The 72,089-nt window shown below is 42.8% G+C and overlaps 2 protein-coding genes across 2 annotated transcripts; one reads left to right on the forward strand and one right to left on the reverse strand.

Moving 5' to 3' along the window:
• Window positions 1-31,604: 31,604 nt before the first annotated feature.
• Window positions 31,605-46,909, forward strand: onecut3a (one cut homeobox 3a). The gene is made up of 2 exons (XM_015971537.3): window positions 31,605-33,090; window positions 45,921-46,909. The coding sequence occupies exons 1-2, from the start codon at window positions 32,052-32,054 to the stop codon at window positions 46,211-46,213; spliced, it is 1,332 nt and encodes a 443-aa protein (XP_015827023.1). The 5' UTR covers window positions 31,605-32,051; the 3' UTR covers window positions 46,214-46,909.
• A 5,373-nt stretch (window positions 46,910-52,282) lies between these two features.
• atp8b3 (ATPase phospholipid transporting 8B3) lies at window positions 52,283-70,516 on the reverse strand. Its single transcript, XM_054729997.2, has 28 exons — window positions 70,237-70,516; window positions 69,803-69,869; window positions 69,327-69,418; window positions 69,103-69,216; window positions 66,858-66,956; window positions 66,208-66,269; window positions 65,782-65,854; window positions 65,526-65,596; window positions 64,284-64,375; window positions 64,041-64,199; window positions 62,944-63,032; window positions 62,668-62,861; window positions 62,382-62,590; window positions 61,270-61,301; window positions 60,786-60,942; window positions 60,507-60,695; window positions 60,309-60,421; window positions 59,858-60,025; window positions 59,537-59,648; window positions 59,375-59,450; window positions 59,104-59,224; window positions 56,792-56,978; window positions 56,475-56,698; window positions 56,302-56,385; window positions 55,997-56,227; window positions 55,332-55,470; window positions 55,062-55,192; window positions 52,283-54,847 (listed from the first exon to the last, which is right to left on the reverse strand). Exons 2-28 carry the CDS (start codon window positions 69,828-69,830, stop codon window positions 54,659-54,661), a joined length of 3,435 nt encoding a protein of 1,144 aa, XP_054585972.2. The 5' UTR covers window positions 69,831-69,869; window positions 70,237-70,516; the 3' UTR covers window positions 52,283-54,658.
• Between the last annotated feature and the right edge of the window lie 1,573 nt (window positions 70,517-72,089).

The following is a 72,089-nucleotide window of genomic DNA, read 5'->3' on the forward strand; positions in this document are numbered from 1 at the left end:
TAAAGTTTGTAAGTGATCACATTAATGTGTGTAGGCGTTGGGGTTGAGGGTCCTGGCTTGTCTTGGACACAAGCAAGCGGGTCCTCAAAGAAAACGTTTGGGAACCCATGGTCTAGTGTTATGAGTGTCCACCCAGCTCGGCGATTGGGGTTCAAATCCGGTCGAGTCATACCAAAAACTTTAAAAATGAGACCCGATGCCTCCCTGCTTGACATTCAGGGTGTTTCTCAATGGCAAGATGCCTGGCCTAGCAAAGTGATGTCTTGCCAGGTCAGGCACCTTGCTTACGCTGACACTGCCCATCCTTGGTAAAAAAAAAAAAAAAAAGGCGGTCATGTCACGTGACATGTGAGGTAAAGTAATATTTTACAGGTTTAAGTTTCAATATAAATGTATAACGAGCCTTTTACTTTTTAAGTTGTGTATCCATTGGTTAAATTAAATATGTAAGCACTGCTAGGCACTAAAGGTGCAACTTCTAACCAACTAACCAACCATGCTTTGGATCCAAAAAAATCATTTTAGATATCAGCCCGATGGCAAAAATCAGTTGAATTACATTTAAACTGGAAATTTGCCCCTGATGTGCTGGCTCCTGATCCACCCTCCTTTCAAAAATACAGCGCTGAATTCTGGAAAAAATTTTTGACCAAGGCCAGGCTACAAGACACCTCTGTATCCTTGGTCAGCTAGCTAAATGGCAGAGAACAGACAAATCCATGGAACATGAACAAATTGGAACACGCCTTGGCGGTTCCTGATGACGTATCTCCTAGGCAACTGGGGCGGAACCAAGACATCAATGCGAGGTTCCTTGACACTGAGAAACATCCTCATCCTCACCAAATAGTTCCTGAGTATAGCCGCTGCGCTGCAGCTCACTGCTCCCCACGGGGATGGGTCAAATGCAGAGATATAATTTCACCAGTCTGTGGTGATCACTAATGGGACTTAAACATTTTTAACATTTCATGTGCAAAAATGACAATAAGACTTACGTTTAAGTTAGTAACAGGAAAAGTGACGTATTTATTCGTCTCTAACAATCTCATTCTCCCTCGCTAAGATGTGTTAGTACTGCCATTTTCATTTTTCTGTATATTTCATCAGCTACAGTGATAAAACACTTATAAATGTCTTCAGATAAGAAAAGCAAGCTTTGGGTGAAGATTTGTTATTGTTGTAGTCGTTTGTTTGCGTCTACATGTACGTGCTGTTAGGACAGCATACGTTTACTACACAAGGCAAGCTTCTTCTTCACAAGTTGTGCCAAATAACTCATAAAACCATACCTTAGATCTGTCACATTTTGACATTTTGAGAGAGAAAAGCAGTAGCTGAAGAGTTTGATGTATGGAATGCAAATGTTGGGTCATTAAAAGAATGAAAACCAATTATTTTCCTAAATGAAATTTGAATGCCAGTATCGGCCAATTATTCACGGTAGACCGATAATATTGAACATCCCTACTTTTTATTCAGGAAAATAACCATGTAAAGGAATAACATTCTACTCTTCATTAATCTATATGTTTTATTTATTATTTGTATTTATTTCAGCAGCATTCTATAAATAATGGGGACTAAAATGCAATAGACTAAGAAGATGACCCGCTTGTATAAAAGCTAATCACACACCCACATCCTACTCTAAATCTGTTATTTTCAAACTTTTTTAAAATCACAAACTAGTTTTGTCCAAATTTTCTATGGGCCAGTGGGGCTTTTGGGTAGCAAAATGAAATAATCCACACAAATAAAATTATGCAAATTCACACAGAAAAAACGAAGATTATGTTATAAGCAGCACAATCTTCAACCCAGAGATAAATGCATCATAGATATGCATAAAAGCCTCATTTTTTATAAAACACCACACCGATTTTAGAACGTCAATAAGCTGCTTCCTGCTTTTCTGCTTGTTTAGTTAAACACACAGTCAGGTGCAAGTGTTAGAAAGGCAGCAGGTGAGTTCACCTGCTCTCACCTGAAATGGCATAAGGAGAGGAAGAGGAGGAGGAGACAGTAAAGAATATACCATTCCACAAACCATGCAGATCTTATAAGATCAAACAATGAATCGAGAAAATGATCAAACAAGATCATTTCCCATTACGATAACACAGACTTGACTTTTCTGGTGGATTTCTTCAGGTGTTTCAGAAAAAATATTTTTTTCAAAATTGTGCTCATCATACAAGGACTTGTTTCCCACTGGACCTATTGCTCACATTTCCCTTAAAAAGACACACTCTAGCCCTATGATTCATATTTCCTAGAGGGGTCTTCTTTACAGCTCAGAAATGTGCCAGTTCTAATGTTGAACATGAATTTCTTTAGGATTTTATTTTTATTGTTGTTTGGACTCCAAGTGAATTTCTTCTTATTTTATAAAGCATTAGAATCTCCCATAAACCTTTAAGCTTTATTTATTTATTTTTTAAATCATTGTTTGCATTAATAAATAAGCGTTTGCACATTTGATTCTCTGTGATTTATCTCAGAAGTTTCTGAGCAGACTGCGGATGAAAAGCTCTCAATAGGCCCGCAGGCTGCAGCAGGAGCCCAAATTGCTGCTCCATTAGGAAGCACGATTGCATAGAAGTAAGCAGTATTTAAGGCGTAAGAAGCGCTACAGTTGAACCAAAACCAGACACTATTTTCTGCCTGTGTCCCACTATGAACAATAGCCCAGCGTTGCTTCGGCTTCAAAGGCTCCATAATAGTCAATCGATCAGAATGCGAGGCGCTATTCCGCAGATTACTGTTAACAATAATTTGCCTCCCAGTGCACCGTTGCCATCTTTGAAGCAATGTTTTATTGCCTTTTTTCATCTGCATCTGTCATCCCTGAGGTCCAGTGTTTGATCTCCCCCACCAGTGTCTGCCTCCCCCGGGTCGCGCTGACCTGTTGATTGACAGCTGCGATCAGACATATGGTGGGACGAGGCATCGACCGGAGCTCCCCGGAGACAAAAGCAGACTTAGTGGGGCTTTTCCCCCTTCTTCCACCGCGAAGAGGAGCCGAGCGGCCAACGGAGAGGCGGAGGAGGCGTGATCCGGCCACTAGATGGCGCAAGGTGCAAGCGAATGTGTCGAGCAGCGGTTTAAAACATTTAATCAAAGTTACAGGCCTTAAATGATTAGTATTTCAGTCATTTCATCGTTTCAATTCATACCAGTTAAAAGGTAGACTGATGCTCTTCTGCTTATGACTGATCACGGTGAGTTTACTGGATTTGTGCACGTGTTTTATTTAAAAATGTTATGACAAATAACGCGCACTTCAACAGGGCCATTCAGAGTCAGAGGACTCTACACTACAGTGTTAGTTCAATAGTGTAATATTTTCAATTTATAAGGTAGAGTTGAGCAAATCAGGCCAACAACAACAACAACAACAACAACAACAACAACAACAACAACAATAATAATAATAATAATAATGATAATAATAATAATAATAATAATAATAATAATAATAATAATAATAATGATAATAAAAGTTGACACCTGTTAAGCCAGTCTGAAAAGTAGAAATCTATGTTTTCCTCTAATCCAGATCAAAGTTTTAAATCAATCAATTCATATTTTTTCATTTAATATTCGGATCAAGAGCTAATTTTATTCCCCATAAATATTGATTGAGCCTACATATTTAAAAAAACATGAAAAATTCTGAAAATAATTTGAGATGTTAGAATAAAAAGGTAAATGTTATTGCGACACACTACCATTTCCTTATTTTATTGTAATTACTATTATTGATATGGGTGTTGTAATCGTTATGATTACCTTATCTATAAACCACCTTGCTCTAGATGAATAAAAGGAAGAATATCAAATGTGTTTTTTCCTGGTGATTTGGTAAAAGCCATAAAGCTTTCCCCTCCAACACCTTCTTCGCTGGAGCACAAACAAACGGCGAAGGTGCCACACTCGGATGCTTTTGTGTTTTATAAACAGTAACTGCCTGGTCCCAGTGCTGGGACTGCCAGGGTGAGAAGGGCTGCTGTGGATGTGGTGAACTGGTTAGTTTTCTCAGTGTTCATGCCAGGCATTATTGGAGCTAACCCAGCTGCGTGCTGGATTTCTACAAACTATCTGAGAGCAGCTTGACTCTGTGAGAACAAAAAAAAAAAAAAAGGAAGCTAAGGTGTGTTGCTCAGCCATGTGCACCTTTTTAACATACAGAATGCATAAAACCCCCATCTCTCCACTTATGGTGAACTCGGTGTTTCCATGGTGATGCATCCCTAGCCAGAGTTTTGCACTGATCCCCAATGCCCCTGATTGGTAACCTCTGACATTTAGGCCATGGCCAGGGTCAAAAGGTCAGCGATGGCCGGAGGGCAACGAGAGCACTTCCATGATTGGCACTCTAACATGCTCGCTGCTGCTTTCATCTGCAGGGCTCGCCTCCCTGCTTGTTTGCAAATTCTTATTTGCATTTGTTACTGAGAGGTGGGCTGCAGGAGGTTCATCCTGCTGTTTTACATTACACTTCAGTAGGTAGCATGCTCTGTGCTCACGGCGATGCAAGGCTCAATATTGTATAATTTGCACTCAGTGCTACAAAGTCTACTCACACTTGTGCTTTCTCATCTCGATTAGGTGTAAATCGTGAAGGTAAAATGCCATCAGCAGCAGGGTAGCATCCTGTATCAGGACGGTTATGATGGTAATAATGATCATCAGTATTCCCATGGATCTTGGATGTGAGGATATTTATAGTTCTTCATGCGATTGTGTGTGTGTGTGTGTGTGTGTGTTGGTTCACTTCTGGGTGTGGGGGTAAAGGCAATACACCACAGCTCTTCTCGTGGGGAATAATTACAGAATCGTGGGCACTAAAAGTCATGTGATCCAAGCCCTCCTGCTCCCAAATAATTTATCCCTGCGGCTGATAGCTCGTCAATATCAATTTATTAATTTAACAGTTCTGCACTGATAAAAGGTGGTTCTCACAGTTAGGCTGCTGAAGCAGAGAATAAGCATGAATTTTACAGTGCTAGGGTGTGAGGAAGAGGGAGAGACTAGAGGACAAAGTGAGGGTGGGGGTGTTGGAGGAACAGCCCTGGACTGATCAATGGCAGCACAGAGGAGAGAGATGCATATTCGCCGTGCAGAAATGGGCCACCATCGCTCATATTCCAAGGTTATCGAACAAAACGTATGAAAATTAATACACTTATTATCACCTTATTAAAAATTAAGAATGAAGAGAGCGCTCTGGTTGTATTGATGTTCAAATGTCTCCAATTTATTGATCTGCGCAACCCAGTTTTACCCTGACCTCTCAGGGTGAGCTGCTGCCAAAGCCCTCAGAAAACTAAAGTTCTGCATGAAGAGCCTTCGAAGATTTAAATTTGTGACAAAGAAAATGCTTAAACACCACCTGAGAACCCTCTGAACACACGGCAATAAAATAAAATAAAATAAACGCCACAAAAGCATCCACTTACACATGACCCCTCTTGACCTTCCAGCTCTTCTTCTGCGTTTTGATTTTCTGCTTAATGAATATGCATCTGGCATGGAGATCACTCAGCTTCCACTGCAATAAAGCCAACACAGTGCCTAACCTATTCCCAGAGCCATTACATAATATCCCTGAAGGAGGCTAAAAGGTATTTTAACAAGACCCACTGCTCTGTGACCTTTGACCTCTCCAGAGCCAACCCCGAGCTCCTGACCTCACTTATACCAGCCTCTGACAGTACTGGGCACAGATTTCATGCTCTTCTTGCTGGTGTGAGGAAGTCAGACAGGTGATTTGTGAAGCTATCAGTCTCCATGTCATTTTTTCTTTTGTTCCCATCCATCAAACAACTCAGGAATCAAACAAGCGCTAAATCCGATCACTTATTGCTCCGTGTGTCTGTGTATTATATAATCCCTCTGGTCTCAGCAGGCTCCGAGGCTTTCCTTCCACAGACAATCACCTTATAGTGGATTCTCCTCGGCTCTTTGGAGAGCTGCAGGGTAGTGAGTGTCAATAGAAGTGGAGTGTGTGAATGTGAGAGATGATAGACTGAGGTTAAGAGGTGTCAACACAGGAGAGAAGGGCTCAAGGACTCTTCACTCCAGCACTCTCCTCAACCCTCTCCTCTGATTAATCGCTCTAAAGACTGGGATGCAGACGCCTTGCGAGAGGAGACCACACCTTCACAAAATCTCTTACCTCCACGTTCCGCTCAAGAGGCTGTGAGTGTCAGATGCATCAGCTCTGGGGTGCGGAAAAACCTGCAGATGTGTTGTTCACGGGCGCAGGAGCCCTCTAAAACGGTTCTGGCAGTCAGCGATGGATTTGTTACACCTCTGATGTGCTGTGTACGTCCAGCCGAGTGTAAGACACAACTGTGCCATCCCACAGGGCTTTGCAACTGTCAGGCACTCTGGTGCAGCGTACAATCTGCAGAACACGCACCGACATACCTTGTCACTCACCCCCCCCCCCCACACACACACACATATGCATGCACACATGCACACACACGCAAACACACACACACATACACTTGCATGCATGCAGCAATACAGCACACACGCACATGCACGCCACACACACTCACGCATGCATGCACACACACACACACACACACACACACACACACACACACACACACACACACACACACACACACACACACACACACACACACACACACACACACACACACACACACACACACACACACACACACACACACACAAACAAACACATATGCATGCACACACGCAGCACACATGCACACACACGTACACACACACACACACACACACATACACTTGCATGCATGCAGCAATGCAGCACACACGCACATGCACGCAACACACACACACACTCACGCATGCATGCACACACACACACACACACACACACGCACGCCCGCATGCACGCAGCACACACACACACACACACACACACACACACACACACACACACACACACACACACACACACACACACACATCACTCAACAGCACACACAAGACACTTCAACACTTTTCCAGTGACATCATCCTCACACAGGAAGTACAGCGATAGTGTAAATAATTTTGTGTTTTGCACTCATTTATTTCTCTAATCCCCAATTAGAAAACAGTCCACACTTCTTATGTACTTGATATTTATTTGTTTACTCTTTTATGTTTTAGTAAAGTTTTAAATGATTCCCCATTAACCAAATCTGCGCAGATTTAGTCAATAAAACCGTTCATTCCCACCTAGTAACGGAAAGCTGTTCTGCAGGTTTTAAAGGTGTTTGAAAGCAGGTTTTATGAGAGTTTTATGGAAACAATGGTCCAGAATGATGCACCAAAGTGTAGCCGCTGTGGAGAAAAGTTCAGTTTTTAGTCTTTAATATTATATTGTTCCAGCTTTAATTCAATTTTGTGGCTTGTTATTCTGTCACATTTTCAACAAAACATAAATAACAGGGTTTCTGATGAACGAAGAGCAGCTCCTACCACTAAATTGATTTATTTTTGCTTTAATTATTCACAATAAAAAGCGGGTCCGTCTCAGCTCAGACATTGTTTTCTATTGTTTACCATCCTAAAAGCGATTTAAAGACGCGTCTCGTCCTCTGACCCTGCTGATAGAGAGCCTTTTTTTTGCTTGTACATTTGCTGATTGGAGTCTCACAGTCTTTCTTTAAAAAATTCTGTATCTGCGATGGAGCTGCTTTTCTATCTCTCAGTAAACAAAGCTTGATGTATTGATCTTCTGATGGTGTGGTCGCTTTTGGTCTGCGTGATCGTGCTTTGGATACAACTGACCCAGTTTCCACAAAATGTTTTAGAGCTCCATTAGAAACCTGTGCTCTGGCTAGGATTTAACACAGAGAGAAAATTTTTTTTTGTTTAGAACAGCAGTTTTTACATCAGGTACTCTTGATGTCCCAAAAAGACTGAGACAGTCATTTTGACAAGAGACACAGATTCACAGGAGCAGGCCTCAGAGTAAGTCATGCCTCTTACAACAGAAGATCAATTTTCTTCGGGGCAGCAGTAGCTCAGGTGGTAGAGCGGGTCATGGGCTCAATTCCATCTACCGCCAGGGGTATTCTGCTGTTGTGTCCTTGGACAAGACACTTCACCCAAGTTGCCTGTGTTGGTGGTGGTCAAAGGGGCCGACGGCACCGAAAGGCAGCCTCGCCTCTGTCAGACCATCCTAGGACGGCTGTGCCTACAAAGTAGCTTTCCATCACTTAAAGTGTGTGAATGTGAGAGTGCATGAAAGCGTCTTTGAGTGTCCTAAACAAGCGCTATATAAGTCCGATGATTATTATTAATTTTAGACATTTGAACGGCAGTTTTTTTCTGCAGTTATGAGACTTAATACAAGATGTCAGGTCAGACTCAAAGTAATTTATTTCAGCAGTTTTTTAAATAACGTAAACAAGTTTTGTTCTATAAAGCAAATGCTGTCCTTCTGGCTGTTTCAGTTTGTTCCTGACTCTCTTGTTATCGTTTTATTCTGTAATGCTCAGAAGGTTCCATATTTGCTACATTTGTGCCTGGACTGCAGGTAAGTCATTAGTGATTTCGTCATTGTTTTGTTTTATTTGCTCAGGCTTTCTCTGACAAACAGTAATCACTGTGCATATCTGTGTTTATCATTTATCATTCCTTAGCTTACGTCACATGCACCAATCCAGATTACACCATCATAGATATCCATCCATCCATCCATCCATCCATCCATCCAGCTTATCCAAGGTCGGGTTTTGGGGCAGCAGCCTAAGCAGGGAGGCCCAGACTTACCTCTCCACAGCCACTTGGGCCAGCTCCTCCGGGGGAATCCTAAGGCATTCTCTGACCAGCTGAGAGACATAAGGTTGGTTTATGCTTGATGCTTCCGCGAGGTCCGCACGGCTCCGCGCGGAAAAGTTGCATCATTTTGCGGCATTTTAACAACCACGCCCCTCCACCGTGCCTCCGCACGGCCCAAAATTTCCGCAACGCGCACCTAGGAAATTTTCTAACCACGCGGACGGTCGGACGCAGAAAAACATGGTGGACCGGCAAGAACTAGTATGGCAGAGGTTCGTAAATACAGACATTTGTATGATTCAGCTCTCAGAGATCACCGTGATCAACATGTTGTTAATAATTCTTGGAGAAAAATAGCTCGCACTGTCTGAAAAGACGAGGACGTTGTTAAAAAATGCTGGAATGCCATGTTGTAAACAGTAATTTCTACTTCTATTATGGTGAAATGTTGGATGCATGCTGTAGAGCTCCATGCTGCCCCGTTCAGTTTGGGAGAATATTAGCTCACCGCAGAGACAAGCCGCATGAACCATAAATGCTGCAAGTTGTGAAGCGCGTTCCAGCCGCGAGCCGCATCACCAAGCGGAAAGTAAATGCATCAAGCATAAACCAAGCTTTAGTCCCTCCAAAGTGTCCACGCCTGGCTTTTTGCCTCTGCGACCACCCGAGCCGCATTCTGCTTGGCCTGCCAAGAGGTGGTCAACTGAAACTATTTTCCAACAGTCTTGAAGGACCACCCCTTGAAGCCCATCAAGAGATTTCAAAGAGTGTGCAAAGCAGTAATCGGAGCAAAGGGTGGCTTTTTTTTCTTCAAGAAAAGAGTATATAAAACACGTTTTCAGTTATTTCACCTCTTTTGGTTAAGTACATAACTCCACATGTGATCATTTATAGTTTTGATGCCTTCAGTGAGAATCTCCCAGTATAAATGGTCATGGAAATAAAGGAAACACATTGAACGAGAAGGTGTGTTCAAACTCTTACCCTGTACTGTATAACAGTAACAATTTTTGCTGAAAAGCCCACTGTAATAATTCATAGTGCATTTAGTGCCAACCACAGCCTTAGGCTGTAAGTCAAAAACACTTGAGTCCATACTTAAACCATGTGAGCGCCTGTGTGCGTACATGCGCTTGTGTATGCAAGGTTTCTTTTAACAGGCGTGTCCAATAGGGAGTGTGAGGGGCCACAGACCTGCCCCCAAAGACCCTCGTAAGAAAAAAAAAAAAAAAAGAAATGTTGAGTCTCGCCCCTGTGCTGTTTGGTATACTGTATGTGAGATGCTTTCTGGCATTTGCATAGTAATGGCTTTCTTTTGGCAACTTGGCCGTGTAACCCATTTGTCTTTGCTTCCTGAAACAGTCATGACCCTTTCTTTGTGGGAAACCTGAATTTTCTTTTTCTTTCTTCACAAGATTTTGGTAATTTCCTTTGTCCTGATGTGAAAATCTGAACAACATGTTAAAGTTTCAAAAGTCACTGAGTTCTTACCTTAATTTCAGACTTTACCTGTAGTTCTGGAAAAATTCTATCCTTCTATCCATCTGTAACCAACACGGCATCTTGCGTCTGCCAACACACTCCAAAGACTCTACGTTGTGTTTGAATTCTTGTGTGAGGGTGGAGTGTGTGTGCAGAGTTCGAGACACCAGAATCAGGACTGTTGTGAGGAGACCGTGGAGCATTTATTCCTTTCAGCCACACTTCTTCTGTAACCTTACAGGCAGTGAACACAAACTCAGCTTAGCACATCTATTCATTTTTTACATGATAACAGAAAAAAAAGAAAAAAAAAAGAAAAGACATCAATACTGAAGAAACAAACACAATTTGGTTTGTTCTGTGCATTTCTTCTAATTGCCTTACTTGGTTCTTTTTTTAGGACAGGAAAAGAGTTGTTTTACTTTTTTTTGCTGATGTTTCGACCACCATTGCCAGCTTTCTCGGAGCTCGCTGCTGTTGGCGACATCACTTCCTTCTCCATTTTTCTGCGGGCAGCAGAAGATGTTGAAAAAAAGTAAAACACTTTTCCTGTGTTAAAAAAGAACCAAGGAATGCAGTTAGATGAAACATACAGAAGGAATGCACAGAAGATGTTTAAAAAGAAATATGGACAACAAGGAACAAGGGACTCCCGCCATTTGGAATGTTTACATCTGAAACAAGCACGTCTGAAGAACCACCTCTGCTTCAGCTAAAGATGCTGGAACGAAATCATCACGCCAGCAAGTCTACAGCGGAAAACTCCGATCGGAACCACAACACATAAAGGAAAGAAAGCCCTACTCAAAGAAAAGATAAGAAACAACACAACCAAAAAGAAACAAGTAAACAAACGGGAAAGAAGACATCTGGGCCTAAAAAGAAACTACAAATTAAATGAGAAAGCAGAGGAACATATAAAAGGACACATAATGGAACAAGAAAAATTATTTATAAAAGTAAAACAAAGACACGTAATGAAATTGACCAAAGTCATCAAGAAGAAAAAAAAAGATAAACAGAACAACGCCACATAAACAGAGAAGGAAATGATGCAGCCAGCAGTCACGAGCTCTGAGGAAGAACGCAGTTGTGGTCGAAAAGTGAGCAAAAAAAATGTTATAACAATAAAGAGGTAAAACAACAATTTTCTTGTGTTTATGAAGAACTAAGTAATGCAGTTGGTTTGGTTTGGTTTTATTTTACAAGGACAGCACTAAAGACAATGTTACATGTAAGAGCAATGTAACCGTTGTTTTGTATAGAGGATTTCCAGCCAGAGGCTAATTTGCAAACCTGTTCCTTGGTTGGACTTTTAGAGACAATCAAATAACAGCATTTATAACATTTATCACCACACACACACACACACACACACACACACACACACACACACACACACACACACACACACACACACACACACACACACACACACACACACACAATGTCCATCAATGGTCAGTTTTCACCTAAAAACTGACTTACATGCCACCGGTCACCAGCAATTCCATTCTCTAAGGTGGATTTTACATTCTACCTTCCAACAAGCAACAAGGTTCTGCAAACCTTGTTGACATTTCAGGAGGAACACTATGTCAGCCTGTGTTCCCAAACAAAGTCTTCTTCTGATAGCACCACAGGATTCCTCATGCCTCTGAATAAAGTGACTATTTTCAGCTCATATGATTTAATCAATAGCGAAATGGAATGGACAAATGTTATAAGAAATAATGTTTTGATTAATCTGTGCTTGAATTACTGAAGTTTGAAATGTATATTATAATGGTATGATCAGTAATAATAGATTTAACAAGTGAATCATTATCTACAGTCAGACACAAGGTTCATTAGAGATAAATTAAAGTTAAGTTAAACGTCATGACACAGAGATATTTTCTTAGCCACAAATCAGAGCAACCTGTATCTGAAAGAAGGCGGAACGTTCTGAGGTTTGCTTGTGAACACCCCTTAACATGGCACGTCCTGGTTGGCCAAGAAATCATAATATGAGAACATTAAAACAGAGCTCACTAGATGGTGAATTAGTTTTAAATAAATTTAAATATGTTACAAACAAACCTCAGAACATCACGCCTTCTTTCAGATACAGGATGCTCTGGTTTGTGGCTAAGAAAATATTTATGTGCAGTGACGTTAATTTAACTTTAATTTATCTCTAATGAACATTGTGTCTGACTGTAGATAATGATTCACTTGTTAAACCAAACATTACTGATCATCATATATAAATCTATCAATGTAATAATAATATTAATTTCAACTTCAGTAATTCAAGCACAGATTAATCAAACTTATTCATTTAAGCACAGATTAATCAAAACATTATTATTATTCATCATCCATTATTGTTCATTCAACCATATGATTATTTACTATTATAGCGGTTCAGTCCTTTATATTGCGCAGGACAGCCTAGAAAAGCAGACAGGCTTGGCAGAGAAGAACCTTGAGAAGGGAACATGATGTTGACAATACGTTATCATGTGTTCAGAGCTGCAGAACCTTCTGGGCTTGTTGGAAGGTAGAATGTAAAATCCACCTTAGAGAATGGAATTTATGTCTGTAGATGACCGGTGGCATGTAGGTCAATCTGTAGGTGAAAACTGACCATTCCTGGACGTTAAAGCTGATAAGAAACATCAGTGTTTACAATTCTGTTATAGTCTCAGCCATTTTTTTCACCTCAGAGTTAAAAGTTGTAAAATTTCTTAACAGCTTTATTGCTGATGGTAGATTTTAGATCTAAGGTCATCCAAATGAGAACAAGGATTGACCAAATGTATTTTGGTGGTTTGCAGTCTCAATTGGCTACCCCTCTGGTTGTAGCTCCTGTGCTGCTGGCTTCACAGTCAGTCTGCTCACCATCTCTGGGACAAGGCCATTTAGCCATTTGAATGAAAGTTCAATAACAAAGAAGTTTATAAAGTTATCAAAACTTAGGATATTGTACTTCTTCTGTATTTTGCAATGGTGCCACTTCATTGGTATTTGGTCGATGACTATTAGGGCCTGTTTGTATAGACACATAACTTGCTTGGCTCCAAACAGTTACACAGTAAGAGAGGTGAAACTGAATCGTGGCAGACGGAAGCAGTTGAGGTTGGTCCTAATGGTTCTGGACACTTTTCTGATGTGGGACTGAAATTTAAGATGCAAATCCAAAACAACACCCAGATATTTTAACTCATCCACTTGTTTGATTTCTTTCTGGTCAGTGAAGACAGTGAAGTTGTCAGAAATCTTGGGTTTGATCTAAAACACATGTATATGGTTTTATTCAAGGTCAAAAGGTTAATTTTGAAACCAGCGAGACACCCCCACCATCAGTTCATTCAGCAACTTTGCAGCCTGTCTTTGCAGGGAGTCTTTGCGGTTACATAGATGATGGCATCATCAGCATACATTTGGCACTGGACACCTTTACAACAGTTGGCTAAGTCATTGATGTATAGACAAAACAGTAATGGACCTTGGGTGGAACCTTGTGGAACTCCTATTACAGTTTTTAATTTCTGATTTAAATCCATTAACTTTAGGCAAGGCAGGCAGCTTTATTTGTATAGCACATTTCAAACACAAAGGCAATTCAAAGTGCTTTACAGAAGCAAGAACAGCAAACACAACAAATCAAACATAGAAAAGTAATGCAGTTGGTTTGGTTTGGTTTTATTTTAACAAGCCATTTAGCCATTTGAATGTAAGTTCAATAACAAAGAAGTTTATAAAGTTATCAAAACTTAGGATATTGTACGTCTTCTGTATTTTGCAATGGTGCCACTTCATTGGTTTTTGGTTGATGACTATTAGGGCCTGTTTGTATAGACACATAACTTGCTTGGCTCCAAACAGTTACACAGTAAGAGAGGTGAAACTGAATCATGGCAGACGGAAGCAGTTGAGGTTGGTCCTAATGGTTCTGGACACTTTTCTGATGTGGGACTGAAATTTAAGATGCAAATCCAAAACAACACCCAGATATTTTAACTCATCCACTTGTTTGATTTCTTTCTGGTCAGTGAAGACAGTGAAGTTGTCAGAAATCTTGGGGTTGATCTAAAACACATGTATATGGTTTTATTCAAGGTCAAAAGGTTAATTTTGAAACCAGCGAGACACCCCCACCATCAGTTCATTCAGCAACTTTGCAGCCTGTCTTTGCAGGGAGTCTTTGCGGTTACATAGATGATGGCATCATCAGCATACATTTGGCACTGGACACCTTTACAACAGTTGGCTAAGTCATTGATGTATAGACAAAACAGTAATGGACCTTGGGTGGAACCTTGTGGAACTCCTATTACAGTTTTTAGTTTCTGATTTAAATCCATTAACTTTAGGCAAGGCAGGCAGCTGTATTTGTATAGCACGTTTCAAACACAAAGGCAATTCAAAGTGCTTTACAGAAGCAAGAACAGCAAACACAACAAATCAAACAAAGAAAAGTAGATATTAATTTCAGATTTAACAAACTGATAAAAGGCATAGTCAAAAGGTTAGCAGTTACAGTGCAGAAAGTTATTGTCATGGTCTGAGGTGAGTGGCCTCCCCTAATCCCCCGAGATGCTTACAGGTGGGCGGGGCCATGGAGCTGACAGCTGTGGTGAATCATCCCATTAACTACCATGGGTGTTTCAGGATAGTGTATCTAGCCACTTCCTGAGCTTCTAACTGGTTTTCTTGTTGTCTCCCAAGCCCTTTGACCAACTCTTTGTTTCTACTCCACTTTCAGGAAACCACTGCAGCCTCATCTAAACCAGCGAAAACATTACGGATCCCGCCTCCAGGACCAAGCCTCACTCCTCTACCCATCCAGGTCGCCCTACACCGCCCACCAACTTCATCCACCCTGAGTCTCCTCATCCCACACCAGAGCCTGTTCTTTCCCAGGACCTGCAGAGCCACTCACTTCCTGGCCATGTCCTCCAGACCTGACCGCTCCCACCTCCTGGTTCTACCATGCTCCAAAGCAGCCAAATTATAGTTATAGAGTTTACTAGAGCACTGTGTTTTATGAGATCTGTATCCACATCAAATAAGTCTTTTGCTTTTGAATTTTTGTAGTCGGTTGATGTTCTGGGTTTCCCTTACATCAGTCTTGTTGAGAGTAAAGGGGTCTGCTGATTGTTGTCTTTTTATTTTGTTAGTTTAGCACAAACACTACAGTACACCTACTTGTGAACCTCTAGTTGCAATTTATTATGTGTAGCACCATTTTCTATGAGCCTGACGTTCAGCTTTTCACTAAAACCTCTGCTCAGTGATACAACATTCAATGTGTAGCTATTTAGCAAATTTAACAGACATATTAAACATAAAAAGTAAGGTGAATGACCATTTCTAACTCTATTTTAATGTGTTTATGCAACTAGCTGCCAGGGTGCTGCTTATTTTACAGGCAGTTAACACAAACGGAGGAATATGGCAGCTTGTGTGCCCAGAAAACACCTCTTAGCTAACGGTGTCTTGCTAAGACAAACATCTTGGGTGTTTCTCAATGCCAAGGAACCTTGCCTTGATGTCTTGGCCCCCGCCCCGGTTGCCTAGGAGATACGTCATCGGGAGCCACCAAGACGTGTTCCAGTGTTCATGTTCTACCGAGGCATGTGGTCTCCATTTGTTAGCCGTTTAGCTAGCTGAGCGAGGACACATGGGAGGTGTCTTGTAGCCTAACCTTGGTGAAAAATTACTCAGAATGCACCGCAGTATTTTCAAAAAGACGGCGGATCAGAAGCCAGCAGCTATTCAGGGGCAATTTTCAAATTTAAAAGTAAGTCAGCTAATTTTAAATGTTTTTTTTAGATCCAAAGAAGTTATCTATGGTTGGTTAGTTGCTTAGTAGTTGCAGCTTCGGTGAGTAGCGGGTAGTAACTTGCTTATATTTTTAATTTAATAAACATATACACAATTTAAAAAGTAAAAGGCTCATTATACATTTATATTTAAACTGATACGTATAAAATACAACGTTATCTCCTGTGTCACGTGACATTACTTGACCGCCGTGGAAGCCGCGGTAACGTGATGCAAGTCTGTTCCATTTAACCATTTTCTTTGACCAAGGAAGGACAGTGTCCTCATAAGCAAGGCGCCTGGCCTCGCAAGACATCGCCTTGCAAGGCCAGGCGCCTTGACATTGAGAAACGCCCCTTAGCTCTATTGTAAACCTAGGGGGTGCGTGAGAAAAGAGTGCCCTCCTCTGGCAAATTCAAGTTGACCTCTTATACATCGATCCATTCATCCATCGATCCATCCATCAATCCATCGATCCATCTATCCATCCATCCATCCATCCATCCATCCATTTTCATCTGATTATCCGAGGTTGGGTCATGTGGTCAGCACCCTAAGAAGAGAGACCCAGACTTCCCTCTCGCCAGACACTTGGGCCAGCCCCTTCCGGGGAGCATCTAGGCTTTCCCTGGCCAAATGAGAAACATCGTCCCTCCAGCATGTCCTGGGTCTTTCTTTAGGTCTCCTCCCAGTTGGCCGTGCTTGGAGAACCTCACCAGAGAGGTGTCCAATAGGCATCCTTAACAGATGCCTGAGCCACCTCAACTGGCTCCTCTCAATGTGGAGGAACAGTAGATCTGTTCCAGCTCTCTCTTCAACAACAACACTGCATCAGAGCAGAATCAGCAACATTCCATCTATTAATCTTGTGTTCCATCTTTCCTTCACTTGTGAACAAGACCCTGAGATACTTTAACTCCTCCACTAGAGGAAGGACCTCATCCCTGACCTGGAGAAGGCATTCTACCCTTTTCTGACTCAAGACTATGGTCTCGGAAATGGTGGAACTGATTCTCATCCCACCTGCTTCACACTCAGCTGCGAACTGGAGATCACATTCTGATGGAGCCAACAGGACCACATCATCTGCAAAGAGCAAAAGCCTGGTCTTCAGTCCACCAAAACAGATCCCCTCAACATCTCGTCTGTGCCTAGAAATCATGTCCGTTAAAGGTATGAACAGAATTGGTGACAAAGGGCGGCCTTGGCAAAGTCCAACTCTCGCTGGAAACAAGCCTGACTTACTGCCGGCGTCGGTACAGGATCTGCTCGGGTGCAGGAACGGCTCGGGGTCCTTTGACTGCCGATGACGTCACATTACTGAAAATCTACTCAGCTTTCACACATACGTTTTGGAAAGACATCAGCAGTTTTGTTAATAAATGCTAGTTTGTTAACACCTAAATGTTTTCTTTATAATTGTAATTTGTTAATAAAACACCATATTGTCTTTGTTTTGTAAAGAATGTGAAACTGCATAAAACCAACTCGGACTGACAAAAAATAGAACAGTTCTTATATGTGAAGCCATATCTGTTTGTATTAATGTGGAGTTCGTCTGTATATTTCCTTAGTTGTTATCTAAATACATTCTTTGATTCAAAATATTGCTTGGTGTCTTTCAATAAAGTTCTTAAATTTTATTTTGCTCCATTTTATCAACATCAAGAGCTGTTGAGGGTCACCGTTTATTATTTTCTTATATTTTACATTTCCTTTAGAAATTCAAACATATTTTCTCCAAAAAGTGTTGATTTTTGGACTACAGGACTACAACCACAAAGACATGGAACGCAAATTTGTTCTGACCAATCAAAATCATAATGTGATAACGTAACTTCCGTAAGCTTCATGTTCAGCCAATCAACTCCTTTGACGCCATCAGCAGTCGAAGGACCCCGAGCCGATCCTGTACCGACAACGGCAATGCGAACCAAGATCTGACATCAGTCATACAGGGACCTAACAGCCTGTATCAAAGGGCCTGGCACCCCATACTCCCAGAGTACCCAACACAAGGCGTTCCAGTACAGCTCCACAACATCTAGAGCGAGGGACGGGACACAAGCACACCCACCCCGGCTCGGCGCCTCTCAGCGGGAGCTCCTCAAGAGTGGTAGAAATTCCAACAGCCACTCAAGAAAACAGACATGGGGCCAGAGCCATGCGTCGAGGTAATTATGACTATATCTAGTCAGAACTTTATTATTAAAAATTATTTTCTGATCCTATTTCAAATGTGCCCAGGATTTAAAATATGTACGTGAATTGAAAAGACACATTTTGTTTAAGAAAACGTTTATTTTTGACAGGCGGCAAAAGTTACTTTACGTTTTGTGTGAAAACGTGTGGAAGACTACAACTGGTTATCTCATGACAAAATTGATTTGTTTCAGTAATTACATTCAAAAAGTTAAACGTGTACGTTAGATTCATTCATTACATGCAGACTGATATATTACAAATGTTTATTTCTTTCATTTTGATCATTATAACTGACAACTAATGAAAATCCTAAATTCAGTTTAGTGTCCATTTGTAGAGCCGAAACCAAAACCTATCTCAGCTGAAATGTCTCCAAGCCTTCTCCAGTGTCTACAGGAGTGATTCATCACTAAATTAAACAAATCAGATGTGTTCATGATCTAAAACATGCAGCAAATGTGCTGAAACCAGACTGCAGTGCCTGGTTCGTCAGCTCAATGTACCTGGCACTGCAACAGACCGGACTGGCTACTGTAATGTTGCAAGTGGAACATTCTTGCCACGGGGGGCGATAAGGGCTTGGTGACATTTCTTTAACCCTGTAAAGGGTCATTTTAGTACATACTGGCTAAAGAAAATTATTTAAAAATATGAAAAAGTTGCAAAGTTTCCCTTTAAGGACAACTGTATCCCCGAGAGTCAGAGTCAGAAAATAGTCTGAATCAGAAACATACCAAACATACACAAGGCAAAAAAATAAAAATAAAAAGACTGTTTATCTGGATCATTTATGCAGTTCTTTTACACGAATAATCTGCTTAATTTTGAGAGGGTAAAAGAGTTTCTGGAGAGCAGTATTTTGGTCCTGTCTGTAGATGCATCGAATGCATCATTTACATTATTATTATTCTGTAAAACTTTATTGCATCTTTAGTTTTTTTTCCTCCAGTTGTTTTGCTTGATGCTGCAGATTTTTTTTTGCTACGAAGAACAAACTGAGTGGGAACTCCACCACGTCAGGTGAATGGACGTCTCTTCATAATTAATGCTGTACTCAGACTGATCAGGCCAACGATCTTCTACCAGTGGATCCAGTAAGTAAACAGCTGTTCCGCATCTAAAATGCACTTGGAGACGTAAAAATAAGATGTTGTGGAAAAGCAGAAGCCTTAGACTCTGTAAGAATTTTTCTCTACTTCTTCTGCTTCTTCTGTGCAGACTTGAATGCACATGGATTTATTTGACCTAATTGTGTCACAATGTCAATAAATACCATGTACTAAAAGCTTAGATTCAAAGGAATTCCCGTGTAAACAGTTAAAAAGCCTGATTTTATCCTGACCCCATCTTCTTTTGAGCTCTTAGAGTTGTGACACTTCCCTCAGCATGAAGCAAATGGCTGCTCTCATGTGACCCAACAAAACAGTGCAGAAATGGAGATATAACACACACCGTGTGGGCTATAGATTGCAGAATGTGAGAGCACTGCATGAGTCAATACCTAAATGAAGAAAGATGCTGATGTGAACACAGATATATGACTCATATCTGTAAGAGTTGACATGCAGGCAGGTTCATGAATCTTAATAATCAGAGGTGAGAATCAAGACGGTTGAGTGCTATCGCCAAGATACATCAGCGTAACGGTGCCGAAGTATTTAAAAACAAGCAGCCACGCTGACAGCGACGGATGCAAGACTCACCAGCTGCTGCCAAAAGACCGTATCTCTCTCCCGTCCCCTCCCTCTTCATCCTGAAAGCCTGTGAGGTGAAAACCAGGGAGATATGAGGAGGTGGGGATGGAGGGAGATAAGCTGAGGTAGCGATAGAGACAGGTGACAGAGGAAAGGGTCATAGCACCTCTCGCCCTTCTCTCGCCAATGTTTTATTAGCCCTGTCAGATTGCAATTTGCCCAACGGTAAACATACAGAACGGGCTTAATTAAGAATTTTTGAACGGGGATACGGTCAAGTCCGGAAACATTAGCGAGATGCAACTGGGTGTCGTAAAGATTGATTGAGACAGAAGATGGAGGGATGTGGATGGAAACAAAGGCTTGAGGGAGGAGGGGGTGGAAGTGGTGTGTATGCTCACCATGGAGGGGTATTCTTGTGTTGCTCAGGGCAGTAAGGTGAGATAAGTTTGGAAAGATAGGGACGAACGATTTTTAATGCATTAACAACCTGGCAGCGCGAGGCCATAACAAGGACAGGATCAGCGTTAAAATGTTTGACATCCTGCTTTGAGATCAATGCATCCCGGACAGGACACACACACGCACGCACACACACACACACACACACACACACACACACACACACACACACACACACACACACACACACACACACACACGCACACTCACACACAGCAGGGAGCGGAGCATGTGGGTGGGTTCATGAGTTAACAGCCTTCAAACCTCAGGGCGTAGAGTAGGAAATAAAAAACAATACCTATATCCATAACAACATCCGCAGGTAAAAGCATCTTTAAATCAAAACAGATAGCGGGAGCATCTGGAGTCGATTGCTGAGAGCCGTGTGGACTATGTAAAAGGCCAGCGAACTAAAAGAGTAATGAGCCTATCCATATCTCCCTGTGGAGCTTAAGTTTGCATTCAATACATTATTTACAACAGAATTTTTACTGAGATATAGGTTGCTCTCAGGGGTGTTTACAGACTGGTGCTCTAACTGTTTTCCATCGCCTGCAGAGTTGAGCAACATTTAAAATTGATGCATGTTTGCCTTTGTTAACTAACCTGTGGGTGTATGGATAATAGGCATCTGTAGTTCTGCAGCAAAACCGTGGTGGGGAAACAACTTTTGAAGGAAAGGCGTCAAGTTTTTCCTGCAACTACCAGAGGTCTTGGTGAAAAGAAAGCAAAAACAATGTGAGTAAACTCTGAAATTAGACCATTCCTCCTTCTCAAAACTTACAAAAAGTTAACTGCTTTTAGTCCTTGATTAAATTTTCAAACTGTGTTTGTCAAAAACTGACACCTCCTTTACACCAAGTATGGAAAAGATCAGTTTTGGAATCCGTGCGGCTTCCGTAAAGACCCAAAATCCCTGAGTGCAATCAGAGCTGCGGTGTGATGTAGATCAAGACCAGGATCTGGAGCTGTGGAGTCTTTCTGCGTGGTTCCTGTATTTTCCAGATGCCGCATGCGGATCATTACAAAGATGAAGAAAATACATGAGCCGGACAGGAAACGAGACGAGGTGCAGCAAGGGGCCTCCGCTGTATGACCTAATAAAACTTGTGTTGCATTGTTTAGACGGCTTCTTCTGTTGTTATTATTGACAGGGACGTCGAATCACAGCATGTGACAGTTTGAGGAGACCCGTGTGGCTCTTGTTTACCAACTCTTCTTCATACATGTAGCTTTTATCACTTGAACTTGCAAGGGACTTTCCAGAGACGCTCTGCACACGGTTCACACTCAGCGTAAGTAACAGTCTTCTGGAACGTTGCGTAGCTCCTGGTCTGCATCCATTGCACACTTGGTGTAAATGAGGCTTAAGACATGAAATGCTGAATTTACTAAACCAAGTTATGTTAAATGGTTCCACCAAGTCTAGCTGCTGGAATGTAGAGAGTAATATACATTTACTTGTAACATAACAACATAAAACAATGTTTATCACTCTTTACATTTAGACAGCTAGGTTTAGTGGAACCAGCTGACGTGACTCGGTGAAGTAAATTCAGCATTTTGTTTTTAGTGTACCAGACATCCAAATTTTAGCGTGAATTGCTTTTCTGTTTCCTTCTTTCTACAAATCTTTTTCCACAGATGGAATGAAATAGTCTTTTGTGTAATAATGCCTCCCTTTCCTCCTCCTCATCCTCCAGCTGGAGTACACACAAGCTGCTGTTGCCCGAGACGTCCCTGCTCCCTTTGTCTTTGTAGTTCTCCTCCAACACTGCAACTTCTGGGAAAAGGGGAGGTCTCAGCTTGGAGAGCAGTGAAAGCGGAGAATTTCTTCCCGACGTCTTTATGACGACTCCGTCTTTGACTCTCTCTTTTCAAATAGACTATTTGTCATCTCTGAAATGGAGCATTTTAAAATTTCAACCTGGAGCCAACCCCCCACCCTAACTCCCCTCTGTTCTCACTCTCAATTCCCCAGACTCTGGCCGGCTCCAATCGATAGCCTATTGATCAGCTCTCTCCATTCCCATTACACACCAGTGCCAAAACAGCCAACCATTTTCCTCTGAAAAGCTGATCTGGACCATACTTGCAACGGTTTCTCTAATTTCAGTGGGTTATTATTAAATGCGTTCAGTGTGTGAATGTCTGGGTGCTCAGCGGTGCTGAGAGGTAAGAGTGGATAAGAGAGGACCCCAGCCTTTTAATTTAAAGGTACTGCGCCGAGGTAAAAGAGGGTATAGCTTTCCACTTAAAGTAAAATAGGAAAGGTGAGAGCATTACCACATACGTGGAAAGTAATTCTTTTCCCAGTTGTTTCTACTTCGTTTCTCTCCCCCGCCTTCTTGTCTTTCTCCTCTCTTTCTCTCCATAGACAATGCTATGGGCAAAATCAATACTGGAAAGGGAAAAAAAACACACAGAAGGCATATTTTTAGCCTGTTATTATATGAGCTGTGTGAGGGAAAACGGCGTATGTGGGAATGACAGAAATGCCAAGGTGCTGATAAGAGAGGTGGAAGAGATACAAAAGAAGTGGAAAAAGGTGAGAAAAATGGAGGTGCCGGGCCGTGTAAGGGTGAGTCTAATGGAGATGGATCAGACCAGGGTGGAGATAAGATGGGGTAACTGTGACAAAATGGCTGATGTCTTGACCAGATCTGGAACTTTGGAATAAAACCGAAGCTAACTTCCTTTGATTGGCGTTTGTGGTTTACAGTTTCATTAAAGTCGGCTTGAAAAAACAAAAATTGAAAGCTTTCTGTTAGTTTTCTTGCTGAAGTCTGAGTTGTGCAGCATCAGATCAGGTCTTCTCCTCTGTGCACGTTGGTGCTCTCTTACACTAAACACACACTGCCCCCCCCCCCACACACACACACACACACACACACCTCCCAAGACTTCCCTCCTGCTGCCAATGGCTTTCTGATGGACTCCCTCTCCCTTCTCCTCAGGCTTGCTCCTGTTGCCTCTGCCACTCAAGCCCGCAGTCCTCCTCCGATTGGCCGGAGATGCTGTGTTGATCAAAAGGCGGGCTGTCCAATTGGCCGGAGAGCTCACTGGGGGGAAGGAAGGGATTGATTTATCTGTGGTATTAGGAGATCAATTAATCCCCATTGTGTGTGCCAGCACAGATAGTCTGATGTGTCTTATTTGGTACGGCTTGATTCTGCTGGGCCAAGATAAGAGTATCTCCCATCACTTTGCTCCCTATGAGCAACAAATCAAATCAAATCGAAAAGGATGACGGCACGCCAAGGGTTCCTCCCCAGGCTGTGGCTGGCTGATCACAACAAGGAAAAGGCCATCGATATGAAAAGTAGTCTGTGCAGAATAAATGTCTTTCATTACTGGGCTGAGATGTCTGTTCTGTTGCCATGACAATGCAAGGTGGGGTTTCCTTTGTAGGACTTGACTCATCTCACGAACCCATTTATGACTGATTAATGACGTTTGAGTCAACCAAAACAGAAATAAAGGTGAGAATTTAAGCAGGAGCTTTAGTGATCAAACAGAACAAAACAGAAAAGGACTTCTTCGGTCTTTTAAAGAGAAATAAAATAATGTTTTTTTTGTTTCCACACTAAGATTAAAGCTAAAATTAAACTGTAACCTGTGAAAATCAACTTGAGTTTGCCATCTTTTGTGATTTCTGCGCTGACCTTTTGCAGACTGAACTCCCGGTGAAACAACAAAGCACGAAGCAGATGCATCAGCGATGGGAGTTAACACTACCACCATGCTTGCCGCATCTTATCTGTACATAAGGCAAAGGAGGAACAGCAGGAGCCCAGGAGAAATGGAAATAAAATGCTGTAGTGCACATTTCTGAGTGGGGAAGCAGTCACAGCCATTGCAATGAGGGAGAGAGGGGTCAATGGGCCGATAGCGGCCGATTCAAACTCCTGGACGATGGTGGAAAGAAAAGGTAAGAGAGACCGGGACAGAAGTGGGTGCTAATTCCTACTTTTCAGTTTAAATAAAGATTGGAGCTGGATAAAAGCCATTAAGGGCGAAATCAGACAGGGCATGCTATGTAGGACAAGAGCTGACTGCAGGGAGGTGAGTGGTGGGATCGATACTCAGTCGATGTGCTCAACACCCAGCTCTGCACACACACACACACACACACACACACACACACACACACACACACACACACACACACACACACACACACACACACACACACACACACACACACACACACACACACACACACACACACACACACACACACATGGGGGCATGTGGTATTGCTGGGCATCTGCGTGTCTGTGTGTGTGCGTGTGTGTGTGTGTGTGTGTGTGTGTGTGTGTGTGTGTGTGTGTGTGTGTGTGTGTGTGTGTGTGTGTGTACAGCAATGACTAATGGAGAAAGAGAGGAAGCCTGGGGAGAATGAGCGTTTGCAATATACAATTAACTCCCTTTTTGAGTGAGGGAATATTAAACACAGGCTGCTTGTGCAGACTGTAATTTGTAGTGATAAAAGTATTAAAGGAAAGCACTTGCACAAAGATGGAAGGGTGGACAGCTGCACAGATGGATTTATTTTCAGAGGCACCATACAGTTAACAAAGATAGATGTTTCAAAAGCGCGTCTTCAGCCAGAAGTGGAGCCTTAATACGCCTGCAATCACGCTGCATTCTGTCCTCCTTTCCTCTCTCTTTCTCTTCTTCGTCTCTCCTTCTTTCTTTAACTCCATCTCCCCTTCGCTGCCTCCCTTCCTTTCTCACCCTCTCTCTGTAGAATTGATTGACTATGTCTCCTCAATCCATCTCTCTCCTCTCTGTCGCCTAGCAACGGGTGCTCTGTCGGGTGTGGAGGGTGGGAGTTTCACTAGGGGAGGGATGGGTGGAGGAGAGGCATGGGGAAGGGGGTATGCATGGTTGGGTGCATTTGGGGTATGGGAGGAGGTGGGGGGTCAGTTTCACATTCGCTATGCACTGATTTTATTTTTCATGTGAAAGACTTTGCTGCTCCACTGATGAATTTGAAAAAAAAAAAAAAACTTACAAGAATGGAAAATGATATTCGAAGGAAAATCAGTTAGTCCAACAAGCAGAAAATAAAACCTGCTGCAGCTGAAGCATGAGAAAAAAGTCTTTGATGCTGGAGCCAGGATGACTCGTAGTAGGTCACTGCTCGTGTTTTGTGTATCAGATCTAGCCAAGTAGTCCATCGTTTTCCCTCCAGCTGTGTCACTGTTTCATACAGTGAGCCGTCTCTGTGAAAACACAAAAGCACAGCGGAGTCAGTCCGCGCTCTGCATGTAACTACGCCTCCGCTTTACTGTCTCCACAAAAAATAAATCTAGGAAGGAAGACGGAAAACACTCACTGTACTTTCCCTTTTGTCACAATCACCATATTCAAAATCATATTTGAGCGATTCTTCATTTAGAACAAATGAAGATGTTTCACTCTCCATCTTTCATTTAAACATGGAGGTGAACATGACGTTTGTGCTTATGCTTGAATTCAGTTAGACTCTGAAGAGTGTTCATGTACCACTGCATCGATGGGGAGAATTAAAAAGAGGTATGCAAAAGACATTGTTCTTTTTTCAGACTTGATCCTTTTGATCTACACTTAAAGTCTGATCCCCTTTGAGGAAGATGAGTTAGCATGTCTTTAAGCCTAATAAATCCACCGTTAGCAGTACTTAGCGGATGGGGAGTCTGTGTGTTTTAAAACCTGCCAGACACTGGGAAAAGAACAAAGACGAATATTTTCAAATAGACTGTGAGATAAGATGTGGTCATTTATTTTCATTAGGATTTATGAATTCTGGCCTATAGAGGATGGAGCATTCACGTAGAATTGTGTTTAACCTTGCATGTGTTTTAATTTGATAGCTATTATAACAGCTTTGCTTTCAATTGAAATAAGACCCACACACATGTTTGCAAATCCTTTCTGACAAATTTTTTAAAAGATAAATCCAGAAGCAAATCAGTAAGAGTTTATCAGTTTATACTCAGATTGATTATTCCGTCAACAAATCCCATGAATACACAGTTAGGAGGAATATGGAGGCAGCTGCAGAGGACGGAACTCCAGAGAAATGGAAAAGGCTGCAAAAGCATGTTTCTCCTAAACACACACACACACACACACACACACACACACACACACACACACACACACACACACACACACACACACACACACACACACACACACACACACACACACACACACACACACACACACACACACGTTCATATTTCTACCCATATTAGGAACTTGCATTGACTTCCATTTTGCAACTGCATTTATGCCTAACCCTAATCCTAACCATAACCAGCATATTCCTAAACTTAACTGTCACAAAAGCTTAATTCACACCTAACCTCTAGACCATAGGAACAGACATTGGTCCCCATAAGGCCCTCTTGTTCTCCAGAAGGTTAGTGAGCATCCCAGAATAGGTCCTCAAATAGTTAAACACACACACACACACACACACACACACAGAGAGAGAGAGAGAGAGAGAGAGAGAGAGAGAGAGAGAGAGAGAGAGAGAGAGAGAGAGAGAGAGAGAGAGAGAGAGAGAGAGAGAGAGAGAGAGAGAGAGAGAGAGAGAGAGATTCCTGTTCCGTATGTGTTTGTTATTATTTGAATATTCTGGTTCAGATATCTTTAAATTATAAATTTTAAAAACAGATTAAAGTCATGTCAGTTTGGAGCCGGAAGAGAACCAACTCTCCACTTTCCTCCCCCTCGTGTACATTTCCAAACACACTTGTGTAATTTCCAAATTCCAATTTCATGCCATCCAGCCTCTCCTGTCCAAAATAAATCCTAATCCCTTCCAAAAAAAGGGTAAGAAGTGAATCCGTATAACATTTAGTAATCCATCTCGATCCAATCGATGGTGTATTGATTGTGTTTGTGATTAGTAGCCCTATTGATCGCTGTGACATCACGTGGACGCACCTGAGTGATGGTTTTCTCGCTAACAGCCTGTCAGATTAAAAATAAATCCACGGGGTTTCCACGACCTTTATGACAAAAGGTATTTTCCCTCCCAGCGTTATTGTTTCCACATCTCCTCCCTTTTCCGATTAATTACTAGATGAAGACAGACGAAAGCATTAGTTTGAGCGCATTTGTCTTTTTCCAATTTGGTCAAATGACGGATAATTGAACTAGGATGGCTTTTTGAGCGGCTTGACCAGAAAATGAAACTCACGTGATACGTTTAGGATTGCATTAGAGCTACTTTTGCCTTCAAAATGTTCATGGATTTATTTTAAAAGTGAACCTAAAGGCGATTAAAAAAAAAAAAAAACATATTCATGCGTATTGATCACTGCGCATGAGCGCGGGCCTGTTTCATCACCTGTTGTCCTAAATATTTTCAGAGGCGCTTTGAGGCACAGAGAGGCCTCTGCGTTCATTTCTTTACACGTTGATTTTCATTTTTGAGCGCAACCGAGAGCAGTCAGAGAGGAAATGCGCGTCCAATTCTTCCTGCCAATCGATCACACTGCGGATGGATCGATATGGCACCAGGGCTATTGATCACCACGCTCCTCTATTGCTGGGCGCTTTCAAATGCAAATGCACCTAAATAGTAATCTATGGCAACACACTAATTCCTTTACAAACTGCTGCCAAACGTTTTACAAACACAGCGATTCAATGTGCAACTGATTCCTCCTTTTTCTCCCTCCTCTCCTCCACATTTAGGTCTTTTATATGTGGCGGCGGAGCTCTGACTGTGAAACAAACTGTTTAACAGTAGGCTGCCGTTTAAAGATTTAACAGGACAAACACGCAACATTCAAAATGCAGGGTGACATTGATTTGGCCCGGAGGCTATTGAAACTTTGCAGAAAATGTTCGAGAAGTTAAAGGTCGGTTCGAATTTATGAAAAATAAATAAATAAACAAATAAATAAATAAATGAATAACATATATAATATATATATATATATATATATATATATATATATATATATATATATATATATATATATATATATATATAGCGTGTGAATGCAAATTAAGTGTTTTTTCAGTTTAACAAACTTACTTAAAGCAAAGCCACTGGCAAACATGGATGTTTAGTCTCCAGGAGAGCCAGGAAAGTGTGTGTGTGTGTGTGTGTGTGTGTGTGTGTGTGTGTGTGTGTGTGTGTGTGTGTGTGTGTGTGTGTGTGTGTGTGTGTGTGAGTGTGTGTGTGTGTGTGTGTGTGTGTGTTGGGGATGAGAGCAGCCCCGTCCCGCTGACTTGCTCTGAGGCCTGATCAATGCCACATTACTAAACACTGCTACTTAACTTTTGCCAATAGCCAGATTCAAGTAAATATACTTTAGAATACATTAAGCGTGATGCATTTGCCGCGGAGTCATTCAAGAAGTCATGAAAAGATTAGTCCTGTCTGGATCGAGTGTGTCCTCCTGCGAAAAATAGACAAACTCACAGCAGAGTCCGGAAGAAAAACACGAATCAGACCAAACGTCCGGACGTTAAATCACAAATTAAGGGTTTTATAAGTAAAATAATTTAAGTGGAGCACTTTTCCATCAGAGAGAGACACGTTTTCCAAAGGAATTTCTATAAGAGGAGAAAATTGTTAAACTATAAATGAAGAAATTTGGGAAATAATAATAATAATAATTTATTATTATTATTATTATTATTATTATTATTATTATTATTATTATTATTATTATATACATTTGCAGCTTCGTGACAAATTCCCCAAATCATCCATTCTTCAGAAGCATTGATTTTCTAAAATGTTTCGGAAACTCCACCAAACTAAAAGTAAAACTTGTGGAAACGCTCGAAACTTTTTAGGTTATTATTATTATTATTATTATTATTATTATTATTATTATTATTATTATTATTATTATTATTATTATTATTAACAAGGACATTAAAGCGCACACGGTCTGCTGCACAATCGCTGCAGAGTCGATGCCCAAACAGCGCCGAGGCCACCTCCTCTCCGCTGTTATTAATATGAAATTAATCACCATTCTGCGCAGCGTCGCCCCAGCCACAACGGCGATATTGACACAGTTAATATTTCATATTGTATTTGCCACAGGACACATTTTCTCGAAAGTTAAACGTGAGCTGTAGGCGTCCATGGATTTTTATGAGAGGAGAGGGGTTGATCTTTTTATTCAATGATTGTTTTGTTTGAGTTTGTTATTTTTAAAAATAAGAATCAAAGCAAATCGAAATTTATTGATTGATTGATTGAGTTTGATCAGTTCTGCACGACCTGTTGACAAGGTTTTATTTGTGAGGAAATAAAAATGATGCAAACTTTTTAAATGGCAGGAACAAAAAGGATGGTGACGCAGGAGGTGTGTGCGTTCTTGGTGAAAGTTTCCTGCGTGCTATTTCTGATTGGGAACCCCGGTGCTTTGGGAGCAGAGAGCCGGCAATGAAAGTTAACATCCATCACCACCTCGACCAATAAGCTGCTCTGGCCGGCTGGCTGAGCACAGATGACGGATTCGCTGCTGCGCGGGCTTTGGTAATTCATTTTCGATAGCAGTGGTTTGCTTGGGATCAATAGAGGGACATTAACCCGAGCGGACACTGCTATTCTCCTCATGGCACGAGCCAGCAGCCACCATCTCCGGTTGGCAAAGTGCGAAGAGTTTTTTAAAGGTCCGGAGAGGAACTGCGCCAACACGTCACAATTCATCTGAGCACTCATAAATGTCCATGAAATAACAGGCGGCAAACACTGATTAGAGCTTTTTTTATGCAATTTGCACACTTCCTGGATTGTTGGAATATTTTTCTAGCTGCAGGTCGAAATCCTAATGGGCTCATTTTACATAAGATGCCAACAGACTTGGCAAAACACACACACACACGCACACGCACGCACACACACACACACACACACACACACACACACACACACACACACACACACACACACACACACACACACACACACACACACACACACACACACACACACACACTGCGGACCAAGGTGTATTAAGCAGTTATAGGTATGCTAAATGCTGATTTTGGACTTCCTGCTCGGTGCATTCACCTGGAAGGTGTCTGATTTATTTATGATCGTAAATTATATATAAAATTTCATAATTGTAGAATGTAAATATATTTATGCCTAACTTTAAAATATAAAATATTTCTAATCGCCCCAAAAAGCAACGTCAGCATTAAAATGAAAGAAAGACCACAAATATTTGTAAACTACTGGATCACTCTGGTGAAGTTTTCTTACTTTCCACCCCAAAACCCTACCAACAAAATCCAATCCCTCGATCTGAACGTGCGAACTGCTGTATTGCACCCATACCAAGGGCCCCCGCACACAGGCACCAGCCTATTGACGCATCTCCTGATCCATACGCACTCTGACATTGATGGATGGTTGAACTGAATTGACATCAGCGAGCAGCTGAAGTTTCATGCTAGAAGTTTGCAAAGGCACGAAACACGAGAGCTGATGTGCGGAGAGTTAGATTTTCGTGGATCTCAATCCAAGAGGCAAAGATGCGTCAAACGGGGTCAAAGCCTAGAGGCTATGATGAAATAAAACTCAACAGATTTAACTCGGCAACAGTGGGGGGAAGAAAAACAAGTTGGTAGAGAAAAGTTATGAGTGAAGGCAAGATGGTGGAATGTGTAATCATTAATGCTGTTGAGATTTTAGAAAATGAAGGCGAAACTCACTCGAGAGCTGAGGCAACTATTTGCTTATTTATCTAAATTATTTGTATTTATTTGAACCGATAAACAAAAATCACGAGTAGAAAAAACTGTTTTTAAGCTCTGACCTCCTTCTGGAGACAAACTCCACTTTTCTTGTGGCCTGATGTGACATGTCAATTAATATTTAACCTTCATCAGAGCCATCACATGTGTTGTGGCGCCTTGTCAGAAGCTCTTATCAAAGAAAACAGGGAGCGAGTTCTCCTTATCCATCTGCGTGCAAATGTTGCGCACTCCGCAAAGGATTGCACATCTGAGTTTTATCTAACGCGTCTAATCCAATCTTTCTCAGGAATTCGAGGTTCAGTTTGCAACGTGAAACAACACATGACACGGGGGAGGCCAGTGACGTCAGATCAGCCCCAGACAGAAGCGCGCGAGAGCGAGGATATACACACCGCGGGGGCGCGCACATGAGCGCAGGCTCGGTCTCGCCTTAACAGGAGCGAGGGCGCGTCGATACACACACACACACACACACACACACACACACACACACACACACACACACACACACACACACACACACACACACACACACACACACACACACACACACACACACACACACACACACACACACACACACAGCGAGGCAAGCGGCGCTTTGGGTATAGTAGAAGGTGAAGAGCGAGAGAAATCCAAGCAGGCGCAGACGCCTTCACGCACTGAGCAGAGGGGATTGCGGTGCGGTTTCTGTGCAGCGGCTGGGATCCGATCTTTTAAAACCATGCTGGATTGACTGCCGAGAAGCAACTGCGATCAATGGCTTGGCTTTGAAATCGTTGAAATTTTATTGGAAAGGAGACAGAGCGACAGTGGGAGAGGGAGAGAAGCGAGAGAGTGGCGAGAGGGGTGGAAATAAAGATCCTTTCAACGATGGAGCTTTCAATGGAAAACATCGGAAATCTGCACGGCGTGTCTCACTCGCACCAAACGAGCGACTTAATGAACTCCCCGCACGCGCGCCAGTCGTCGGCGTCGCATCGGAACTTGGTGTCGCACGGACGGTCGGCCATGGTGTCCAGCATGGCCTCGATACTGGAGGGAGCGGGGGACTACCGCACAGACCACGCGCTGTCTGGCCCCCTGCACCCGGCCATGACCATGTCGTGCGACTCCGGAATGAGCCTGAGCAGCACCTACACCACCTTGACGCCGCTACAGCACCTGCCACCCATCTCCACCGTGTCGGAGAAATTTCATCACCCACACCCACATGCTCACCATCATCCGGCGCACCAAAGGCTTGCAGCTGGGAACGTCAGCGGCAGCTTTACCCTGATGAGGGATGACAGGAGCCTCGCCTCCATGAGTAACCTGTACGGCCACTACCCTAAAGACATGTCCGGCATGGGACAACCCCTGTCTCCTCTGTCCAATGGTCTCGGGTCTCTGCACAGCTCTCAGCAGACTCTCAGCGCCTATGGTCCTGGGGCTCACCTCTCCAACGACAAGATGCTTTCATCTGGGGGGTTTGAGTCCCACGCGGCCATGCTGTCCCGGGGCGAGGAGCACCTGGCTCGGGGTCTCGGGGGCCATGGGGCTGGGCTCATGACATCCCTGAACGGCATCCACCATCACAGCCATCCACATTCTCAGGCAAACGGATCCATGCTGTCGGACCGGGACAGACAGACGGTGGTGGGAGGTGGGCAGGGAGCTGGGTCGGGACAGGTGGAGGAGATAAACACCAAGGAGGTGGCACAGCGAATAACAGCAGAGCTCAAGCGCTACAGCATTCCGCAGGCCATCTTTGCTCAGAGGATCTTGTGCCGGTCCCAGGGAACTCTGTCTGACCTGCTGCGGAACCCTAAACCGTGGAGTAAGCTCAAGTCTGGACGGGAGACGTTCAGGAGGATGTGGAAGTGGCTCCAGGAGCCCGAGTTCCAGCGGATGTCAGCGCTCAGGCTTGCAGGTGAGTGAGGAGACAGCTCCCAACCTGAGTGATGTGGAGGGATCAATTAGAAGTCAATGTGGCGAGACTGCCAATAGCTGCTCAAACAGACATTACTAGAAGTTATTAGTCGATTGTATCGAGTAAAACTTCATCATGACAGTTGGGGTGTTAAATGTTGGGGGGAAATCTATAATTTGATTGATGCTACAATCCACAGATGTACAAACAAACGTTGTGTGGTAAACAAAAGAAAGCAGCACGGGGCAGAGTTTGGTTTTACGCACAGAAATGGGACACCTCATGCCCCCCCCCCCCCCCCCCACACACACACACACAATAAATCAGCAGAGAATTAACCGCTGCAAAGTAACAAGCTGACAAAAACACACAGCACTACAAACATCACAAATAATTCTAGTATTTTGACACTTCTCTTGTGAACACACGAAAGCAAGGATGAGTCTGAGGCCTGGTCAAAGAGCCAGGGGGGAGTATGACCTCCACTGGATCAATATTTCAGGTCCAGGCGTCCCCTTTCAGAGGAGCGCGCTGATAAATGATCGATTTGGATCTGAAAGGCAGAGACACAAACAGATGCGTCTTTCTTTTTTGGCCTGAGCACATTGGGACACCACGTCCCCCAAATCTGATTTACCTTATGCGTGTGTGCACTCTGCTGCCTAGAAATTGTTTATTTGTGGTCTTGTGAAGCGACGTGACTCGAATATAAACTCCTTCACTGCTTGATTAGAATTTTTATTGCGACAAGATGCCCACATGAAACCCGCCCCCTTCTTTAAAACCCCTTATCACCTGATTAACGGGACATAAATGAAAACGAGACGTAGCATGGGGTTAAAGCGAGATGTGTGAGAGAGGTGCCCCTCTCATCGATGTTTGTGTAAAGACCCTGCTTAGACGAGCTGCTCTTCCAAACGTCAATCAGCGCTTCTGTGTCGTATTTCAGCGGAAGGTTCAATTAAGCAGATATAGTGGCATATTTTAGTTCCAGTCAATGCTCTATTGAAAAGCACTTAATGGCATGTAAATTGTTCCTTTGCGTATTTAGTGGGGTTCTGGTAAATAAAGATTTAAACACTCCACAATTGTCTCTTTAAGTGCCACTGCTGTTAAAGCTAATTGGGCTGCGGGGTTTTATATCTTCCACAGGATAAAACCTCCAGTTCAGCTGCGCGAGCTTGGATAGCCACATAGATCTGTGCAGCGCACACCTGCATGTTTCAGACGTGGTCAGACCAGATTAGGAGTGTGCGTGTGTGTTTGTGTGTGCCTGCGTGCGTGCGTGTGCTCGTGTGTGTGTTTTAGGCCGTCACTTTTACCCTAATTTGATCCAGTGTTGATCAATTATCCCATTTCAAAACTCCTGCTTGCCATGCAGCCGATTTGAAGCCTCTTGTTTTACATTAACCTGCTTCCACAACAGATCCCGAGGAAACTCCATGTGGACAAAATGACAAATGGCTCGCATGTAAATGCAGAGGAGAAACATTTTACTTACTGCATTTAAAATCACTATTATGCTGGGTGCACGTGTGGGCGGGCAGTGGGGAGTTGGTGTGTGTGGGGGGAGAGGCTGGGATGCTGAAAGTGAGGCTGGGCCATACTCGCTCGGCCACATCAATCAATAAATTCAAATTACTATTCCAAATTCATCACAGTCACACAAATCAATGCAGCTGGCCTGCTTAGCTAATGCAAAAAATGCCACTGTCTGCACACGCGCACATGCACACACAGTGATCCACTCGTAAAAGGAAAACATAGCACAGATAGGCCTGTTTGAGGGAGGTGGGTGGGGTTTGTGTCCTTCAATGAGGGCAGAACCGTCTTTTCACTGCATAGTATGTTCTTTATACCCACCTCACATTTACCAAGATGTTCCACACATGTGCCGGACGCCCTAGAACAAAAACAAAGCACAGCTTCATTATAAAAGCTGCGCAGGTAAGAGAGACGCGGGCAAGGTGAGGGTTGGGAGACATTTAAAGATCGCATTAGTGATGAAAACAATTCGTCTTTGCATCTGTGTTGAATTCCACACTCCATCTCAATGTATTTGGTCGGGTCAATACAGCCCTGATCGATAAGGATAGCCAGTGCATCTATCAATTATCCCGCCTCAGCACTCTCACCCATTGGTCTCTCCCCTGGAGCAGAAGGGGGAAGTAAGGGGAGGCAGAAAAGGATGGGAGAGGGGACAGCTGTTATAAAAAGAGCTGCTGCATCCTTTTTCATGCGTTTAATCTGCAGAAATCAAGTCTACTCCTCCTCCACTCCTTGGGACATTCAGTGTTTACGCTTAGTCATCTTTCAAGGCAGAAGCTGACGGAAAATGTTCAATATTTCCAAAATAAAATTCCATTTTTAGAACGGCAGCAGCACATCTCAGGCGGATGATGGCATGCCGAGCTGCACTCTCCCTTCAAAGAGAGGAGGAAAGGAAAACACACAAAAAACGTAGTAGGTTTATTTCCATCTGAATGGCCAGAGCACGTGCTAGGCTGTGCAGGTCAGGACCCTCAGGACACAGAGGAGAAACATAAGGGTGGGAGGGGGGCTCGATTCATGTTTCAATGGACTGCAATCAGTTTACAAAGGCTTAATCCAGGAGAAAAACATGTTCTAATTCACCTCCATCCAAATATACAAATACAAATCAACATGCCTTTTATTTCTGTTTATTTTATGGACCTACTCCATGTTTATTGCGCATTAAAGAAGCTTCGATGAGTGCTGTCCATGGTGCTGAAATGCATCTGTTTTGGAGCCAGATCAAGGTGGCGAGCCTGACTTTTTTCTTAACCATTAATAGCGTCCTCATATACAGGCCTTAAGCACCATTATTTCACCCAACAGCTTCCTCCCACTGATCAATATTACAATCCACAACCGCGTCAGTCACGCCACACTGCCTCCCGCCTCCCCATCCAGCTCCGAGTCCATTTAAACCACCCTGATCTGGGAGCCCTTTCTTTATTTGGTGATGCTCTCCAAAATATTCTAACACAACATTTATGTGTTGGGCAAAGTATCCCCCCGTGGTCATTTAAAATAGTCAGAATTGAACAAAACATTAGCACGTGATTAATCTGGGACAGTCTATTTATTTTTTCTTGAAAAAATGGCTCGATGTTGGCCTGTAAAATGATCGATTGGGACTTTAATAATTGATGTACAACGGGGAAGATAGGGGCGCAAAGAGTGCATCTGTGGTTTCAGAGCCTCCTTGTTCGTTAAGCAACACCAGCGCGTGCTGTAAGTATACCAAGACACACATGTACGAGCATCGCCTCTGCAATCCCCTTGTGGGAGAGCAACAGCCATTTTCGCGAGGTTATACCTCGAGGCTATTTTGGGTTTAATCCCCCTTTCTGCTTGGCTCTTTCCAGATGAAAAGACATCTCACGTTCACCATCATTATCTGTAACCCGCCACGAGTAGCCTGGTCGGAATTACATCGCAAACGAGCGGCAAGCTGGATGTTACAGGGTGGAAATTATGAACCCCGAATGGGAAAAGTGGGGTTATTTCATAAGATTGAAATTTAGCCTTGTTGTAATGAATGCCTGATTTGGAACAAAATGACGTGTCCCCTCCTGCTATGTATGTATGTGATCTGGATGTAGAGTGCGTATATGCGCCACATTGTTAAGGCCGATCTGGCGAGCTCTGAATCTGTATCGATTTCCATTCCTCGGCCTCTCCTTTCCCATCTCTGGAGCTGCGCCATCCCCACCCCCTTTTCTCCACCTTTTACAGCGTGCAACACCTTTTCTCCCATTAACAGCTCACCTTTCATAACACATGCACAACAAAACACACGCGCGCGCACGCACGCACACACACACACATATGCACACACCTTCAGTTGTGAACTGCTCTCCTGGATATTTGTGATAGTAGCTCCCCATATGAAGGGGTGGGATTAGCAGAATTAACGTTCACACAATCGTTTAACCTCTTCACACACGCACACACACACACAGGCGCGCGCGCGCGCACACACACACACACACACACACTGCTCTGACCCTATTATTCAAAAATAATAGAATTTTAATAGAAAACGTTTTGCCGCCTGCGCTGCATCCCATTTCGTCGCCGCGGCGGACACGTTTCAATTCACACGAGGTGAGCAATTATAAATGCAGCCGAGGTCTGGACTCAGTACAGTCTCCAATCCCGTCTCTTCTATTTTAGATGATCAATCCCTACGCTACTCCGTCGCCCCCTCGCCAAAGCCGATCGATAGGAGAGAATGACCTTTAAATCAAATTGCTGGCAGAGTCAACGGAATGCACGCGGCCAGCTTGGAAGGGTTAATGGTACCGCGAGCCTGCGCTCCCACATAAAGCAGGCCAGATGCATACAAACAAACGGGTCTCAAAATAGAGAATAATGTGATTAAATCGCATTAATTACAGTTGGGATAAAGTGCGTGAAGGCGGAGAGGAACAACAGCTAATCAGAACGTGCAGGGCTTTTGACCCATCACAATCTACTGGCTTACTCAACAGCTGGGTTAGGTTCCAAAGATCAGGCTTGTTGTGCAAATTAAATGCTGACCAAACCTCATCAGCACTCTGTTGATCGAATTATGTAACACCAAGTTACCCTCTTTAGAAAAAATTTCATGTGCATCCTTTTTCTTTACTCGTCTCTTTTGCAAACCTGCAGAATGTTTCAGTTGTCAGTCCACCCCTCCAGTCTGCTTGCTATGAAGATCAGATGTTCTCACTCCCACACAGATGACTCAGATACTCAGATTACCTTTTTTAAGTAGATTGAGGGTGGAAGACCCCCATCTCCTCCCCAACAGGTAATAAATCAACGTGAGGCAGTGAATCCGTACACCCGTCCTTATCTGAAGCCACGACGGGCCATTGGTTATTAAGGGGCTGATGATGGCTTGTTTAATGCACAGAGTAAAAACACAAGGCGAGGACACAATCCGCACAAATTAAAGGGAAACCTAAATCTATGTTTAACCTTAAAGACATTTGAAGGTGTTGATCAACACAAGCGCGTGTTGATTGTGAAATAAATAATCAAATAAAAAGAAATTTCTGCCTGAACAAAAATATCAGGTGACATTTTCCTTTTCGTCTCAAGTCAAGATGAGGGAATAAAAGCAGGTGAAACAATCCATCTGACAAATTATGCTGCGGAGGAAATCAGAGCCCTGGTGGTTTGCATGGAGCAGTGTTGGTCTTTCTGCAGGGTCGATCACAACAAAACCACAAACACACACACACACACACACGCACACACACACACACACACACACACGCACACACACACACACACACACACACGCACACACACACACACACACACACACACACACACACACACACACACACACACACACACACACACACACACACACACACACACACACACACACACACACACACACACACACACACACACACACACACACGGCTAATTGTACCCACAAATGCAACCTAAAACTCCGGTTGGGGAACCCCACACAGATCAACAGAGGAACAAAACGACAGTGAAATCAATTGATGAATGAATTGAAATAATTTGTGTTATTAAAGGTAACAAACTGACTTCCGGTTTGTCTAGAATGAATAATTCGGTCGAGACGACAATACGTTGACTTTATTGTTTATTCGTTCCTTTAATTTAGATTTTTCAACTTTTGGGAAACATTGCAACTTGCGTGTGTGTGTGTGTGTGTGTGTGTGTGTGTGTGTGTGTGTGTGTGTGTGTGTGAAATTGATGTTTGTTTTCATGATAAAAAACAGACGTTATAAAACGAATTACTATTATTTTAAGTCAGCCAATTATTATTATTATTACCGTATTATTATTATTATTATTATTATTATTATTATTATTATTATTGAACGCTGAAAAATTTAGCAAATAGGAAAAATCTACGACGTCTTTTTCCAAAATAGTAAATTTATTTTTTGATTTTGTAGATTTGTTACCTCCGGTACCACAGAACTACAAACACAAAATAATAAGCATACATGTAAATAACAATACTCTTAAAACATTAATCTGAATTATATTTGTTTTGTTTTGAAGAAGAAATGTTGATCAGCTCAAACAATAACCCCAATGACGCACGATTATTACATTTTCGGCATCTTCTTATGCCTCATGAGGACGTGGACATTTGAATAAAACCAGGCGGATTCCTGCATATTGGAAGCGTGTGTGTGTCTCGGTGAAAAGCCAGCGGTGTCATCAGACTGCAGACCAGACTGATGCGACAGAATAAAATATTACAACCCAGGTGACATTTGGAGATATGTTCTTCCTATCTCTAAACAAACATGATCAAAAGATGCAGCTGTTCTAAAGCTGCACGCCTCAGAGAAGCAGCGGTGTAATTATGAAAAGAGGGCAAACTTCGACCTAAATGACCTCTGCATATCCTGTCACAGTCCCGCGAGACTTTAAAGCTGTTGATAATTGGTTCAGTGGAAAAAAATATTCAGGTTTGTAATCATTCTTCTCTTTCTGAATGATTGCAGTGCTTGGTATATGAGTTCGATTCTGTGCAGCTTTTCCACTCATTACTGAAACCACTTATTTATTAAAAAAAACAATGATATTGGTATATTTCAGCAAATACATAAATACTGTACTAGGATGCTTTTTTAATTTTTTTATTACATTTTCGTTTGATGACAACTTTTTGTTCTATACGATCAGGATTGGAATGTGTTTTTATTTCCCTAAAAATGTAATATGTTGAAAAATAGTGTCAAACAATAACACACCTATGTGAAAATAAATAAATCATGCTTCCTCACTTGAACTCAGTAAAACAGAAGGGTTATTATAATAGCAGGCAGGAGAAAATGTGATTAAAATTTATAAGAATAAGAGAAATAAATGATATCCACAGGTTTGTTAAGTCACGTGTTTAAACGCCTGAGTTCGTTTAAACCTCAAAAGGAGCAGGCTCACCACAGGCCGCAGCTTCACGGATTTTCTCTTGCCTTTAAAGAGCATTTTAATTCCGTCTGATTCAAATTGTACATCTTACTGATAGTTTATGACATTTTTATAACATATTTGCATTATTGTGTGTGACCGCTTAATAAAAAGAGAAGGCTAAATCTGCAGATTTAAAGGTTGCAACAGAGCGGGTTATTGAGAGAAAATGCCTTCCAGCCCGGGAGGGAAAAAAAGGCAAGCAAACAAATTGTCCCTCCTCATCAGTATATTAACACCAATTCTCAGTCATTAAATTAAGGAGTATTGAGCTGGAAGTGTGTCAGACTGGTGAAAGACAGAAAGAGAGCTTGGCACTGCCCTGCAGCCAAATGCCACCGCACAGAGAGAGAGAGAGAGAGAGAGAGAGAGAGAGAGAGAGAGAGAGAGAGAGAGAGAGAGAGAGAGAGAGAGAGAGAGAGAGAGAGAGAGAGAGAGAGAGAGAGAGAGAGAGAGAGAGAGAGAGGATGTTGTTTGCAACAGCTGAGAGACATTGCTTAATAAATGGGCTGAAAGTAATTTTATGTAAAGTGGTTTTTGTTTGAAATGAAGCACAGAGCAGCTATGAGAGCGCGCGCTGCAGCGAGGAGGACTCGAATAAAAGAGCGGCAGCGCGTGAGCGTTGAACTGGATCCAGTGAGCGTGTTTACTGGTAAATTAATCAAATCAACACCGCATCCTTTGCGTTCACGGGGTTGTGGGACAAAAAGGGGAGTCAGAAAAGAACCTCCACGTGTTTTTATTTAAAAAAACAAAACAAAACCGCACAGGTAGAATATTAGGCGGTTTGACTTTCTCATTATGAGGAGGAAGGGCAGCGCTGATCAATAAATGATTAATGCTCGAGATGGACTCACATTCGCAGACGGGCAGCAAGGTGCACATGTTCACACACTTGTTTTACTCCTCATGACTTAAACAGCAGAGTCGGATCATCACACCAATGCCTGTGCTGTTATCATTTTTTAGATTTAAATGTATAATTTATTTATTTATTTATTTGTATCTGCAGCCCTTCGCTCCACGTCCCCTCCCTCCTCCGAGGTATAATTAATTGGACGAACTGAATTTCACACACGAATTATTCACGAATCTATCGATCGATATTGAACACCCAGGGCCTCTCTCTTAACCCCGCTTGGTTTGTCGTGAAGCGAGGAATATTAACGTCGTCATGTAGAAAAGACAAGAAAAATGGTTCCAGTTTTAAACTAAAATAAACACAATTCTCAGTAGAAAATTCACAAGAAAATAAGTGTTTGTTAATGTGGGATCAAACCGGAAGCGCGCCTTTTAAACGCAACATAATGTGCGCAGAAGAGAAATAAAAAACGGAAAGAAACTCGGGATAAACGAGGCTATTGACGAATCTTTGCTTGACGAATCCATTCAAAGTAGGCCAGCCGCTCTTCACAGATTTACAGAAAGCCCAGCCTTCTGCTATCAGCAGGATGTACACTTCAGAACCACTCAGAACCAGGATCTGGGCGCACGTCCGGCTGCTTTGTGCATGACTTTCTGTCCGTCTCTCTCTGCTCGGTGCCTACTGTAGCTCTAAAAGCTGCAATGATCGATTTTTTTTCTTTTCTACGCCGAGCTTGGTTCAGTAATCAGGGCCCCCTTCCTCACCGATCGATCGGTATTGATTACTAAATCCAGCGCCTGTAGCAAAGGCAGAGCACTATGGAGCCCCATGCAGACCGGGACACGACCAGAGCGTCACCTGCCGGCGGAAACCAGGTGAAGCAGGCGGTCGATGAGGGGGGCTGGACGTGACCATCCAGTGGAAAGATGGCTGAGAAGACATGATCAGACACTGGTTCTCCTTCCTTCCTGTGACTTGTTTTAAAAACAAATAAATGTGGATAAATTATGAATCATTGTGGTTTTATATGCATGAAAATAAACCAGTGAGAACGTATTTACAGTAGAATATGACACTAAAAACAATCAGAAAAAATTACTCAACCAATACTCAATAAACCTCATTTTATTTTTTGCTTTTTATAAAAAGAAAATCTGAAATAAATTAAAAGTCTTTGTGCATTATTTGTAGTCTCAATGTGTGTGTGTTATTGTGTAAATAAGCTCTAGTGTGTGTGTCTGTGTGCATTATGATATATAGGCCTGTGTGTATTTGCGTGTGTGTGTTTGTGTGTATATAGGCCAATAGTGTGTCCCTGTGTGTATAGGCCAATATTGTGTGTGTATGTGTGTGTGTTACTGTATATAAAGGACTGTGTGTGCATGTATGTGTGTGTGTGTTGCTGGCATAGGCATGTTTGTGCTTGTGCATGCATGCATATGCATGGGCATGTGAGTGTGTATGTGTGTGCCACTGCATAGGCCTGTGTGCATGTGTGTGTGTGTGTGTGTGTGTGTGTGTGTGTGTGTGTGCTTGTTACTTTTTAAATAGGTGTGTGTGTGTGTGTGTGTGCATGCGTGCATGTGCATGTGAGTGTGTATGTGTGTGCCACTGCATATATAGGCCTGTGTGCATGTGTGTGTGTGTGTGTGTGTGTGTGTGTGTGTGTGTTTGTTACTTTTTAAATAGGTATGTGTGTGTGTGTGTGTGTGTGTGTGTGTGTGTGTGCATGTGCATGTGAGTGTGTGGTTCAGACAAAATGCAATACATATTTATTTACAACTTTGGATGAGATGAGAAGGAAGAACAGAATAAACTAAACTGCACTTAAACTTATAAAAATGATAAAAACAATCACTTAAACCAAGAAGATCATGTTTTATCCATACATTTTAAAATTATGTTGTAGATGCAAGGGAAATTTGTGAGAGTAAAAAAAAGTCATTTAATGTTAAACAAAGATGACAACATAAATACAAATGCTATTTAGCAAAGGAACACCGTGTCACAGAACAGGAGAACACACTACTAAACTAGACTCAACCATTCTCACAGTTTTAAATCCTCGTAGAATGATTCTAGGAATCAGAAAGAATAACCATGAAAGTCATTCAGTCTGGTTTAAATTCACATTATTTAAAAATCTGGAGACCATAACCTCTGGTGGCTTTGTTTTTTACACACATGAACACACTCACGTTCATGGTAGCAGTCGATAAAGAGATGTAACCAGTCCACCAGCAGATGGTGCTGGGATAGACAAGAACAGTGACCTCTGTTTTCTGCACAGCCTCTTTAAGTTTCATAAAAATCAGATTATCCAATAAAGGCTATCAAACATTGCAGAAAGGCATGCTCTCATCACCTATTAGAAAGTTGATTTGTTATTTTAAAAAAGTTTCAACAGAAAAAAAGGCATTCAGTCGGAGTTCTAACAAGTCTCAGACAGCCTGACGTCTCTCCTGGCTTTCCCACCACTGTGGGAACGGGAGCGGCGGAGCTGCGACGTATGTTTAGGCTCGCCGTCCTGCTGGGAAACAAATCCTCTTCATAGGTTTGATCCAGACAGGCTGGCGTGTGTCTGATAAGAGTAGAAACCTCCCACAGATCTGTACGATCCAGCACTCGCACGTGGAATCATTCCTAAAATAAAAATCCATATTTGCTGAGTTACATGCATGAGTAATCATCCAAATCGGTGTTTGAATTATTCAGGGTTTTACTTTTTCTCCAAATGACATGTTGGTTAAATAAACATGAAGTGAATGAGCTGACTTAATTTAAGAAAAAAGCTAATTACTAACATGGATCATAGATTATTGCAAAATTGATGACTGACAAATTAATCAATTTGTAAAAAATCTATTATACAAGCTGGCCGCCACTGTTTGTTTCTGGGAATTAGAAGGTGGTATTTAGTTCAGCTTGTGTTCTTCTAAATGTCACCAGAAATATGAGAGTGGAGAGTTTCTTACACATGGTAAAAATATATATGCTTAATTTCAAAAATTACATCTTCACTGAAAATAATTTCACCTGAAGCCCAAATCATTATCTCACACTCCCGTGCTCCTTTGTTTTCTCCTTTTATTATTCTCCGGGCTTTAATAAATCAACTAGAGCGGCGAGATATGCTGCGTTCACACAAGAGCACTTTTGCACAAATTTGTGTGTGGCACATTGGCATGTGTCCCCGTGCATGACATACACAGCAGCAGCGTTGATTTAAAATATGAAGATGATGGATGTGCAAGTGTGCAGGTTAGATGTCTGTAGTAAACAGATTGGACTGCAATGGCTGATCAATGGGCTCTGTTCCACTGTAATTAGACACACAGCGCCACTGCTTGGCTCCAGCCACTTCAGCATAATCACAATCGCCCTGCACGCACACACACACACACACACACACACACACACACACACACACACACACACACACACACACACACACACGCACGCACGCACGCACACACACACACACAGTGTGGGAGTGAGACATTACTGAAAGTATGAGACAATGCCATCAGCAGCAGGTGGAGACCCCACAGGGATGGCATCTTTCTCTCCCTGATTTGCTCTCTTTTAATTGAGGCGGTGGGGTGGCTGAGCGGGACACACAGTCCGTTCTGGGAGGATTCGATCTTCAGTCAGCAGGGGAACGTGTGGCTGCAGAGTTGGTGCCATAACCATCCACACACACATTTATAAACACTCACACACATCATCTCTTGGTACCATTTCTGCCTTTTTACTCTCCACCCGTCTGCTGTTTTCTTTTTTTCCACACGTCTACTTCAAATAAACCAAGTTACAACACACTTACCCACAATCCCACACTCTATTAACTATTAATTTCAGTGTTTGCTGTGCAAAACCCCATCACCCCGTCGGACCCCCTCCCAAATGTAAGAGTGCACAGCTTTCTTTTGAAAATTGCTCTGCGTATGGGAAGGGGCTCATAGCAGCCGGAGCAAGCACCTCTCAAGTGTTTGTGTTTGGGGAGTGTGTGTGTGTGTGTGTGTGTGTGCGTGTGTGTGTGCGTGTGTGTGTGTGTGTGTGTGTGTGTGTGTGTGTGTGTGTTTATAAATACCCTCTCAGAGCTCTGTAGAGTGGGCTCCAGTGGGCTCTGTTTGAAGTAGCAGACTGTAGACCTGCTGGGGGGGATCTGACCCCAGTCCCTACAGAACCCCCCCCAATTCCTACAGCAAGTCGGTCAATATCTCGCTTTCTCCTTCACATGCCGCCCTCCCCTCCTCTTTCTTCCTCTCAGCTACTCTCTTTAGTTCTTACACACACACACACACACACACACACACACACACACACACACACACACACACACACACACACACACACACACACACACACACACACACACACACACACACACACACACACACACACACACACGCACACACACACACACACACACACACTCACACACACTTTGTCTGACTCCTGCATCTTTTCTCTTCTCGTTTCTATTCTTCCCTGTCTCCTCTAACCCCCCCCCCCCCCCACACACACACACACATACACACGCAAAGACACAAAATGCTTACTTTTGTGCAACAGTCACTCAGTCCCCCATTGCGACTCAAACTGCATTAATATTGAATCAAACAGCAGTGTCTCCAGCTAGCAGGCAGCAGCCAGTCCCACTGCCGTGCCCTCCCCACCCCATCCTTCTCTCACCGCAGGCTGGCTCCCTGTCTGCACTCTGCAGGATGGAAGGAATATTCCCACTGGGCAGGAGGCATGGATTAGCTTTAAATCAACTTTAATATGGCAGTACAGATAGAGCTGTAGCATCTTGGCTGACGTATTAACTAGGTTTTATGTGTTCTAATAACGTTTCCCTCCACCTTCTGTTTTTGTGGTAACAAAATGACTTCTGTAAATTTACCTCCTTGTTTTTTGTCTTCTTTCCCTGCTTCTTATCACCGTCCCTCCTACCGCTGCCACCAACAACAAGCCTGCAAGCGCAAAGAACAGGAGCAACACAAGGACCGCAACACGGCACCCAAGAAACAGCGCCTGGTCTTCACCGACCTGCAGCGGCGTACACTCATTGCCATCTTCAAGGAGAACAAGCGTCCATCCAAGGAAATGCAGATCACCATCTCCCAGCAGCTCGGCTTGGAGCTCAGCACTGTCAGCAACTTCTTTATGAATGCACGTCGCCGCTGCGTGGACCGCTGGCACGATGACCATGGCACCAGCCCCGGGCAGCCGGGCACATCCACCACCACCTTCTCTAAGGCCTGATAATGGGATGAGGCCTTCAGAGGGTTAGGAGGGGACCAGGTCAGAGCAGTAGGCATCACAGAAAGTTGGCTGTGAAACCTGTCTCCACCTGACCTGGACTATCTGAATGTGCCCTCTGCCTAAAAAAAATCTTTTGTGCCATGCAATCATCTTTTTTTGTCAGTCAAAATGTTCAAACTCTCACCTGAAGAAGCATAATCTAAGAGGTGAGGAGTGAAGTCAGGTCCAATCCGCATTTCTCACATAAGGACAATCATTGATTTTGTCTTTGATGAAAATGATTTTTAAGGCATCTTACAAAGCAAAGAGACACCAAAGAGTTGACCTTTTTTCCCCTTCTTTTTAATAGCCTTTGCATTTCGTCGGCCTCCGTCGCCGTTTCACCCGAGTAGCCACTGGTACTGCTTTTCCTCTCACCTCCTTTGTGTCTGCCTCCTTATTCACATCCTCTCAACTCACATGGAAGCAACAAGGGCGAAAGAATGGCAATAAATCTGACAAGACAACTGCACATAGCCTTATTATCAGTGCCCCATCCTGCACACACACGCACGCACACGTACACACACGCACACGTACACACACACACACACACACACACACACACACACACACACACACACACACACACACACACACACACACACACACACACACACACACACACACACACACACACACACACACACACACACACACACACACACACACACACACACGAGCCCATCACAAGGAAAACAACAGCAGCAAGGCTCTTTCATTTTTCCACGCCTCCCCCTTCTCCTCTAGTCTCCTTCATTGCTCAGCCAAAGGTATTCCCTGTTGGCCAGTCATTTCAGAGAGCAGCTCAGCCTGATCATACAGCGAACTAATGAATTGAAAAATGAATCGATGCAGACGGAGAATGTGGGTCCTTGACCCCTCCTGAAGGTGAAACTGGAGACGCTCGGCAGGAGATACTCAGGTCTTCCAGGCCCAGGTTTTATTTTTGCACAGATGTCAGAGGCCTGCAGGGAGACGCGTCGTTGTTCCTCGTTGCCTGAGCCAAGAGTCCGTGTTTCTCTGACCAACAGGAGAGGCAGGTGAGACGTCTGGACACGCTCTTTGTTCGGCTGGGAGCTTTCTCTCCGAATCAATAACGGAGAGCCATTCGATGACAGCAACATGCACGGGCGTCCGGCCAACCACGTTACAGCTGCATATTAAAAGCAGAGGAGCACACGGAAGCCGGTGGAGATGGGGGGACACAAAGGCCTCTCCACAGAAGCAGCAAGCAGCACACCACTCCATCTTGGTCCTGTCTGTAATGGCAGAGCTACAGTGCCCCCTGCTGTTGGCAGCAGAGACCTGGATCCAGCAGAGCAAAGGGGGTTCAGAGCAGAGGGGAGGGAGGGAAGAGCCACTGGATGCTGAGGAGAAGTCATGGCACAACACATTCAGGCCCTCGCAGCTCTTTGAAGGCAGATCAATAGCTAACCATTATCCTATTGTTGTTCCTCATCCAGCCAGCACTGGTGAAGCTGGAGGAAGAGGAGGGAGGAGGAGGGAGGAGGGGGGGAGTGGTGGTGAAGCTGAATGATGAAAACACAGGGATTTAGGAAAAAGAAGGCATGGAATTATCTGGGCAATCTGAGAATCAACAAATCACCAAAATTACTCTGAAAATAAAGAGAAGGGAAAAGTACAACAGAGTCAACCGTAACAGAAAGGCGAGATGGACACGGTGGGATTTTTATTTAGGTTGTCACGGGAGGCTTCATGTATTCTCAACTCATTTATCATCCATTTCATCTTTTCACTGAAACAAAAAAAACGTCTCAACCCATGTGATCTAAAGAAAAAAACCACCAGTAGCTAACCCGAAGCTAACGACACACTCAGCTGTTAAAACGCTACAACGAATAGTGCCAATGCTTACTGCCTTAATGTGAGTCAGAGAATATGGTACTAGGGTCAACACACACCTACAGTGCGCCCCACTGGTGATGGGCAGTGTGTGCCATAGAAACCAACAATCAGCTTTTAATGGAAACAAAAATATACTTTTTTAAGCAAAAAAATAAAGACAAAAAGAAGAATCAGATTTCAAAGGTGTTCAATAACCAAACCTCAAATGACAAACGCACCAGATCAACAGTACGTGTGACAAATGGAGCAGAAAATGTCTCCAAACACACCAAAAAGGGACAAATCTGAAGAAAATCTCTCATCCTCTCTTTGGTTCTCTACCTCCTCTATCCCTCTAACTCCATTAGCCCCTCAGCCCTTCTCTCTTCCTCTCTATATTGATGCGGGTATTTAATTAGTACCATAGACACAAAGTTTTTATTTCTTGTTACTATTGTGCTCTGTTGTGCAGACGTGAGGCACCTTGTTGATAAATCAAAAACATAAAAAGGAAGGACTTTTTAAAAGAAAAAGATGCAAGGACTTAGTCTGTGAAGGAGGATTTTATTTTTTTGTTGCATTGTGTGTGAATACAGACCGGAAGGAGACATTTACCACGACAAAGAAGGGGACGAGGGGGGAGGATGAAGCAGGGAGTGGCTGGGGAGAAGAACAAACAACGGGACACTTTTTCAAATCTGGCATTTTTGTGTCAGAACCGTGGAACTCTCAGCTCCCTTTAAGATGAATCTCGACAACGGGAGAGAAAAAAAATAAAACCAAACACAGCCGGGGGACAAAACGTGACCTCTGCGCGTCCTGGCTGACTCAGTGTGTTCTGCTGGAAGAGGAGGGATGGGATGGGGTGGGATGGGGGGGGGGGGGGGGGGGGGGGGGGGATACAACCTGGGACTCAATAGTTATCTGTGTGGTCTTAAGATGCAACTGTAGCATTTCCAACAATGTAGTCAGATTAGCGGCAAAGATTAGATAAGAAATGGTCATTGTGGAGGAGCTGATGGAGAGGCACCGACTAACTTCATGCTGCTGTAAGCAGTGAGTTAATGTCGCCAAAAGAAGATGAGCTTCAATCGACTTGTTGTACACAGTTCAGTGAGCAAACAGCTAGATTCACTTCTAGGTTTTAAGCTGACAAAATGACATTTGTTTGTAGTGAGAACCAGTGTGGCTACCTCACTAAGCTGAGTGGTTTGTGAAACCGCCACTGATACCAAAGATACTACAGCCTACCAGTCGCAAACAGCCTAGGGGGACGGTCAAGACAACAAAACCACCCCTCCCGCCGTGCATCATTACAAAACACACACCGACATTAGCAATATTAAAGATACGCACACACTTTCATCCGTACGAACAGTGCAGTCAGACTGCATCATGCCACATAGGAGGAGGTGGCAGCCTTGCAGAAAGAGTTGAGTGCCTTTTCCCTTCAACCACGGGTGGAACTGCACTGCTCGCACGCACACACACACACACACACACACGCACGCACGCACGCACGCACACACACACACACACACACACAGACAATGCTCCCATAATTGGATGGACAGAAACGGGGGGGCCAAAGAGAGGGACACAGAGCGGGGGGGCTGTGTCAGCATTTTCTCCCATATTGACTTTTCATCTTGATACACTAGAATACAAGCACTTTATCACGTAGAAAGTCTATAAAACATTTTCTATACACTATTTATTTGAAGCAAAACCATATGTTCCTGTTTAATCCTTCAGTCTTTTGTATTGTTGATCGTTTGCCCCCCCCCCCTTTTTATTAATTTCATCTTTCAAAACTCCCTTTCTTTTGCGCTTGATCCCAGGGTGCTTTACGCTCGCAGGCCCTTTTACCTCTCTCACCAGAGATATTTTTGTGTAACAGAGACAGAGAGGGGCACAAAAGGCCGTGGGCAGAAACACTCACAGGGTTTAACAACCTCTCTTTCTGACCACCGCGTGCAAGCACAGAGGCTGCACTGGAAAAAGTGTGGAAACTCATAGACTTCCTGTTAAATAACACACACACTCCTCCTTCCACCTCGTCACACACACACACAACACCCCCCCCCCCCCCCCCCCCCGGCTAGTGCTAAGACTCGGTAGGCGTGTGTTGACAATTTAATTCTGAAATACCTCAAAAACCTTTCATGTAAACTTTATGTAATTTAAACTGAAAATAATAACTGCTACTGATAACAATGATTATGAAACTATGATACTATGATAGTTAGTTTTGGAACTTGTGACTTGAAGCTTTATACTGTTAAATTCCTTTTATTTGTTTGCTTATTTTTCTGGTATTTGTTTTTGCCACGGCATGTACTTACTGTTTTCATAAAAAGGAAAAGACATTGTGAATGTTTCTGTGGAGGACTAGCTGAGAAAAGATGAGAGAGCAGACGGACAGAGGGAGCTTTAGATGTTTAGTTTTGAAGTTCTCCCTCGTGAGCGGCTAGGGAGAAAAGAATTAGAGAAATGAAATTTGAGATGTAAACCAAATTGTTTTGATGTTAAACCAAAGAAGGAATAATCTTACATTCAGTGTTAGCTTTCTTCTGCCTTTAAGTTGTCTTTTCTCTAAAGAAAGAAAAAAACCCACCAAAAAATGTTTAAAAAAAGTTTCACAGTTACTTTGAAGGTCCCTGGGTGTGTTCAAGTGCTCCTGATGTTCTTAGAATATTAAAGACCAGCGCCTTCTGTTGAGAAGAAGGTGCCTTTTGCTTTTCTTTTGTGCATGGATATTGTATAACTGTATAGAAACCAACAGGAATGACCTGTGATTTTTGTGGGGAGAGGAGCCAGATGGGAACACTTGGGAGTGGGTGGAGAAGGGGGTGGGGGATATTTTTGTTTATTAAAACAGACAACAGCAACAAAAAAAAAAAAAAGAAAAAAGAAAAAAAAGGGTGACAGAATTTGGGTTGTGGACATTGGAGGGGTCCTTGTTTTTAGAATGTCCGTCACTGTTGGATTCTCTGGTTGTGTGCATGTGTTGTTGCGACCCCCTCCCCCCACCCCTGTTTATTTGATGTATATAAATCCAGACAGTAGGGGGCAGTGTGTGCTGGGGAGGTCAAACTCCTCTCCTCCCAATCAATAGCATTCAATCTTCATTCCTCAGCTTGTGGTCCACACTCGGGTCTAGAAAAGTGTGTCTTGCTTTTTCCAAAGACGGGCTGTTTACTTGGAGTTAATCAAAGGGACACACGCAGATCCGAGCGGCCTTGACTATTACCCGTACGTTTGTCTACTCGCTTTTCTTCAATCTGTGTATATGTGTTCATTTGTACCTCTGTGCAGACGCTGTTTTCTACTTTATGTTCCGTTACTATGGGTTGCAATATTTGTCATGCAAAAATTTGAAACCATTTCTTATTGACTGACTGACCAACAAACCGCAGCGCCACGCGGCAACCGCTGGTCCGGCCTGAATTGTCCTGTGCATTTCCTGTCAAACAGAATCTGTGTGTCATTTCCCAGCTGGACCGAGCAGGTTGCCGGTGGAGACTGCTGTAGACACCCCCAGTCACACTGTGCTCTCCCTCTTCTGTTACCTGTTAATCAATCAGAACCAAGTGTCTTTGTGATGGTAGAAGACAATCAGTTTCAAAACAAGAAAAAAGGTAGAGAGAGGGCAGGCCAGTGGGGAGGAGGAGGACAGGGAGGACGGAAGAGTGAAATCATGGGAGAAGAGGCTCTCTGACTCCAGACAAGCTGTAAAGTGCGACTGCCAAATGACTGCCCCTCCACACCCACACCCACCCCAATCCTCACTCAAATACTCATCTCAGCCAAATTTCAAAAGCAAGTCCACTTTTCACCCCACACCACCTCCTGCCACTATGGAGGAGTAGAAAAGTTAAGAACGTCCACAGTCCCTGTCACCCATCACCTGATTCCTGCTAATCTGATGAAGATGTAGCCAGCCGCGAGGAATTAAAAAAAGGCTCCGGTTGGTGGCTTTTGCACAGAGAACTATGCAAACACCTGACCCTCCCAATCTTAATCGTTGCTGCTGGGTCAGTGTGTATAACCCTCAGTCTCCTCCACATTCACAGACACATGTTCACCCTCCTCCACCTCTTCTTGTTCCACTCACCTTGTGAGCTGAAGTAACGTGGAGCTACCCCTGGTCACTCAGTTTTTTGGAGGAGTGGCTTTGAGACAAGGACAGCTCTACAGCACCCCACGTTTCAGTCACAGCTTCACGCAAACACCCCATATTGCCACTGCTGCCCAGATCGAGTCCATGCTGATGTCTGTAACCTGACCTCTACCCCCCCCCCCCCGACAGATGCACACACACAAACACGCTCATGGATCCATTGTCCATACAATGTTTGACTGTCTTTGTCCCCAGCGCCAAGGAAGGGCCACAATCAATGCAAAGACTCTCACATTGTACCTTCTTGAGTTTACAAAGTCGTCTGGAGACGGTGGCTTATATTGCACTTGGACAGACCAACAGACACACAAACAGACACAGGCACATGCTAGAGAGGGTGAGTCTGCCTTTTGAGAGTGTTTTCTGGAACCGAAGATGAAATCAGAGGTATGACAATCTGGCTGCCAAACCTACAAGACGATGTTCAGCTCTCCAGGCTGCTCTACGGGTTCCTGTGATTTACCGGCAGAGTGGACATTCCACTGCCTGGACTTAAACACACACACACACACACACACACACACACGCTCACGCACGCACGCACGCACGCACGCACACACACACACCCCAGCTGCACAAAAACGGGGGATCAGACCCGCTCACATCTGCTCAGAAAGCCTCTCTTCCCTCCCCCTCCCACTGCAGAAGCCGGAGAGCCTGTGGAGGACTTTTGTTTCACTCTAGTCGAGACTCTCGAGAAGGAAAAAAATCTGAGTAAAAACTGTTACAGAAAAATAAAAACTTAAAAGGATAATATGGGTAAAAATTGCGTGTTTTGAAATAAATTAACAAATAAAACAATTGTTAAACCAAGCTGAGCTGTTGGGTTTTGTTGTGGTTTGAAAATGATCAAAGAGATAAAAGTTGAAATGGAGATCTTCGCAACAGATAAACAACAAAGGTCAGAGATGTTTAAAGAACTACAGCAAGATTAACTTTATTAATATATAAACATTTCTCTTAATGCTTTTTCAGTTATATAATTTTTGCATACATTAGTCATGGTAAGATGTAAATTCTCCATTGAAAGGTTAGAAAATATTTTTAAAACAGTTAACGGTTAAAAAATTAAAAATATAAACAAGTCATTCACCTACACAAATAATAACTTCTGCATTAAAGCTCATTCGTGATTTTCATCACTGGTACCAGCCCAGTCCTCGCCATGTGACTTAAATGAGTCTTTCAGTCTTTTTCTTTTTATCACCATTGGAACAGGTCAGCAATCTCAAAACCAAGCAGAGGTCTTCTTGATTTCTAGGTCTGGGCAGATTTAACCCTTTATCTCTTGAACTTGTGCACATTGCAAGTCTTGAGTTGCAGCTTGAATCAGAAACATAAAAAAAAAAAGAAATAACTCCCACAAAGTGTCAACATTTCAAAAGTAAAAAATGTTAATTAAGAAAAACATGATATTTAATGAAATGAAAATTTTTTTGTGGAGTAAAGGTTGGTTTATGCTTGACGCGTCCGCGAGGTTCGCATGGCTCTGCACGGAAAAGTTGCGTCATTTTAACAACCACGCCCCTCCACCGCGCCTCCGCACGGCCCAGAATTTCCGCAACGCGCACCTTGGAAAATTTCTAACCACGCAGACGATCGGACGCGGAAAAACATGGCGGACCGGCAAGAACTAGTATGACAGAGGTTCGTAAATACAGACATTTGTATGATTCAGCTCTCAGAGATCGCCGTGACCAACATGTTGTTAATAATTCTTGGAGAGAAATAGCTCGCACTGTCGGAAAAGACGAGGACGCTGTTAAAAATGCTGAAATGCCATGTTGTAAACAGTAATTTCTACTTCTACTATGGTGTAGTGTTGGATGTTTGCCGTAGAGCGCCATGCTGCCCCGTTCAGTTTGGGAGAATATTGGCTCACCGCAGAGACGAGCCGCACGAACCATAAAAGCTGCGAGTTGTGAAGCGCGTTCCATCCCCGAGCCGCATCACCAAGCGGAAAGTGAATGCGTCAAGCATAAACCAAGCTTTAGAGTGGCAGAGGAGTAAAGTGCCCGACCAGTAATAAGAGGGATGCAGACTGCACTCCTCTCCATCTGTTGCGGTTTCCTTGCCAAGACACTTGCCCAACAGTGGTGTCTGTGTACAGCAGCCTCGCCTCTGTCAGTGAGACCCAGAGCAGCTGTGGCTACATTGTAGCTCATCACCACTAGCGGGTGAATGAGCGATTCACTGTAGTGTAAAGCTCTTTGAAGTGCTGTAGAAGTGCGTGATAATTACCATCGATCATAAAACAACTGTATAAAAACAGACAGTATATTTGTACCCTCAGTGTGTGCACTTTGAAGGATTACCCTCTGTGCCATCTTAACAGAGAAGATGTGCAGACCTTCAGATTACTAAAGTTTACTTGTTTATGCCAGAGTCCCTGTTGTAATCACGCTCTCATCCTTGGACAACTCAGTGCTGCGGATTGAAGTGGCTGAGCTGATGAAGCGCCCAGGCCCGGCTCCCTGAGAGATGGCATAAGAAGAGCGGCGGAGAGGCGTTCCTCTCCTGAAGTTTGCCCTCAGAGCCACGGGCTGGAGAGGGGTGCTGTGGACCTACAACACAGCAAAAACAAAACAAAACAATGCTAAAATGGAAAAGACCTTTCACCAAAATCTGTTTAACATCCAATAATACCTTTGCAAAATTCAGCATTACGCCAAAAGGAATCTAATTTTTTTAACTAAAAGGAAATTCTGTAAAAAAAAGAGTTATGTGTTCTTGCAAACAAACTCTTCATGTATACATCTGTCAGGGAATATAACTCACCTTGTGTTTGTTGTGGACTGAGAGGATGACACCGAGGGCGTGAATGGTGAATGAGGGCAGGACAGCGGTCCAGGAGGTGAGGAAGGCTGTGAGCCACACCACTGGATCAACAAAAGCTTTGTCAGACACTCCTGGTGAAAAACAAACAGGAATTATAACATCTCACCACGTTTTTAATAATAATAATCTCAATTTAAATGATCAACTTTAGTTGCTCCTTAGACATCCAGTTGGCCATAGAAGCAGCATCAGTATATGCTCTGAAAGTACCCATGAAGCTGTAGTCGGTAGGTGACTTCTCAAAAAGACGAGCGTTTTGGGTGATTCTGGTGCAGACGAAGAACAATACCAGAGAAACACACACAGCTGCTATGCTGAACTTTGTCCAAAACCTGGTCAGCACCACAATCTGAGACAGAAACAGGTCAGTGTAAGCCAAAAGCAGGGCGGGACACCTGGATGTTGTGTGATGTAATAATAATAATAATAATAATAATAATGCATTGAACTTATATAGCACTTTTCTAGACACCCAAAGACGCTTTCACACACTCTCACATTCACACACTGCTAGTGATGGTAAGCTACTTGTAGCCACAGCCGCCCTGGGGAGGTCTGACAGAGGCAAGGCTGCCATTTGGCGCCGTCGGCCCCTCTGACCACCACTAACACAGGCAAGTTGGGTGAAGTGTCTTGCCCAAGGACACAAAAGCAGGATACCCCTGGCGGGAGCTGGAATCGAACCCATGACCCTCCGATCATGAGGCAACCCGCTCTACCACCTGAGCTACTGCTGCCACTGAGCATGGAAGAGACAGAAGCTACTCAGATAATGATGATGTCTTTTCACAAGACGTTTCAAACTTTTACTGCTATAATAACAATACTTCAGCACCAGCACTTTAAATATTTGTAAGTCAAAAGGTGATCCTGACCTCGATTGTGGCGGCAAAGGTTGCTGCCATGGCAACGGTGAGTGCCATGGTCTGATAGTCATAAGGAGTGTTGAAGAAAACTCCAAATGGGATGAAGAAGAGAATGAGCGATGAGTAAACGGCGTACAGAAGGTGCAAGATGAGCTTCATGGTGATGGAGACCGTCTGGTTCTGGTTCTGTGCACACCTGTACAGCTCAGGTGACTTCAGGCTGTTTTCTGCACTCACATCCTGTCACACAAACCAGACAGCCTTCACCATCAAGGAGATTGTTTTCATCTGATCTGCTGGTGGATGAAACTGACCTGTTCAAAAATGGCTTGACACATGACCGGCGATGCTGTGTAAAACACGGTGTAGAGGGCGATGAACCACGTCTCGTACAGGGACTGGCAGAGACATAATCTAGTCTGTAAACTTCACATCTTGAAGGGATCTTAACGTATGGCATCATTCTGATTTCTGCTAGATTTCCAACCTGAGCACTGAAGCCGTTGAACAAACCAAACCAGACATGCACAAGAGCAAAGCCGCAGGTCTTAAACAGGAAGTAGCAGAGAAAGAGAGAGATTCGGCGATAGGACCAGCGACCATGGACCAGCAGCAGTCTCTGTAAAAATCTGAACTGGGATAATGCAAAGTCAGCATTCTGTACGGCCTGGCCTCCCTCCACTCCTGCCAGTCCCACTCCAACGTGAGCCGCTGGTGATGTTACACACAGGAAGAAAAATGTAAAAACACAAACCCGGCATTCAGATCATTCACTCAGTCATCTTTCCGTTCCTCCTGACTCACTCTTGATCATGTTTACGTCGTTGGCTCCATCGCCGATGGACAGGGTGACCGAGGTGGTGTGTTTTCTGACCAGCGCGACGATGTCAGCCTTCTGTGCGGGCGTGACTCTGCAGCACAGGACCGACTGGCACTGTTTAGCCAGCCTCATGAAGGAAGCCCCCCACTCGGGTCTCTGGTCAAACTCTGCCTGAGGTAAAACACCATCAGGGAGACAGACTCACACTTAGCATCACTACTGATTATTTCAGATAAGACACAAATGTCTGGTGCCACGTGTCTGAAAAAAGTACAAAAATATATCCTGAAAACTTACATTTTGAACAAAATATATATGAATATATTCATGATTCAAGGTGTTAAATACATATGGAAACGTACGGCTGCAACACACGCAAAACAAAATTATAGCAATTTGACTTTATAAGAGGATAATTATATGGTACTTACAATACAATTGTCACATTTGAACAATATTAAACAAGCTTGATGAAAATGTACATTGTAAGAATGTAAAAATTGCTTTATTAAAACAAAAAAGCATCAATTATTTATTATTTCTGAAAACAACAGGGTTGTTGACTGTAACAGGGAGTGTCCATCTTTCATTACATTTTAACAACGACTAAAAGGTGGTTTTTATCTGATCAATCCCACAAACATAATTAATTATTTTGCTATGATTATAGTATTGTAGCAGGTTGCAGGTTTGATCTCAGCTTCAACCAGAGAATTCTGCTGTTGTGTCCATGGGCAAGACACTTAACCCGCCTTGCCTGCTGATGGTGGTCAGAAGGACCGGTGGCGCCAGTGCTCGGCAGACTCGCCTCTGTCCGTACGCCCCAGGGAAGCTGTAGCTACATCGTAGCTCATCCCCACCAGCGTGTGAAAGGGTGAATGACTGATTGTGTTGTGAAGTGCCTTGGGGGGTTATAGAACACTAAGAAGGCACTATACAAATACAGGCCATTTACCATAACTGGATTTCAGTTTTTAAATATGTTTAGTCTGTTTGCGGATAACTGTTAGCGAATGTTAATTTGTATTGTATTAATACTGCTGACACAAGGTGGGTTGGAGGAGAAGGACCCAAAATGCAGAACCAGATGAATGAGGCAGAGGTGGAAGGTAAAAATAAAAATCCTTTATTTTAGGAGAAATCCTCGAGGGAAGGGAGCCAAAACACCAAAATCCAAAAAACAACACTTGAGATCTAGAAACACTCGAGACTAGAGAGGAGAACAAGACGAGACTGACAGAGAACAATGGACCAACAAAACGCTAAGACAAAGACAGGGCTTATGTACACTGGGGCACGATGGGAGGCAGATGGGCTGCAGGTGTGTGGAGAGAGACTCAGGTGAAAGCAATTAACTAATATTCTAAGGGGAAGGGAAAAACTACAAACACTGGTGGGAAAAAAACACACTAAAGAGACTAATAAAAATGAAAAGCTGAAACTTTAAAAACCACATAGGGGTGACTGGGGAAGACTAAAGGAACACAGGACCTGGGAGAGATAATCTGGAGGGCTGGAGATCTGGGAACACCGAAAGAGAAACTACAGGGGGGTTGACTGGAGAGACCCGAGAAGCTGGAAAACCTCCAGGAGGCACATGAGGAGAACACAGAGGACAAACAGGAGGGGGCTGGGGTCCAAGGGGACACAGAACATGACAACTGCAAGGCTAGACTTTACAGCAATCCCCGTTCTAAGCAAGTCTACTGGGAGTTGGGGAAGACAGAGCACACACACGCACGTACGCACACACACACACTCACACGCACGCACGCACACACTCACACACACGCACCGTGTTTCTATGGCTGCATACATAACCATTTCTTAGTAGAGATTATACTGTAACGAAATAATTTTTTCATAAACTTGTTATTATGTGCAATAATTACCTTAATTATCTAATTTGCAATCATACTCTCGTGTGATATCTTTTGTGTGCCACTGCTGCTATCATCTGTCTTTGAGCTGTTGCAATAATGCAGTTTCCCCACTGAGGGACAAATAAAGGTATTCTCATTCTTATTCCTATTCTTAAACTTTTTAATCTTTATATTTAAAGTACATTGTCCCTCTTAAGCAAATAAATGCATAAATTAAGAGGGTTTAAACTAATAAAAACTTTGTTGTAGATTAATTTTTGTGGATATTTGCACAACATAAACCCAGAGCTATTCATTAATGTTCTCCATCTTCTCTTCAGCCTCAAATAAGTTTTATAAATGAAGATGCAAACTATCGGAAGCATGACTTTTATACACAAAACCAAACTTTTTGGCATCTTAGCCTTGTTTACCAGCTCAGATCCGGTGAGAACCACAGAAGTTTTGACTCTGGCGATCTTGTGTGCCGCCCACAGATCTGTCTGCCTGGCTTTGTCGAAGTTGACCTGAGGGTCCAGCGACTGGAGTATCTGTCTGCATCAGCAAACAAACAATGATCAATGGGGTGTTGAGAGTGTGTGCATGCAGGGGGGGGGGTTCTGAGCATTTTCTTATTATTTATTTATTTATTATATATTTTTTATATATTTATTTATTTATTTATTTATTTTTGACTCTGCAAACCTCAGCTCCTGCCATTCCAATAATCTGGAATCAGGATCCAGCAGTCTACAAGAATATCCAACATTCACAGCAGTCTCTGCAAACACAGGAGGAAATAGAGTGAAAATCTACTTTTATGGCAGTAAAGAAATCTGGTAATCCTTCTAAAACATGTCAACATACCCTTTTTGTCTCCAGTCAGCACCCATACTTTAATTCCAGCTTCTCTGAGCCTAGCAATAGTCTCAGGAACTCCGTCCTGAAGACGATCCTCAATCGCGGTAGCCCCCAGAAGCTGCAAAAATATTAATTTATCATTATTTACGTAAGCTCTTCATTTTGTCTTTGTAGCATGACCTAAGGAAAGAGAAATATATCAAATTTGTGTGTTAAATATTACAGTAAATAAAAATCACCCTAAAGAAAGGGTTATTTTACTTAGATGTCTGAAAATCTTTTACTGAGAAGCTTAATTAAAATAAGCAGGTAAGACTGAGAATGCACCTGTAGGTCTCTCTCCATCTCATCATACAGCTTCTCCAGTGCGACGTCTCGCTCCGCCGTCGCCATGATGGAACACTGGGTAAGGGTTTTACTCCACTTCTCCCATGATGCCTCAGGAACAGATCGAACCGCAATACACAGAGTCCTCAGAGAGGCCTCAGCAAACATCTGACAGGAGATGAGTTAATAAGCTTTGTGTGTCGCTGCACTTCATTTACAGAGTGATCTTTTAGGCTGAACTAAGACTGACTGAAGAAATGAAAGATGTGACAAAGGTTTGACAGAAACAAAAACACATTTCAGTGATTTCTGTTTATTTCCTAATCTGTTTGAACATTTCATGATCAAACATTTATTATAGTCAAAATACCAGATGAAGTCTTTGGTAGACATTATCTGAGAAGAAAAATGGACATTCTTTGAATACTAACATTTAAACCAAAGCTTTTACCTCCAGCGCTTTTTCAGTGCTTTCCTGATGAGGACAGTCCCTCTGCAGTCTCTCAAGAATCACAAAATCTGCTCCTTTACAGTAGAGCTTTAACCCACCGCCTGGCTCTCGCACTGTCAGTGAAAACACAGAATCATTATGAATACAAGAAGGTGGAGTTAAGTACTCAGGACAGCTGATCATGCAGAGTCCTCTAACCCAGGACCGACATGCGCCTCCTTTTGCTGGTGAAGTCCAACAGTGCCAGCAGCTGATACTGGCAGGAGACACCCAGCTCGGACACCTCGATGAAATCTCTTGTCCTGCAAAGAAAGACCCAACCAAGTTCTCTGGCTGCACCAACAAGAGCTTCTTCATCTGGAGACGTTGCCTGGTAAACAGGAGAAACTGCAAGGAGAAGAGTCACATAAGTGGCCATGAAACATCATATTTAAAGGTGCATTTTTCATTAAATATCCCACAAACACAAAACCCAACCTTCCTTCCACTCTGCCGTGACAGTGTGACATAAGGCTAGTGCTGTGAGGAAGTGTCTGCTGAGTGGACACTGTTGTCCTCTGAGCCTGTCCACCAGGCTGGGGGCAGACATGTGGAGCCCACCACAGGAGAACGGATTCCAGCTCAAGTCCATCGGCTGCAGGTCCAAGAAGGAAATGGGGACACAGAAAAATGTTAGAATAAAGTGACACCATGTTATGTAGAAAAAGAAGAAAACTGTGGAATCTGGTTTGACATTTTATGTAAAAAAGGCAAAAATGTTTAAAAAAAAAACACAAATGAAGTAATTCCTGCAAAATAATAACTTTAACTGATTTAATTACCTAAAGTGAATTAAATATTACATTAAAGTGCTAATGTTAATGCAAAAATCACAGCTTATTACATTTTATTCTATCAATTTTATCATTTAATTTAGGGCCAAACAGACAAAAGCCAATATTATAGAGATTACAAATATTACCTCTACATCCTCTGCTCTGACTGATGCATCACCTGTAGCAGTGGAGATATTTGAAAAGTCACCATTGCAGGTAAAATTAGTTACTGTTGTAATGTTTTCCTATAAGGAAGATGAAAAACAATCAGGTAAAGCAGAAAAAAGCAAGAAACAACAGAAGCGTGTGCCTGTTTCAATAATCATTATCATGATCATTTTAACTTGCTTCTTGAACACGGACAGTGTTCAAAGGAAAATAGAAAGGAAATGGGAAAATGTGGTCAAACATTTTAGACAGATTTCAAAATAAATTCCTGTTTGATTTCTGTTGATCTGAGGAGCAGTTGGCCAAAATGTCACTAATATCTAAATGTTTTGCATTAAGAGCTTAACTGAAGTAAGGAAAACATTTTTCATTGCTGTGCAGAATAAGTTTTGATCCTGCACCATCTCCATATGGACTGTGTTTGTGTCTTTGTCTTAATTTGTTTGCATAATTAGACTTTGTGTCATAACCTTACAAAACGTTGGATACGGAGGTTCTTTTCAAGTTCTCCTTAGGAACCCAAACGAGAGAACACACATACTGTAACAAACACAGTCTAAAGCAGCAATGAAGAGGAGAACATTTACATTTTCACTGAAAAAATTTGTTCAGTTTTCACCCTTCGGCCAAACTTTACAAATAATGAAATGGAACATATTCTAGAAACAGGCAAAACAAATCATCGTTCATTTTACACACATTTTACCTTTAGCTGCGACTGAAGATCAGATAGCAAGTCTATAATCATGAAACATCATTGTGCACAGCTTCACCTTGACCCCTTATCTTTATTGCACATTTTAAACACCCACTTTTTCTGAATTGTTCAGGGTTATTCAGTTACTTATTGTCCTGTAGATATATAAAATATCAATTCTAAAAAAATATAGATTCTATTGTGCTCTATCAATTTAATTGATGTTTAATGCAAAGAACAGAAGCCATCAGAGAAAATACAGCTGAACTCTTTGGGGATGGATTCTAGCAAAAAGAAAAAGTTACTCGAACTGAATACAAGCCTCTAGATTTACCTTCAGGTTACGAGACAGTTCTGTTCGGGATTCTATAATAACAAGTCAGTAATTGTTACCGTAGATCTCTCCGGCGATGCAGCATTGTCTGAAGAGCAGCCGGTTCTGGGTCAACGTCCCAGTTTTGTCACTTAGCAGGTAACCCACCTGGCCCAACTCCTCGCTTAGCGAGGTGTTTCTGGCCTCGGCCGGCCTGTCTCCTTGCTGCCAATACATCTCCAGATCCCAACCGATGAACTTGCTGTGGATTGTGTGGATCACTTCAAACCTGCGGACACGTTTGTGTAAATAATCAGAAAACGTGTTTGGTGACTTCTTTCCTGCCCTCCCAATATTAGGACTAACGTGATGTAGAGTGTTATGGGCATGGCTGGGCCGAGGAGGATGATGTAGCTCCAGTAGATGAGGAATCCGGTGTAGGCTGGATTGTTGTCCACCACCAGAGCCGACAGCACCTGTGTCCATCTCATGACCTGGCTGGAAAACACACCACAGCCTACAGCGAGGAGCAGAGCCACCAGCAGAATCGACAGAACAATCTGAAAAAAAAAAAGAACACAAACTGTTCACGAGAACTTTTCAGGACATTTGTTGTTGCCCTTCTGAACTTTACCCACTCACCCCGATCACCAGCTTGTTGAAGATTTTCTCCAGTTGAGTCCTTTTCACTCTCAACTTCCCACAGTTTCTCAGGATTTTAGTGTCAGCACCTGGATTGAAACAAATAACCATAACCTCCAAATCAGAAAAGAGCGTTCTGCAGCCAGAGGATGAAGGTTCAAGTTCTCATGTCAACAAGCCTCTGCTGATGCGTCCTTCAGCAACATGCTGTTTCTCCTCCACCTCCAAACGATGCCTGACCCCCTGCTAAGGCTGGGAATGTTCCTTAAAGGGATCAATAAACCATCACAGTATGCTTCATAAAGAAACACTAAAGATTCTTTAACACTATAACTATTGGTGTTTTACCAGGCAGCTATTGCTTTCCAAGTGGGTTTCAGTGATTCTTGAGGCAGAAACCTAACAAACTTCCTATTATACAGCATTCTCTAACCCTTGGATGATGAGAAACCACACTTAACAGTTTAGCAGCAAGGGCAGGTGCACTAGGTGGAGCTCTCTACCTGTCATCTGTTAACTGTGTAGTAGCTAGCATAGATGCTAGCAGTTAGCTTTTTCAGTTCACTGACCATCAATAAAAAGCAAAAGGAGAATATAATATAATATAATATATATTTTTTTGGCCAACAGTGTGGATGTTTTTAGTTTGTTTTTGTATCATTTGGCTTGTGTTAGTGTTGGCTAGTTGTTAGCACTAGCAGGCTGCAGCAAGGGGTGTTTTTTAAAGTTGTAATTCTGCTTTCAACCAGTAGGAGGGAGAAGCAGGAAACTTAGTGTTGTTTTAAGAGAAGCTGTTTTGGTCTAATGCAAACTGCTAACAGCAGTAACATGTCAGATTTGATCCAGGTCATTTTAGCGTAGATGGTACAGACATTACAAAACTAATATCTGGAAGAATGTTTTTTTTTTGATAGATCCTCTTAATCAGATTGAATCAGTCAACTTTTTCTGGTCCCTTTCTAGAACATCTGCATCACTCTGCACCATACTTGGCTGGTAAACCATATTATACAATGTTGTGTGCATAAGTAAAGTAGAGACATATTTTTCTTCTTCATATTTGTTCCCTAAAACCAAATCCACCCCCTCATCAGTACCAGTATATATGGCCAGGCCGTAGACAAGCTTCGTGTTTCTTAAGACCGTTCCTCTCAGGAGAATGTGCTCGCTGTCCAGGGGAAAAGTCTCCCCCTGCCAGTGTAGCTGACCCCTGAAGGTGTACAAACGATTATTTGGTTCCTCGCAAAGCACAACACCTGCAGGTTAAAAGGTTTAATCAGTTTAGTTTAAACAAGTACAAAAATCGAAACATGACATCCTATTAGGAAACTTGTATTCACCATCAAAGGCACTAAGAGCCTCCTCTGACGGGTTGGAGGTCAGATAGTTGTGAGTAGCACTGAGCGCCTGTCGGTACTTCAGGTTAGTTTCACTGAAGGAAAAAAAGAAAAGAAAAGTTTTATTTAGCAGTAAAGTAAAAAAACGTTTGAGAAACTAAAGTAATGTGAATGTAATGAGTAAAGACACACGTACAAACTTTAAAATAAAACAAAATCAGGATAAAGATAAAACAAAACAAACTGATCTGTATGAAAGATGTTTTACATGTTTAACTCTCATGACTGCATCATTCAAATAGCAGCAAGGAGAGGCAGGGCAGGACGAGATCCGCTTTGAGATGTGGAGCTGGCATGGTTGACACATCTCTTTAATGCTGCATGCAGGACAGGTAATGCATGTGGAGTGACAGATGTAGATGATGGTCATGATTTTCAGAAAGGAGTCTGCTCTGACTTTCAAAAGAGCTACACTAGTTAGCCTCACAAAGGAAAATCTACTCCAGTGTGCTCAAAACTTGGATTTAGGAGAAGCAACATGCTTTTATCCAGGTTGGAGTATGGGGTGTAAGGGTGACTTTTAAGGGCCCTTCGGTCCCCGCACAACATCAGCAAGAGTTGTGTCTGCATTTTCAGCAGAAAGACTTTTTGGTTCTCTTGGTGCCTTCAAACCATGACCGTTAGCCAGCACGGAGGCGATTCATGGTAAAGTGTAAAGTGGCCATGATGAGCATCAACTCCTCAAGTCTGAGGTTGAGAACCAGAAACAGGTAGAAGGCTTGATGTCTGGTTTGTGACGGATGGCAGGACAGAGGAATAGATGGATCAAGAGACTGAAGAAGAAGAAGAAACAATATGTGCCTCTCAAGATAAAGTTCATGAGGCACTTCACAAGAACAAAAACATTTATAAATAAAAGAAAAAAAGATTAAGTTATTAAAATATCATAAAACATTTGATAAAAAAAATGTGATAAAAACTGTGAGAAAAGGGAAAGAGAAAATGAATATGAAGGAGGGGCCTCGCCTGCAATAATAATAATAATAATAATAATAATAATAATAATAATAATAATAATAATAGTAATAATAATAATAGATTTTATGTGTGAGAGCCTTTCAAGACTCTCAAGGTCGCTGAAAATAAAACATGAAACAAATAATAACAATACATAAATGAGACTTTGCTCTGATTTGTGATATTCACAATTTTTTTAGAAGTTTCCATACGGTATGCTTTTTTTACCCATCAATATCAGCTGTTTCCACGTGACAGAGACTATGAGGCTCTGAACTGCACAGAAGAAGAAGATCAGCCTGCAAAGACAAAAGACACACTTAAGGAGGAGAAGAAGGCAGAATTCCAGCTATGGAGAATGAACAAACAGCTGTTGGGCTAATAAAATATTTTTATTACAACTATGCTGTGGATAAGAACGTTCAAACCCTTTTAAACAAAGGAACTGGTATTTTTGTTTGCAATAGTGAATTCTTGGGCTCACTGGGATGACTTGGTCTTTGTGGATCCGGAGCACATCTCCAACATGAACATCTTTCCATTGAGCTGTGCTGAAACTAAAACAATGAATGATATATAATATAAAATTAGCATTAATAATTTGCATGATAAAGTCATTAACATTACAAAACATAGATATATGTAAAGATATTATAATTAATGAACTACACTAGAGTGACCTAAAAATGTACAACTATGGCAAAACTACATCTAAACACACACAAAGATTTTATTTAAAGGTTTGTTTTAGTCCTCTAATGTTCCAAGAAGACTTTGTGTTTGCTCCGGTTCATGAAGGGACCATCCAGGATTTCAGTCATTTACACTTCATTAGAGATTCATTAGCGGACTGTTTCATAGTGGAGTTGTGCTGACTCCTGAGAGAATAACCTAGTGCCTTTGCCTTCACCTCTGGGAGAAAAGTACGTCACAGGGTCGGGAGTTAATCTCAGAGTCACATCGTCTCCTTGCCTGAATGAGATGGAGAGACAGAGACAGGTGGAAAGAGTGAAAACGAGCATTAGAGGACAGATGGAGACAGGTGACGAGGATGGGAGATCAGAGTGATGGACAAAGAGCATGTGAAAGGGAACGAGGGTGGGTGTGAAAAAGCCGAGCCAGAGAAAGGTAGAAGGAGTGATGCCATTACAGGGCTCTACAGTGACACCAGCTGGGAGATTTACACCCTCCACTAAATGATTAGTCAATAAAGAGGGGTCAAGCAAGCGTTTCACCCAGAGCTGTTAATGACCGTAACTCAGTGATGCACTTAACCGGAGAACTCTCCATGCAAAACATCACCCCGGCATTTAAAAGAAAAGGCTTTAATGATAGGAAGGAAAATTAATGCTGCGAGGATGACTGCTTTTGTCAATGAGGAGAGGACAAAGAGTCAATGAGGACAGTGAAGGAGAGAAAATAGAGGATGCATGCCGAGTATCATACATGCATGCATGCATGAGGCTGGGTGTGTATTCGGTGTTGAGATGACGCATATTTGTGAATGTGATGCATTATATGATGAGATTCAAGCGAGTCAGAGATGCAGCGAAATCTCACCATGTCATTGACAAGGTCTTTGGTCCCCCTCACAGAGAGTATGGTCAGCAGTGGGATGATCGTGATGTACCACGGTATGGATGAGATGGCTGGGACACACTGGAGACCATGTTCACATGCATCAATAAAGATAATCCAGATTAGAAACACAACCACATCTAAAACTCAGACAGGTTCACAGACATAAAGCCAAACTCACACGTTTGTGGGTGAGACTCAACCCCATACCCTAATCCAAGAGCTGAATATTTACACAAGATCTTTGTCTTAAACTTTGTCATCAAGTCAGTCCTTCGCTGTTGGAGTCAAACCTGTCAGCAAATGTTTACACCACCCCTCCTTTTGTTCCCAACAGAAGACTCTCGTGTTCTTGATCTCCTGTCTGAAGTTCTTTCAAATTATTTCATTAGCGTTTGGGTTTTTTCTCACTCATTTTCAGATCACTACCCAACTGTTTTTGTTGCTTCTTGTTTGTTTACCCGCTAAACTTTGACCCGTGGATCATTCAGAAACGAATATGTAGCTGAACTGTGTCAACTGTTGACACATAAGAGAGCGCCTAAAAGGGTTTTATAGTCAAAGTCAATAAAAATGGTTGGAGATTATACAACTCAACACATAAACTAGCATGTTAGCACAAAAAAGTAAAAGTTGTGTTATAGATCATGTTTAGATTTTATTCTCAGGCCTGTTTCACACCAAATGTGGTACGGAGGCGAACCGGTTTCCCAAACGACTTCCAGACGAAGTCCGCTCACGCTGACATGGTTTATGTTCTGAACGTCTCCAGGTATCTGCTCCCACAAGAGCAACAAATGACTAGAAATTTGGCACAATACATTTATAAATATACCTGTAAGAATAACGTGAACTGATATCCTGAAAAAAAAAATACAGCGAAAATAATTCAACACTGCTTTTATTTTGAAATAAACCAGCTGCACCTCGCAGAAACATGTCTCGCTTCCTGTCCGGCTCTTGTCATTTCTTTAAGTTTATGACAATCCAAATCCGATGTCGGGAAAAAAATCAACTCCATGTGGAACCTTTCTGGAGCTCTGCATTTGGATCTGCAATGCAGCCGGTGAGAATGCTCTGATTGCACCCAATAACCCCGGCTTTCCACAGGAGCCGTCAGCAGCACGTTACTGCAGCAGCACGTCATAGCTGCTGATAGGAACCGCTGTGGTCAACAGAACCTTTTCCACTGGAGCCGTCAGCAGCCGTCAGCAGCGCGAGTCGGCCGCGTCTCAGGAGCAGCATGTCGCGGCCTTTACGCGCCGGTTCTATTTTCTACGCGCAACGCCTCTGAAACTGGTCAAGTTCGACATTTTTGGGGAAGGAAAGACAGGAAATCGGACGCGAAAATGGAGAGAAGCTCCCAAGATTTTCAGAATAAAGAAACGTACTGCCTTCCGGTCGCTTTACTTTAAAAAAAAGTTACTAACTGTGCGGCCCCGTGAGAAGTTATCACCTAGCTAGCGGTCTCCTTTGTTTTTCAGGTCCGTATTGGCGATTATAAAACGGACAGAACATAAAACACAAACCTTTTGGAGCCATGTTGTAGTTTTCTCCTGCTTGTTGTTGTGTTTACTGACGAAGTCACTCATGTGACTTTGTGCTCGGTCGGTGACAGCTGCTCCCCTGCTGCTTCGCGTCTCGTGGGAAGGGCCAAGCAGCAGTTTACGCGAGCAAGACATGCTGCTGCAGTAACGTGCTGCTGACGGCTCCCGTAGAAAGCTGGGGTAATTTGTGGAAGCTGTACAGAAGCCGGGCCACATCCGCTACTTATTTGGTGTGTGAAATAGGCTTTAAAGATGTGACTTTAGTTTTTTAATAAATTTATTTGGCTTGTCACTACGGCTTTTGTCTGTCTCTAGTTCACGTATGAATCTTTTTTCATTTGTAAACCCTCGTGGTGAGATGCAGAGATGGTTGAAAAAGCAGCTTAAGCCCAAAAACTTTCAGAAAGTTTGTCTTAGACCACTTTGGAAGCAAATGCAGCAGCTTGGGAGGAAAATATAAAGAAATCCACAGTCTATTGGACTTTTGCATTAGAGAAAAACATTTTTGGTCTTTTCAAAAACAGGAAAGCTGAAACAAGATGTGGGACCGGATGACAGAAGCTAAGCACTCTATTTTCCCTATCCGACCGGATCACATGTAAAACTGTAGCTGAGCTAATGACAGCATTAGATTGAATGTGTGTGAAAAACAAGTGACGTGAGCAGCTTCTACATCTGACCTGCAACACCAGCATGAGGAGGAAGTAGAGGTTCGCTGCTCGCTGGAACTGTTCAAAAAGCGTCAGGGGCAAGAAAGTCAGAGGGGAGTACTTGTAGCTGCGCACCACGTTGTCCTGGCAGCCAAAGGGAACAGCGAGCGACAAAACAAACAAGTCAAATGGAGCATTATAATAACATACAACTGTGTGGTGTCATGTGTGGCCCTATGGAAGCAGGGGCTTACAGAGCGTCGTCCCCAGCTGAAACACAGGAAGGAATTCTTCTGGTTGTGTCTCTGGTGGCAGCGGTCGTTCGCCCTGACCTCCCATGTAAAGCCTGATGAGTGGAAACGTAGAGCTTCTCTTCAGTCCTGTGACTTTAGCTGGACATCACTCAACGATGCGTGTGATACGTATATGAAGGACTCCATCTTCAGAAATCGTACTGTAATTTTTTTTATTTTAAAAGCCTCTATGTTATGTTTATGAGCTGTGAAAGGGTTTACTTTAAATTGAGTTAAAATAAGTTACCATAGTTTTACGCTAGAAAGTCATTTAAATGGAAAACACGAACAATACTTTTTCATAGTTTAAATGCAAAAAAAGACAGAGAGAAAACGTGCAAGGACTTGTTTCTGAATAACCCGTCTATAGGCAACACATAAACAGACACTGATCAGTTTGGGAATGCTGCAGATCAAACGTCAACAGGAATGCCTACCTGAGTCAGAGTCTTCCTTGGCCTCCATGTTGACCAGAGCTGGATGCTTACGTATTCTGCTGCGCTACTAAAGGTAGAAGCCAACATTGTGAGGAATTTCATGTCCCGCCAACAGACTCATACCTTTAGCTGTTTTGTAACTCATTACCTAAAGATGGTAACTACCTAAACACAGCTTATCAAACAGAAAAGCTTCAACCTGGTCTTTCTGTGTCAAAGTCCTGAAAGGTGAAACAAGTCCTGAGAGAATCTGATTTTTGAGATTAGCATCAAACCTGCAGGATTTCTTAAGCAAACTATCAAGTTTTCACACTGAAATTCACATTCAATCAAGGTAGCAGCTGGATTACATCTGTCAACCATTATTCAGAAAAGAAAAAGAAGAGAAAGCTTTTGTTTTGTTTTCTTCCAGGAACATGATACAAATGACTCACCAGATTCCCAGAAAGTTAGCAGGACTGTTTTCTGAGTCCTTATCAAACACCTGCAACGAGGTGAAAGAGCAGCGCCATGGTCGACAGAGCTCTGGTGACATCGGCGCACGTGTTTTATAAAAAAAGTATTCTGCCACCGCTTTGCATAAAACAAATCATTTTAAATTCATCTTCTTCCTTTATGCAGAGGCAATGTGACCCCATCGGCGGCACACCTTGTTCTGCTCCCAGGTGCACATAACAGCATCACAGTCTGTACTCCCCACGCTCCCTCACCTGAGAGGAGACTGAAACAGGAATGGAGGAGGAGCGATGCAGCCGTCAAGCCTACCAGCATTTTGTAGAATCCCTAAATGTGCTCCTGGTCACAGTGAGGGATTCTTTTCTGACCTGAATCTCTGAAGTATCCTGAGAACTCTTTGTAGCGCTGCGATAATGGGGCTTTTGTATGATGGAGGCCATGGGAGTATTGGTTTACCTGAGTGTGAAAGCTTGTAATCAGACATACCAAAGCATTGCTTTTATTTTCGGATTTTCCCCAGTATTTACTTACATGTACAGTTGTGAGCCGTGTTACTTTATATTTCCAGCACATCTGAATCAAATCTGATTAAAAAGCAAGCCTTCAGTCTAGTTTTATAGAGAAAAGTTCTGCAGAGCAGAAAGTCTCAACTCATTTCATTGTTGCTGAGCAAACCATCACAAACACAAGCATGGGTATTTACAAAACAAGTGAAACTGGGGAAATTAGAATCTGGTGCAAAAGTCCATTAATTTGAGTAATTCCACGTAGACTGAGAGGCCATCTAGTTCAACACACTAGATTCAGTGGTTGAATCACCTGTGCAGCAGCTCATCAGTCACTGCAAAAGCCCGTTAATCACCAGCTGATTGAAACCAGGTGTGCTGAAGCAGGGTTAAAACCAAAACGTGCTGGATACCGGCCCTCCAATAGCCCTGATCTGAAGACTCAGGAACCCTTTGCAGATTTTCTGGATTCATTAGCTGATTAGAGTGTGACATTTTGAGTCTAGAATATTGAACCTTTGAACAAAATTGAAATTGTTTGAGATTTTGAGTTTGTGGCTTTCATAAGATGTAAGCCACAATCATAACAATTATAACAAATAAGACCGGGTTGCCAGTCCTTGTCCTGGATGGCCGGTTTCCAGCATGTTTTACTTGTTATGGTGCTTCAACACACCTGATTTCAATCATCAGATGATTAGCAAGCTTCTGCAGAGCAGGTTATTTAACCAGTGAGCAGAGGAACCACAAAAACATGCGGGGTGGTGGCCCTGCAGCACCATGTTTGAGAATCTCTGAAATGAAGGCTTGACACATCATGTAATGAGTCTCAGTTTCACCTTTTAAGTTGAATTACTAAAATAAAATACCTTTTGCACCATAATCTAATTTTTTGTTTTACCTGTACAAATGAAGCCTCATTTGATCAGAATATATAACATCACAGTTCGTGTTGTGTGTAAAAAAAAAAAAAAACTTGGCTTCCTAAGTTTTTTAATGAAAGCCTCTTTAGTGAATCTACAGAACAAACAAGGTTTTGAATGCAAACACAATCACAGAACACTCCCCCCTCCCCTTGGGGATCTTCCCTGAGACGTTTCTGCTGGAACCGGAAACCCGCATTTCAAGCGGAAACTCTAAACACCAGTCGCTGTTTTCTAGGTCCAAATGTCGTTTTTAGTCCGTGACTTCAAATGGTGTTTTTCTTTTTGGGATTCTGGTAGTTTGTCCTAAAGTTGAAGGGTAGTTTTAAGTGAAGAACCTCTCACACCACTGGTGTTCTGTTGCTATACACACACGTGTGTAGTAAATGGAGGACCCAGGGA

The sequence above is a fragment of the Nothobranchius furzeri genome, chromosome 8 (genome assembly GCF_043380555.1).
Source record: "Nothobranchius furzeri strain GRZ-AD chromosome 8, NfurGRZ-RIMD1, whole genome shotgun sequence".
Taxonomy (NCBI): Eukaryota; Metazoa; Chordata; class Actinopteri; order Cyprinodontiformes; family Nothobranchiidae; genus Nothobranchius; species Nothobranchius furzeri.

Bases quoted from the DNA above. Each gene is read 5' to 3' on its own strand.
- atp8b3 (XM_054729997.2), bottom strand. From the start codon at position 69,830: ATGGAGGCCAAGGAAGACTCTGACTCAG. The intron at 63,033-64,040 runs GTACTGATGAGG...GTTTCAATCCAG, and splicing joins CGGCCTGGCCATATATACTG to GTGCTGACACTAAAATCCTG. The intron at 60,696-60,785 runs GTTGGGTTTTGT...TTCTCCTTGCAG, and splicing joins CACGGCAGAGTGGAAGGAAG to TTTCTCCTGTTTACCAGGCA.
- onecut3a (XM_015971537.3), top strand. From the start codon at position 32,052: ATGGAGCTTTCAATGGAAAACATCGGAAATCTGCACGGCGTGTCTCAC. The intron at 33,091-45,920 runs GTGAGTGAGGAG...ACCAACAACAAG, and splicing joins GTCAGCGCTCAGGCTTGCAG to CCTGCAAGCGCAAAGAACAG.